Source organism: Quercus lobata, chromosome 5 (assembly GCF_001633185.2).
Source record: "Quercus lobata isolate SW786 chromosome 5, ValleyOak3.0 Primary Assembly, whole genome shotgun sequence".
NCBI lineage: Eukaryota > Viridiplantae > Streptophyta > Magnoliopsida > Fagales > Fagaceae > Quercus > Quercus lobata.
In genome coordinates, this window is record NC_044908.1 from 86,401,227 (window position 1) to 86,473,315 (window position 72,089).

Genomic DNA, 72,089 nt, shown 5'->3' on the forward strand with positions numbered 1-72,089 from the left:
TTTATCCTTTTTTTTTTTTCCTTGAACTTTGAATGTGGCTGCAATTTGGCTTCCAAAATTTTTTCTTGACACAAGGGGAAAAAAAAAGTTTAGGACGAATTTTAGATATTTCACAATTTTGATTTTATAAAAAGTAATCCAAATTAGCAGTTTAAACTTTAAAACCCCAATTTCTTATAGGTATTGACTTGTATTCTTCATATGAGCTATGCCTCAATCAATGAAGAAAGGGGGCAAAAGCTGGTAAAATAAGAGCAAGTGGAATATCATATACAACCATCAAGCAGTCCCATTAGAATCAAAATGTTGGGGAGCATTAGTTGATTTATGTGTTGTTATACAATTGGGTTACCTGTTCCTACCCAAATGGTTTAAACACTTCAAATTGTTGAGCCATTGAATCTTATGAATAATGGAGGTAATGTCAATGTAATAGAAGACTCCACTTTGTAGCCATGAGAAATTTGTTGCTCTCTAGTCTACTCAATCCGTTTCATTTTGGATCCGTACCACCTAATTCATGTGCACTGGAATCAGTCATAAAATTGAAAATGAAGTTTGTAAGAATAATGTTAGAAGGTTGAAACATATCCACGTCAAGGTCGGCAATATATATATATACATGTGAGTGTAATATATAATATATCATTTTAGAGGTGTTGGGGGAAAAAAATTTCTTAACCCCATAAATCCCACATAATTTTTCGTGGCTTGAAATCTTAGTTAAAAATAAAACTTATTAGTTATTATTACGTTGTAAGGTCATTGATGTTTGCCTAACATCTAGTTAGGTAACTTATATTCATTGATATTTAATGAGTTATCTTCTAGCTTAAGTAGTGTTTTTAACGGAGAAAACTATAGTGACAATGGAAAGTAGTGAAGGGATTGACTAATATATACATACTTGATGTTTGCCTAACATCTAGTTAGGTAACTTATATTCATCGATATTTAATGATCAGTTATCAAAAAAATAAAAAAGTAGTGTTTTTAACGGAGAAAACTATAGTGACAATGGAAAGTAATAAAGGGATTGACTAACATATACATATTTGTGCTTGTAATATATAATATATCATTTTTTATCTTAAATTTAGTGTTTATATGGGAAAAGCTAAATAGCTTTTACCTTTTTATTTTTTGTCTCACATTTCTTTTTCTTTTTCTTTTTTAAATTAAACAAAACTAGTTTTTTAAAAAATAAATTAGCTTTTTCTTGCACATATAGTATAAAAATTACTAAAAACTATATATTTTTATAAATACTGCAAATAAACTATTAGAAAATACCAGATATCCTGACCGACACTTAAAACACTCAAATTAGAATATAATTAAATTTATAATGGTAAATTTTTATTTTAATAGTCAATTGATTTTTGTTTCCTAGTAGCTTAAAAATAAAATAATTTTAAAAAATTCGAAATCTTTTAGTCTTACATCAAAAATCCTGGAAAATATAAGAAAAATATCTTGCAAATAAAAAATTTATAATATATGTTACAATAAAAAATATATATATATATATATATATATATATCGGCCAGGATCTTAAATTTGGATGCGATTTTGATCTCACTTCGATTTTTCCAATAGTTAAAACTTTGTAATCCTTCTGGTTTTAGGAATAAAATTATTCTCCAGAGTCTAGACTCTCGTATACAAAGGAGAATATGTTTTTTCAAAAATAAAATTAAAAAAGAGAACTCTAAGAAAAGCAAGAATAATATAGACTAGTACTTGATGTAAGAAATAAGAAAAAAGTGAGGCACAAAATGGGTGAGAAGTGAGAACTAGAAAAAACACTAGGAAAACATGTGAACAAACATAAATGTGTTTGGTACTCAAATTATGTGGTGTCAATTACATGGTTTGGCAGTTGGCATTAGATATATTTAATATTGGCAAAATTTTGAAAAATACTCAATGTAGTAGTTTGGAATAATTGCAGAAACAAACCCTTGCAATTTCAACTCTTCTTCATAATTCTTTGAGATTTACACATCCGTCAAATTGCTTTCAAAAAAACAGAAAATCTCATAAAATTATAAGGAAGAATTGAAATCCTAAAAAGTATTATTGTCCCAAATCACATTTGGCATCATTTCCCAAGTGAATTATAGCAAAAGACAAATCTTCTGCATGCCTAGAAAACATAAAGGGCAATCGACATGGTTTCACTGTCAAAATTGTGGACAGACAAAGACCATAACCACAATTACACAACACATCACACATATACACAAAAAAATGCACTTTTCTCAAACACTGCTGATGTATTTAGTTTTGTGTCTTTAAAAATATGGTACATTAATTTGCGGGGGACCATGTATGCATGGTTTCCCACGTGGGACTATCGTTTTATTTCCTTTGTGCCATTTGAAGTCCATATGTAGTTGTCCTGATTTGTAGGCATGAGTTGTCGACTTGTCGGTCTTTATTGTTGTGACTTTTGAGTTTTAATTTTAAGTTCATTTTAATAAAATAAATAAATCTAATTATCAAGGTAGTGTCAAAATCACTCACTTTTTATTGATGAGTTAAAAGTTTATTTATTTATTTAATTTTTTTTTTTAATTTCTAAGCTATCGAAAATTATGAAATGTCAAACTCACGTGTCAACGTTGTATTTTATTTTGTGACATCTTGACTATGAAACTTTATTTTCTTATAAAAGTGGTAAAGCGATCAAGAACTATTTAAAACGAATTTAAAAGAATATTGTGGTTAATTAACTCTGATACTTTTCTTGAACACAATTTACTCTAATTCAAATGATAACTCCTATTCACAATAAAATGGATTTAAGGTGAAGCTAGCATTGGGTTAAATAAAGCTTCTGATAGTACATCTTGCTTAAAATCCATACCTACATGTATAAACACTTCTCTGTCTATATTGTCACACATTAATTTTTTTCCATTTCTAGTATTTGATAATTAAGCAAAATATAAATAAGAAGTGTCCACAAGAAATGTACTTAGAAAATAGTATTCAAATAAATTTTTTATAATATCATACAAATATGAAATGTGTACAAAAGATGTACTTAGAAAGATTGTAACTATTTATTTTTATTTTTGTAATTAATAACAATGAGACTCTCTCAATAATTTTTTTAATAAAAATTAATATTGACATACTTGTAACATTTTTTGTGTACATGGCATGCCCCATATCTTCCACTTTTCAATTATTATATTGATTTTTCTTTTAATTTGATCACTAATAAAAAAAAATAACCTAAGAAAAGAGGGGTAAATTTTGCTTCTTCCTTCCTTAACCTCCCCAATTCCCTAAGTTCAAGTTGACAATAAAAGAAAATGAAAAAAAAGCATTACAATATCAAAAATTATTTAACCTCTTTAGCTTAATATATTCAATAGAATAATTATAACCATAAATTATAATAAGGTGTTATCTTATTAAAATTCATAAGGCCTCAACCATTTTTATATATTTATTATATTACTTAACCGATACAAAACGGTTTGAAAAGATTTATAAATAGTATGTCTTCCAAGTTAAATTAAACTTTTTCGTATGCATTTGTGTTATAACTGCTCTATCCCCTCTCCTTTGAATGTGCATCTTTTATTATTATTTTTATAATAATAATAATAATTATAATAATAATGTTAAAATTGCAGGGCATAATGCAGGGCAGAGTGGCATGAGCCAAGCTACAAGTGTGATGGCTAGTACAGTTGTTGCTGAGGTGAAGAGCATTAACCAAGCCACGAGGGTTGTAAGGAGTGCAGCACTAGCTGATAGGCAGTGCAGGGACCAAGCCACACAGGATGCATCAATATCTGACCAGAGTAGCACTGAAGTCTGGGAAGCAATTGAAGCAGTTCCATATCACGAGTTCTTCATTCAAGAGCCCTGAGGATTTGAGTCCCGTGATTCTAGGAAGTAGTTAGTCGCAATTGACACGTGTATAATTCTAGAAGTTTAGCTAACTGACTTTGGCGCCACATTTGAAAGTTAGTTATGCTCACTGTGTATATAAACAGAGCACTGTGTATTTTATTCATTAACTTAGTGTATTCTCTTTTGATCAATGAAATTCTCTCTATTCTATTTAGATTTCTCTCAGATTTTTTCATGGTATCAAAGCTGCTCACACTGTGCCTTAGTAATAGGACATTGAGCAGATGTATTCTCAGCATCAGTTCCTTGTGGAAAGGAAACCTGATTAACATTGAACTTCCCCTTTTGCTTATAACCTGGTGGATAGCCATGGAGTTTGTAACATTTGTCCACAGTGTGTCCAAGCATGTTACAGTGGGTGCACAAGGGTCTTTCCTTCTTAGGTCCAGCCTTGTTACCAGGATTCCCTTTGGCATTAACATACAGTGCCACTGAATCAGGTTTAGGAATGTAGGCAGAACCATTACCATGACCAATTCCTTTATGTGCCTCCTCTTGAAGAATCAAGGAATACACCTTGCTCATTGGTGGAAATGGCTCAAGCATGAGAATGTGACTCCTCACAATCTCAAAATTCTCATTGAGCCCCATTAGAAACCTCATCACATATGATTTCTCATGAGCAATGCTGAGTGTCTTCATCGCACCACAAGTACATGCTGGCAAGGGTTCATAATGAAGTAGTTGATCCCAAAGTTTCTTGAACTTAGAGTAATACTCAGTCACTGACAATTGACTCTGAGTTATCTGTGAAATTTCTTGTTGAAGGTTATAAATCTTTGGTCCATTTCCTTGAGAAAACACACGTTGCAACTCAAGCCACATCTCCCTCACAGTCTCACAATACATAATACCACTTGACACATCAAAATGCATTGAATTGATCAACCAAGAAAGCACCATTGTGTTACAGCTTTCCCAATCTTCATACAATGGAGAATCATCTTCAGGTTTCTCAATCTTTCCATTTACGAAGCCTATCTTCTTCTTGCCAGTGAGTGCTAGAACCATAGCCCTAGACCAAGATTGATAGTTCCTCATTCCCAACAATGGCTGTGTGACCAAGATATTACCTGGATTCTCACTTGCACTTAGCAGAAAAGGATTGGGTGAATTGGTCTGTGTATTAGAACTTGAGACTGGTCGCGTGGATTGAGGTTGTGTTGAATCAGAGTGATCATTTCCTTCAACAGAAGCCATGAATGATCTTCAAAGCTTGAACAACAAAAAAAAACTTCAATGAAAAGAAGAAACAGAAAGAAATTCTCGAACGATTTCTCAGCAAAAGAAAAAACGAGGAAATTTTCTTGAGAAAAATTTCTGTTTGGAACGAAAGAAAATCTTCTGGAACCAAACTAAAAGCTAGGAAATCAGTGTAAACTGTGCTAGCCGCTCTGATAGCAGCTCCTTGCTCTTTTCAAACCAGGCTTTGATCAAGGTCAAAAACATCATGCTGCATCTGTCAGTACAAGTGGAAGTGTCTCTGGTTTGACTACTGAAGCTCATGGTGTGCCTGCTGCAACTGGTGTGCCTCTCTCATCAGCCCTTAACAATTCCAACTTCATTGACACTATGTCAGGTACTGCTTCCAGCCTTTCTTTCAAACCTACTTTGCAGCACTCTATATTCTCTGCTAAAATAGTTGATAAAGAGTGTTTTCATACCACTGATTGGGTCATAGACACAGGTGCCACTGACCATATGGTACATTCAGTCACTTGCTTTACTTCTATCACCACTGTCTTAAATACTCATGTTAATTTGCCAAATGGTGAGATAGCTTTAGTCACACACATTGGTACTGTGAGGATCTCAGACAAATTTACTCTTTACAATGTGTTATGTGTTCCATCATTCAGTTTTAACCTCATTTCTGTCAGTCAGTTGGCCAAATCTATTTCTTATTATCTTATCTTTTTTGGGACATTGTGCTTTATCCAGGACCTTGCTCATTGGAGCACACTTGGTCTGGGTAAGGAATGCAATGGGCTCTACCTGCTAGAAAGGAGCAACTCCACTTCACTATCTGCTTCCATTTCTGCTACTTCCATTTCTGCTGCAATACCTTCTGTTCTTAACACTCATGTATGGCATTCTAGATTAGGACATTTGTCTAATGCCAAATTAGTTTCAATTAGGAATAATGGTGAACCACTTTGTACTTCAGTTGAGGATCTTACTTGTGAAATCTGCCCACTTGCAAAACAAAAACGTTTACCCTTCAATAAAAGTTCTCAAATTTCTGCTTCCTGTTTTGATTTGATACATTGTGACTTATGGGGCCCCTTTTCAGTGTCTACCATTGATAGTTGCAAATATTTCTTGACTATTGTGGATGATTGCTCAAGGTGTACTTGGGTTTATCTCTTAAAACATAAGTCTCAAACCCAATCTGTTTTAGAAGGTTTTTGTACCATGGTAGAAACTCAATTTTCTAAAAAGATCAAGACCATTAGGTCTGACAATGGTACAGAATTTTTCATGAGGGATTTCTTTGCTAAGCAAGGCATTTGTCATCAATTGAGCTGTGTTGAAACCCCTCAACAAAATGGTGTTGTTGAGAGGAAGCATCAACACATCTTAAATGTGGCTAGAGCTCTCATGTTTCAATCACACCTGCCTTTACACCTATGGGGACATGTTGTTCTTGCAGCCATTTACTTGATAAATAGAACTCCATCTTCAGTTTTATCAAATCAAACTCCTTTTGAAACTTTGTTTGGTTCTCCACCCTCCTATTCACATTTGAGAGTCTTTGGCTGCTTGTGTTTTGCTTCTACCCTTTCTAATCATAGAACAAAGTTTGCTCCAAGAGCAAAGAAATGTGTCTTCTTAGGGTATCCTTTTGGGGTAAAAGGATATAAGGTTCTTGACTTAGCCACTCAAAGTGTGTTTCTCTCTAGGGATGTTGTTTTTCATGAACATTCCTTTCCTTTTGCATCTGTTTCTGTTAATGTTTCAGATTCAATTCCTTCTTGTGATGATGTTATTGCTCCCTCTTCTTCAGCAGGTAATGATTCCTTTGTCACTCCCATTAGTGTTCCTGATTTTGTTCCAAATGATATTGATAATGCCTTATTCCCTTCTTCTGTTTCTACTGATCCTGTTATTCACAATGACATTACTTCTTCCTTAATGTCTACTGATGTTTCACCTAGTTCTAGTCAGGTTCTTTTTCCAGCTGCACCTTCTTCTCCACCAGTTGTACCAGCCTCTCCAGTGCCTCTCAGAAAATCAACTAGAGACACTAGACCTCCTGCATACTTGCAGGATTATGGTTGTACTGCATTTGCTCCTGGTGCTGCTTATGATCTGGCTGAGTGCATCACCTACTCTCACTTGGAACCTGGTTACCAAACTTACCTCATGACAGTTGGTTCTAGTCCTCAAGAACCTCAGAGCTTCTCCCAGGCAGTTCAAGATCCTCTTTGGAGAGCTGCCATGGACAAAGAAGTTCAAGCTCTTGAGAACAATCACACTTGGGATGTGACTACTTTACCTCCTGGTAAACTTCCCATTGGCTGCAAATGGGTTTATAAAGTCAAGCTCAATCCTGATGGAAGTGTTGAAAGGTATAAAGTAAGATTGGTAGCTAAAGGTTATACCCAAAGAGAAGGCCTTGATTTTCTAGAGACTTTCTCTCCGGTTGCTAAGACTGTTTCAGTAAGGGTCTTGATTGCTTTGGCTGCTGCTAAGTCTTGGCCTTTACATCAATTAGACATTAATAATGCCTTTCTTCATGGGGATTTGGATGAGGAGGTTTACATGGCCTTGCCTCCTGGTTTTCACAGTAAGGGGGAGTGTTCAGTCTCTTCTTCTTCTTCAGTTCCTAAGGCAGCATCTGCTCCTAAAGTATGTAAGCTGGTGAAATCACTTTATGGCTTGAGACAAGCTTCTCGGCAATGGTACACAAAGTTGTCAGCAACAATTACACAGCTTGGTTTTGTTCAGTCCCAAGCAGACCATTCCCTGTTTGTCCATAGCAAAGGATCTTTGTTCACTGCAATACTAGTCTATGTAGATGATATGATCATTACAGGTAATGATCTTGATTGTGTTACTTCTCTGAAGTCAGTTCTAGATCAGAAGTTTGGGATCAAGGACTTGGGATCACTCAAGTTTTCTTAGGCTTGGAAATTGCAAGGAACAAGACTGGCATCAGTTTAACACAAAGGAAATATGCTCTTGAAGTTCTTGAAGAAACTGGAATGACAGGTTGCAAACCAACTCAAACACCAATGGAGCAGCAATTGAAGTTATCCAAAGGTGGTGGGGACCTGATTTCTAATCCTGGCCAGTATAGGAGGCTTATTGGGAAGCTAATGTACTTGACTTTGAGCAGACCAGATATCACATATGCAGTACATAGGCTTAGTCAGTTCTTGGCACAACCTAGAGTACCACATATGAAGGCTGCTACCAGAATACTTCAATACATTAAAGGCACACCTGGACAAGGTGTTTTCTTCCCCATAGATTCTGATTTGCACTTAAAAGCATACTGTGATGTAGATTGGGTTGGATGCCCTGACACAAGGAAGTCCTTGACAGGCTATTGTGTGTTTTTGGGTGATGCCTTGGTGTCTTGGAGATCTAAGAAACAAAGTATAGTGTCTAGATCAAGTGCTGAAGCAGAATACAGGGCAATGGCCACAACCACATGTGAGCTGACTTGGATATTACATTTATTAGAGGATTTGCATGTTAAACATGACAGACCTGTTTTGTTGTACTGTGATAACCAGGCAGCACTTCACATAGCAGCAAACCCAGTGTTTCATGAAAGGTCCAAGCACATAGAAGCTGATTGCCATGTTGTACGAAATAGGATCCTTGATGGTACACTTAAGACCTTTTATGTCTCAACCAAAAATCAGTTGGCGGATGTTTTTACAAAAGCCTTAAGAGTTGAAAACTATTTGAGATTGATCACTAGATTGGGTGTAATCAATATCTTTGCTCATATAGTAGAATATCCTTCCCCACCTAAGTCAAGTCAGAAGGCAAGAGCTGTGCTCTTGAGGGGGAGTGTTAAAATTGCAGGGCATACTGCAGGGCATAATGCAGGGCAGAGTGGCATGAGACAAGCTACAAGTGTGATGGCTAGTACAGTTGTTGCTGAGGTGAAGAGCATTAACCAAGCCACGAAGGTTGTAAGGAGTGCAGCACTAGCTGATAGGCAGTGCAGGGACCAAGCCACACAGGATGCATCAATATCTGACCAGAGTAGCACTGAAGTCTGGGAAGCAATTGAAGCAGTTCCACATCACGAGTTCTTCATTCAAGAGCGCTGAGGATTTGAGTCCCGTGATTCTAGGAAGTAGTTAGTCGCAATTGACACGTGTATAATTCTAGAAGTTTAGCTAACTGACTTTGGTGCCACATTTGAAAGTTAGTTATGCTCACTGTGTATATAAACAGAGCACTGTGTATTTTATTCATTAACTTAGTGTATTCTCTTTTGATCAATGAAATTCTCTCTATTCTATTTAGATTTCTCTCAGATTTTTTCAAATAATAAAAACTTACATATTTAATCGTACCTAGAAAGTGAATGAATAGCATCACATGCGTACGTAGGGGGAAAACTATATGTATTTTACATAATTTCCTTGTACAAGAACCCTTAATAAATCTAAGAAATGTTTTATACGAAAATTAGTGAGGGACTATCGATATTGATGGTATAGAGCTCCATTACAGTTTATCTGAAATAGAATATTAACCAAATAATATCACAAATTCATCAGGAAATATATATAGTGGCTGTTTTGCAAATTCAAAGCGCAATTATCATTGAATTTTTCATATATATTGAACTTACAATACTTGATGTCAGAGTAAATTACTCTAGGTTTACGTATTTCTTTTTAATTTGGTAATGAGTCTATTTCAAAATAATTTTGTTTTTCCTAATGAATTAATCCTTTTTTTTTTCCTTCGTATGAATCACATTTGTTGAAATCTTTATTTTTAGTCATACAACTGAATTTATTTTTTGCCATTTTTGTGGAACTTATCTATAATTGATAATTGATATTGATAATGATAATGACCCTTTACCTAGTTTTTAATTCAATAATTCCAAAAGTTCGGAGTTGGCTTAAAATGTATGATCCACAATATGTTTACCAAAAAATCAAGACTCTATGAATTGGCAACTCTGTCACTGGTCCGTAGTCTTCCTTGGGGGACTTCTAATGCTATTTTAACTTTACGAAAAGTTGTGAAAATAGAGAGTGGAAAACGTTCTTTTGCATTGATTTAACTGGTAAATAAATACCTATAAAACAAATTAGGTCGATACAAAGACATAAATGGTAAATATATACCTACAAAACATTTAGGTAGATACAAAGACATAACTGGTAAATAAATACCTACAAAACAAATAATGTATCCACCTTTGCCTCAATTTACCTTTCTTTTGTTGATTTTTTCAATAAAGTAAATAAAAAATATATATAATTAAAAGAAACACACAAAAGATGGATCAATAGAAACAAATCAAAGGTTGTAGTCTCATCCATGAAAAAGTCCATCCATTCCTATAATTTCCCCACAGAAAGAAAAAAAGCTAAAAATGTTAATGGAAAAAATATATATTACATGTGCTAAGAGAGAACCCATTCTACATTATAAAATTCTATATGTCATGGATAGATGGCATGATGGTTGGCTTAGATGAGTGAAAAGTGTGCTCAACGGCTGTGCATCCCTCTAACAAGACTTCCATATAGCTCGTATTTACGTTCCAGATCGAACTTTGCAATGAAAACTTAGCTGGATAGCAGTAGCCTCCAGAAGGATACGTGCAGCATACAAAACCCATTGACAAATCCTTCTCTCCTTTTATGATCTTTAGGGACTAAAGAGAATCTCTTTCAATTCATGCCTCGGCTAGCTTTAAGCGGGGAACAATATTCATCGATTGGAGTTCCTGGAAGCATGCCATTGAGTGGTGAGAATTTAAACAAAAAACATCTGTCAACGACTGACAGGAGTAAACATACTCATCCAAGAGTGAACAGTGGAAATGCAAACATTTTTTGCCTTTATTTTATTTTTTTTTTCGTAATTGTATTCTTTCAATTTGTTGTTTTCGAGTTTATACATTTTTTTCACAAGAATGTAGCACCACATTTAAATGTTTTCAAAACACCATGTGCAAATCTTGATGCTACAAATACACTGCCATAGATCCAAATTTAATCTAGATCAGACAAACTGTATAGGAGTAACAAAAAATGCATATGTCATTATACAGCTCTTAATGCATGTCAAAAGGAAGATAAAGTCTCTAAAGAGAAAATATTCTTCCTTGTCAGAGAAAATAATACACAGACAACAAGTACCAACACCAAGTTTATGTAGTTGAAACCAGGAAATAAGATATGAAGTAATAACTTGTGTATAGAGACCTCCAACAAATCGAACAAGAAAGATGAGATCTCAACCAAGTTATATAACTCAATGAAAGAAAATATCAACAGAATAAAATGAGAGCTATGCTATGGAAAAACCGATCAATACAATGTCAATTTATACCTGGATTAAGAGCTTGAATGAATAAGGAAGCTTCATAGTAGACATACCGTCCCTTTTTTTACATGATGAACAGATTCCAGTTTTCAGATGATGATTGTAATATCCTAACAAATCACATATTCTGCAGACCTGCACCAAAAAGCAGATGTTGCCACAGAGCTAAATAATCAAATCAGTTCCAAAAAAGAAATTTTTGGTATGAGACAAATTCTTAATTAATTACATGTAGGTCTAGGTCTAGCATAACAAGAATGATGTTGAAGCTTGAAGGACCACAACAATCTTAAGGAAAAAAAAACCAATAAGCATTTTGCTTACACACAACATAGTGTTGGACCTGTTGGTCTAAAGGAAATTGCTGTAAGTTATAATTAAAAATCTCTCCAAAGATATCCACAACAATCACAAAAAGCCTTTTCGTTGGTTAGTATCCCTTGTACTGACAGTTTTTGGAACAGCAATAGTGAAGTCCTAAAAAGGTCCAAATAAGCCTTTAGAAGTTAGATAATGGCTTTGACGGAGAGAAAAATAAAATGGCTTTTGTAGGGAATTTTACCGAAATCCCCAACCTGTGAGAAACAAAAAAAAAAATTAGAAAAAGCACACGTCAAAGAAAACAATTACACGCACAAGATAATATTTACGTGGTTTGACAATTTGTCTACGAGCCTCAGCTCTATGGACTAAGTCTAAGTAAATCTCCCATTAAAAATCACGCAATATTATTCGGATCGGATCGGGTCGTCAAACCGGATCAAACAAAAAACTAGGCTCCACAAAATCCAACAACTTTGACAAACAGCATTGCACTATTAGAGCAGGAGCCTTGAAAGTCTCAAAGACATGCCCAAGTTACAGTAAAAATAGGTTTCGTTCCAAGTGCATAACTGGATATTTTCCAGCAAGCAAACTTAGCTGGTGTTCCAGATCTGTTCTGGAAGCTGATCTCTATCAACAGTCGTGTTCTTGCAGTTCCAGGAGGCATCCTTAAGAAGGAAGCTTTATATAGCTATTACAATAGAAAAGAAGGAATAAGAGGGATAGACAACCAGATGCTAATACAGAATCTTATGGGCTGGTGAAGAGCTGATTTCTGATCAAATTCCACCCTATACATAAGGGCTGCAACTCCAGAAAATCAAGAAAATTTTGGGAGAAAGAGCTGAAACTCTGCTGGAATTTTGTCAGACAACAGTCTTGTACCAGGAGAGCTTTGAGGAAAACAGTGCTTAGAAATCATATTTTAATTCTTGTGGCTGAACACAATATGTTAAATGATGCTAATATACTGGTCTTCCTGTTAAATGACTTACAAGCGAGCATTGTAATACATACTCAGCAAACAATTATCAAGGAGTGGCATAGGCATGAGCTGATACCTGAACCTCAAAAGGATCGCTAGAGATCATTAGGCGCTCAAAAATTAACATACTAGAACCATAAGCTATCAAACAATCACGTTCCATTTCTCCTACACGTAGTCCTGGGAAATGAAAGGTTAGCAGAAATTAGAACTATGCAAGGTAAATTTGCATCTGATAAAATATCTAAGAACCAGAAATTAAGAACCTCCATTGCGAGCTCTCCCCTCTGTAGGCTGTCTTGTTAGCAGAACACGGGGTCCATCGGCTGGACCATGCATTTTATGTAGGACCTACTTGTCATGAAATAATGGATATCACAAAAAATCAATATCAAAAATAAATATTTTCAAGCTAATATTCTAAATCAATATCACATGCTTTATGTAACAGGGAAGAAAAGGTGTGATACATCAAAGAAAAATTACTAGGATTATTTAAAACTACAACTAATAAAGGAATTTCTGTCACAGAAATTCTAGATGCTATGAGTAAAAGAATATCAACTAATCCAAATCATAGAAACAATGCTGACCAGAATCACCAGACATAAAAAAATAGACATGCCATGCACCAAAAGATCTCTCTCAATTTATTCAGGTTGGCACGTCAAGGGAATGTTAAAACAAGAGCCTCAAAAGGTTAAAAGAATCACTGATGAGGCAAGGAGGGAAGAGCAAGATAGGAAACTGTAGGTTTTGCATACACTGATTTAGACTCAGCTATACCAGTGTAAATGGTGTGAGGTATCTGCTTCATGATCAACTGAGAATCACACTTGTGTTCAAACAGAAAGCTTTAGCCTGAAGGCAATTCCCCTTTACCCTCAGTGAGGGGTTATACGCATGCCTTCTAATTTCATCCACCAGTCAAAATTAAGAGCACATATGGTCAAATTTAGCTGCTTATCAGCCTCCTGTAGTGACTAAACAGTTCATCAAGCAACTTAAGGATTTTTCAATGCATGTTAATAACCCCAACAACCCTACAAGAAACCAAATAATGGTAACAACATAAAATTTCGAACCTAGGATTCATAAGCATGATTGGTTTCTGTAACATAATAAAGGAGGCTTCGAATCTTACCATATGTTTTAACTTTTGATAGTAAATAGGACCCATGAAAATATATGCTTGCAGTGGGCAACCTGTGATACCTGGAGAAGACAAAAAACTATTAGGAAGTTTCCTTTCATATGCATGCAAGGTCTAGTTCACAAACATAAGTACACAAAATAGTAATTCCATTCCAAGGTCATATTCCATGCACCAAACTTGTGACACTAATGATAAAAAGGAAATGACACAATTTAATTATTTTTGTTATGAGAACATCCAACTTATATTAATGATAGTAACTTCCAGAAACATGCTAGAAATCCATGGTCTAATTTAAATTGAAAATAAGTTTCCTTTCACCCCTGGGGTTTCAAAAAATTGAACACAATACGTAACAAAGCTCCAAAAGAAGAATTAAAATGAACGGTTGCAATAGAATTCCCATATGTACACATTTCAGACGTAAAAATTTAAACCTGAATAAAGAAAGTCTTTGCCGTTGTAGTTAAAGCCTTTGTTCACAAGAATTTCACTGTCACAGAGCAAGGAAGCATGGTAAAAAAAATGAAATATGGAAAAATGCATAATAATCTGATGTCATAATAAAGATGCAGAAAGCACCTCATAGCTTCAACTGTGTCTGCATGACCGCTTGGTTCCCCAAAGGCACTGCCATAATGAAACCTACCACATGAAACTCCAGCTTTACCCCCAAGAAGCTCTATCATCTTCCCCACTGTCATTCAACTGATCGTAACAGAATATCAAAACATTAAGTTACATCTTGGGTGCTTGCACTGCTAGCAACTATAGATTATAACACAAAACGTGGATGATTATGACATGGCACAAGGCCAGTCAAGCATAAGGGTTGAATTTCACGTTCCATATGATTATTGCAGTTGAGTCCACATGTGCCAAGTTTGTAGAAAATTGGAGGGAAAATTAATTAGTGGCACATGCACATGTTAGATTTTAGAAAGTTTTTAGAAGCAAAAGCCATGTGCTTTATTAAATCTAGCTTGTAATTAGTATGTTACAATTGTACTCGAGCATGTGATAAGTGTGAGTTAGTTATGGACGATGTCATCAACAATAACCAACTCCCAAGCTATAAATATCCATGTACATGCATTGTAAAGATAGATAGATTGATAGTGAATTTTAGAATCTCATATTTGAGTTTAGATTGAGGTCTGAGTTCCCTCTCTTTATTTACTTCCTCTCTCTCTCTCTCTAGAATCTTTCTGTACTAAAAATTCAGTATTAATCTTCTTGCCGCACTTGCTTGTTAAGTTTTCCACTATTCCAAACTTTTTAACTTATTTACCTAGGAAACCCATGAGGATTCATAATGGTGCCACAAACTCCTTTCTGCCCATGTCTGCTACTAAATTTGTCACCAACCTGAGGGGGCAAGAAATACAAGAAAGAAAGTCAACCTAAAATATAAGATTCGTATAGCATATAAAATGAGGCCAGATTAGAAATCTTTACCTCTGGCCTCCGAGTATGGCGAATTAAGAATTTGATCGATAAATTTTTATGCCTATCATTATAAAGAGCCACTCGATCCACTACACAAGACTCCCCTTGGGGACCCTTAAATGTTTGTTTACTGCTCTTATGTCCTCTGCATTTAAAAACAAGCATAAGCAATCTTGTTGTTAAAGGAATCTATCAAGAATTTTCGCCAGAAAGTGAAACTAACATATTTGGTAATTCTGATGGTGGTACTCTCGTCCCCCTTGTAACAGCAGGGGACTGTTTATTTATATTCTGATGGTGGGCTAATAATTTCCCCTGGTGAAGCAATCCCATCATCATCCAGTATCTACACATGTTAGAACATATCAGAATTAAAGAATATACAGGAAACATTTGCAATTCAAAGAAACAAATAACCAGAGGACAAAAGGAAAATGATGAAGAATGGGATCCTTGGGATTGGCAGAGTCAATCTGGCTTCCATAAAAAATAAAACCTCATAATAATGTCCAAATGTACTTTCAGCATTCTTAGAGTATGGGAAAAAAATTAACAGGGATATTTTGGTAACTTTCAATTGGGTAGTTTGCTTTCATTTTTTTTATATAGGTAATAAATTTTTTGTTGAAAAAAGTACATCATGTTCACGATAGTGAACAAAATGTACTTGAAACAGTTACAAACAAATCAAGAAGAGGAAATTACAGATTGTAGGAAATCAAAAATGGAAAATCATTTTGTAAAGCCCCAAATCCTAGACCACTCAAAAAAAGTCCTAACTAGCAAAGATTTCAAAAGATCAACATTGGGTAGTTTGCTTTCATATTTGGAACTTTTTTTGGTTATGCCTCAAGCTTTAGTTTGTTCTTGTATATGTATATGATAGGTTCTAAAGACTTAGGATTTTATGTATTTAGAACTCTAATTTGTATTGTTGGCAAACCATGATTAAAATAATGTGTTTAGAAGTGTTTTAGTCTTGCTCAAAGTTGTGCATTTATGTAAAGTTAGAATCGAGCTAATGTAGGAAAGCATTATGCATTTCGGCCTGGTTCGATCGATTGAAGCTTAGGCTCGATCGATCGAAACTCGGGTAGAATGTTTTTTCTATAGAATTTCCAACTTAGCCCTAGTTGTTTTAAAATGTTTTTAGGGTTTCTAATTTGTCCTCAAATTTTATCCTTTGGAATGTAATGAAATTTTGTTGTATATGAAACAAGATTATTATTGGCCAAGAAGTTCACATTGAATTATTTTAAAGAGCCATATATTCCACCATTAAGGGAAGAATTGCATGTTGAAAAAATACTTTTCTTTAAAAGTATGTAGAAGTCAAAGAAAAAAATATAGAGAATTATGAGGAAATTAATGAAAGCCTTATTATAGAAGAAGATCCTGAAATCAAGATTGTGGAAGAGATTGATGAAGACCCTATTATAAACAAATATCTTGAAGTCGAGATGGAGGAAACAATTGAAGAAGAAATTGAAAAGGAAATTGTCAAAGAGTTAGACAAAATTGAGTCAGGTGATTGTCAATATCAAGATCCTTTATTTTGGTGGTAAGAAATACACCAAAGTTAATTGATTTTATTGGGTTGATAGATTTGATTTGATTGTCAACTCTTATTTGGTAAATCTCTACAATTACATGAAGACCAAGGAAAAAGAAATTCAAGTTGATTTGTTTATTTCATTGATGAGTTGCAAGTATGGAAAGAAAAAAAAAAAACAATTAATGTTTTGACAGCTTTTTTCATTTCCCATAAAAATGGTGTTAAAACTTTCCGGAAATAGATTGTTACTCGTTAGCATGACCCTATATTTTATTGTCTGTCAAGTTTACGAAACCTTTAAATAGGCCCCTAAGTCTATAAATGTTTTTAACATTTATTCAAAGAACCCTCACAGATTTGAGGTTATTTTTAGAAGCAACCATGTTTTGTTTCTTGCTTTTTAGAAGTAGTCGTGTTATGCTTCTTGACGCTTTTGTATCCCGCATCAGAAGTAGAGGGTCTATTTCCTGGAAACATGTTGAATTAATGAAGGATAGAGACAGAGATATTTATAAATTTAGGAAGTAATAATGATGATAATACTACTACGTTAGTCATCAAGAAAAAAATAATGAGTGAAAAAAAGAAATAAAATAACAATCATAGTATTAGTTAGAATGACATTTATGTTAATGACAGTGATTATGATATATAGTAGGCAAACAATGGGTAAGGTAGAAGGCTAATTTATGACTAATATTGCGAAATTATTGTGAACTTTTTTGGAGCTTGTGTCCCTAAAAGGACTTGCCACAATATGGCATTGTGCATAATTAAGTTATTAATATAATTATTTTTTAATAAAAATGACATTAGTTGTGTTGTCCCATGTCTATGGTTAGAACTCCGATTAACCCACCCTATCTTCCAGTATCTACCTATAAAAAATAAATATTGACACAATTTGCTTGAAGGGAAACATTTTTGCCAGATTTTCAATAAGCTCAAAAAAAATTATTCAAATGACTAAAGGTTTCTAGAAATTTTAAGAGTAGTGTCCCATCCCATGTCTATGTAATTTTATTTATATTTATTTTGAGAACCCATGTCTATGAATCCATAGGTGCACGCTATATAAATACATTAAAATTATTAGCATTATTTTTAAAAAATGAATTATAGTTCCGAAGTTTATAGAAATTTATTTATTTAGATCTGTATTATGCTGATTAAATCTATATGCCAGAATTTTTAAGAAATTTAGAAAAAGCATCATTAATTATTTGTTTTATCGTGGGTCAACCTATTCTACAGCTTTGGGTTCACCCAATTTTGTTGGGATGGTGACATTACTGTTGAAAATACTTGGAAGTTGGAGTCCCCTTGTTGATGTGGGACTTGAGTTGCCAGAATTGGTGCTGTTGTTGGTATTGTTTGATGTACTCTTTGGATGCAACTCAAGTGGACCATTCAGTGGCGGTTATTATGGAACCAATTTTCAAATTGTTGTCTGTTCCACGGAGAAAGGCTTTGTTTATTTGGGTATAAACTCTGAGTGCTAGAGCATAATTGTTTCTGAGTAGAGGTTTAGAAAAAGGATTTCTGAAAATTGTCAGTGACCGTAAATATAGTTTAAAAAAATGAATAAGTATACCACGGTTGAATAATTAGGGAAAAATGCTTTGACACCTCCTAAACATTAAAGTAGTGGCTCAAAGACCCCTTGAACTTTTATTTAGACTAATTTATTTCATAAACTTTGCATATCTGCCAAATCAAGACCTCTGTTAATTAGCTGTTAACAAACTAACGGTAAAACCCATATGAGAGTTGCGTGAACTTTAAAATACAAATCTTATCCTATGTTCTTGAAAACCAATTGAAATTGAAGAGAAGTCTAAGTCTAGCCAAGAGAGAAGAAAGAGACGGTGGAACCAGACCCACCATAGTTCTTTGTCCTTCCGTGTCGTTGACAACCAACCACCATTTTTCTCTCTGACACCGGAGTTTATGTGAGCATCTTTTTCTTAGTCTTGCTATCTGATTCTTCTTCGGTTTTGAATGAGATATTAACCACAAATCAATACGATTAATTAAGAATAGAAATTGCACCAAAGAACACTGTTCTTGGATTCTCTGGGGAAGAGGATGATTGTGAAGCCTTAGCCAACCTTTAATAAGTCTTCTTCTTCTTGAGAGAGCGCAAAATATTCCTATGAAAATCATTGCTTGCACTTCGTGCCGGGCCCACTTAGAGATTCTATAGGTTTGGGGGGTCTATGATTGTGAGGGTCTAGGGAATATAAAGCCTTCTCAGATAGGTCGGTTAAGGTCTTTCATATGATATTTAAATGGGTTTGTGAGCTTGTTTAATTTGTTTCATAAAAAATCACTTAGGGATCCACATAAACCAAACCAAACCAAAGAATGAGATTGGCACAAGGATTTGAAAAATAGAGAGCAAGAGAAAGAAGAAGAAAAAAAAAAAAGAAAAGAAAAGAAAATACCACAATGGTGGTTAGCCGTCAGAAAGAAGATGTCACGGTGGGTATGGTTACACCGTCTTTCTCTCCCTATCTTCTCTCTTTCTCAGTTAGACATAGATTCATGGGATTAGATTTGTTTTTTAAAGTTCATGTGACTCTCACATGAGTTTAGTTAGTTTGTTAATAGTTGGCAAACAGAGGTATTGATTTGGCAGGTATATAAAGTTCATGGAGCAATAGTGGAACTATGGAAACCAATTTGTTGTGGGAAAGTGCTTGTTTTGTTTAGACCTGTGTATAGTTAGATTATTTAACCTAATTAATTAACCAAGTTGATACTTAGGTTTATTATTCAAATCTAGGTTAAACACATACAATCATATTATTTTGTGCGGAAAAGTAAAAAAGACAAGCAATATGATGACCCAGGAAAACAAATGAAACCAATAGTTTCAAGGTAAAAAACCTAGAGAGGATTTAACCTAATCGATCCTCAAGGCAACAAATTCACTATGATAGAATGGAAGTTTTACAATAGATTTAAACCCTAAATCTAAAGCTACCTCTTATAGTATTTACTCACACAACCACGTGTAGCTCTGAATCCATGGACTCTTCTATCTGAATTTGTCATGCACAAACACCCACCTTTGTGACTCTAAGATCCCACATAAAATTTTAGACCATCAGTAGTAGTTGATCTTGCATGAAACAACTTCTACAACACCGAATCTTGAGTTTCTTCAAGGAATATTTCCATTAGAAGATTTTGGAGAATTTTATGTACAAGGACTCTGCTCTCTCTAAAACCTCAGTTAGGGTTAGCATATAATGTCCTTTAAATACTGTAGCAAGTAGATCATGATTTGGGCTTCAAATGGACAGGTTTGGGCTAATGGGCCAAACTTAAAACTCTGCAAAACCACATCTCGATTGGCCGAGCCTTCTTCTTGGTTGATTGAACAAGGCAGATTTTGAATTCTTCTTTCTACAGCTTTTATGTTCTTGAATCTTGACTTGAATTTTGAGTATTGTCTAATCATACCTATAGACTCTAAGATCTGTACCTAGACGAGTTTGTGTTCACGGTTTGCCAATTGTTCTAAACTTTTAGAACCTAATAATTTCCCCCTTCAGCAATCTGTGACAAAACTTATATGCAAAATGAAATGCTCAAACACAAGAACAACCTAATTAAAATAAAATGGACAAATATGCCACAAATCTCAATCTAAGACTTCAAATCTAAAAGTTGCTAGAAGAGGCAGAAGGTCTTGGCAGGAATGTACCTGTCTTTCTTGAAACACTCAAAAGAGCACATCAATGCATGTGTGGAAATAGAGACAGATAAACAATATGAATAACGAATATGCAATAACAACAAATAATGAATATGCAAACTAACTCTCCCCCTAAGTTAGATACATAAAAACTTTTTATTTTCTTCTCTTTTCAAAAACAAGTTCATCCCCCCCAATTAAAAACAATTAAAAACCTTTTCAACATGGTTCCCAAATTTCATCTATTTCTCCCCCTTTTTGTCATGCTTTGATAGAGACAACCCAATCAGATGGTAAACAGAAAACATACACAACTGAGGATAAGAGAAAATAAAGAATAAAGGGAACACAAAAGAATTCAGCTTTACAGAAAATATAGGCTACTCCCCATATGAAGAGCTACAACTCCCCCTATGAAAAACATAAGTTTTAAAAACATCTTTCTCGCCCTATAAAAATAGGAAAAACAAAACAAATTTTGGGAAAAATGGTTTTGGAGAAAATTTAGGAGGTGAGGGAAAAAAAAAAAAAAAAAAAAAACTAAGGATTCACATGAATACAAATATTCTCTCTTTCAATATATGCAAACTTGACACTATGTGACCCATAAATAGATGCATGTAAATACTTCAAGCACAATCAGTTAAGTATCTCAATGATATAAACATTTAGCATACAATGTGTTTTCATGTGTCAAGGCATTTTGAACTTAAATCAACCTCAAGAGTGGAGAAAATATTTACGCAATTATTATCCACCATATCTCTCCAAAAAAAAAAAAAAAAAAATCCCAATTTTCAACAATTCAAACATCAAGAAACAATAGAATATACTAAAATGTATAGAATTTAAAAATTAATCTGTTTGTTTTTAGACTCCTTAAAACATAACTGAATTAACCTAGTAAATTAGCCAAGTGATTACTTAGTCCAAATTTCAAATCTAGGTTAACACAATCATATAATCATATCAATGTAAAGTGCGAAATATAAAGAACACAAAGATATGATGACCCAGGAAAACCAAACCGGTAAAAAACCTGGGGAGGATTTAACCTAGCTATCCTCAAGGTAAAAAGCAAATCCACTATGAAAGAATTGAAGTTTTACAATAGTGACTTAGACCTCTAACATCTTATTGCTACCCACTGGTAGAAACTTACTGACACGACCACGTGCAAGCTCCGAGACCACGGACTCCTTCTTTCTTTGGCCTTTGCAAAACACAAACACCCACGTTTGTGACTTTGAGATCCCACTCAAAGGTTTAGCAACACAAACTCTCCTGTTTGTGACCCTAAGACCACCCTTGAAAGTTTAGATCATCAACACCTTTGATGACTAGAGAAGGCAACAACTTCTACAATACCGGTTCTTGAGATTCTTCAAGTAATAACACTGGTAGAAAATATGAGAGAACTTTTTAGGAACAAAACCCTAAATACAAAAGAAACACACTCTTCTCTTTCTAAAAAGCCTCATAAAAACGTGCTCAGGGTTTCCTTTATATACTGGGAGAAGTAGATTAGAATCCCTAATCCTTAATGGGCTTGAACTGCTATTTAGGTTTAATTTAAAATTCTGCAAATATGACTTTCGATTGATCGAGCTTATCTTTCAATTGATCGAACCAGACAGATTATGAAATCTTCTTCTTGCTGCTTGTATGTTCTTGAATCTTGACTTGAATCACCTTGAACATTGTCTAATAATACCTATACACTTTAAGATCTAAATCTAGGCAAGTTTGTGTTCACGATTTGCCAATTGTTCTTAACTTTTAGGACCTAACAATCTCCCCCTTTGGCAATTCGTGACAAAAATTTCATACAAAATGAAATGCTGAAATACAAGAACAACCCAATATAATAAAATGCCCAATTACATCACAAATTCCAATCTAAGACTTCCTAACCAAGAAGTTGCCAATAAGAGGTAGAAGGTCTTGATTAGAATGTACCTGTCTTTCCTGAAACACTCAACAAACACATCACTGCATGTGTGGAAAGAAAGACATATAAAAAATAATATGAAACACAAAATAAAAACAAAAGTAAACTAATTCTCCCCCTAATTTAGATACATCAAAAAGTTTTTATATTCTCCCCCTTTGAAAAACAATTTTATCTCCCCCTAAACAAAACAAACAGGATTCCCACATATTCCCACATTTCATCTAAATCTCCCCTTTTTTGTCACATATTGACAAAGACAACTAAATAAAGAGTAAACAGACAACAAACGCAACAAAAGCCAAGAGAAAAATAGAGAATGGAGGGAACACAAAACAATTCAACTCTATAGAAAATAGAGACAACTCCCCCTATGAAAAGCAAAGGGTATAAACAAACTTCTTCCCCTATAAAAATAGGAAAAACACAACAAGTTTTGGTAAAAACAGTTTTGGAAAAAAATTTAAGAGGTGGGGAAAATAAAGACACACGAACCAAACTTAAAAACTAAGTTGAGGATACACATGAAGAAAAATATCCTCTCTTTCAGTAAATGTAAACTTGACACTATTTATCCATAAACAGTTGTATGAGTAGAGAAAATATTAACACATTGATTATCCATCATATCTCTTAAGAAAAATATTTCCTTCAGTGCACACATAAAATAACATATACTAAAAAGTACATAGCTCAAAAAATTAATCAATCAATTTTTAAATCAAGTTGAGTATCTAATTTAGCAAAGTGTATGCATGTTATGTGTGAAAACAATGAGAGAGATGACTGCAAAACTGCAAGATGGATACAAAAAATCAATGCAATGCATGTGAATCCTAAACATAAATGATGCATGAAAAAATAGATTGGTCAAATACTTAAAAACTGAGAATTTTTCAGTTTCGATTGATCGAGCATCGATCGAATGCCAATTGAGTCAGGAAAATTCAAACCAAAATTTTTTATTGCAATTTCGATCGGTCGAGAGACAGATTCGATTGATTGAAAATCTGGAAAAATCAAATTTTTGAAAAACAGAGCAATTTAATGCAAAAACTCCTCAAAACACAATATTTCATGAATGAAATGCATGAGTATGAGATTAAAAGTTTTTCAAAAACACTTGAATTCAACCCAGATCTTCCAAAAAAAAGTTTTTCAACCAATTCGCCTCCAAAACTCAAACATTAAAAACATTTTGCATCAAAATCTAGGAGCATGTAATCTTGGAGCCACAACAAGATCACACAATATAATGTTCCAAGTTTAGCAAAGAGTGACTTATGTAGTGTGTGCAACTAGCAAAAGTTTGAGATACATGTGAGGTGATATGTAAATAGAAATAAATCACAAAGTCTACAAAATTCATCACATAGAATTTGAAAGAGACTATCACCTAAAGAGTTACATCATATAACTCTCACATCTCCTAGAAAAAAAGCTTGCAATCATGTAAGCTTCTTGATTTACCTCATAATGTACACACCAATTTATTTGATCAGAAATTTATTAAAATAGCCGAGATAATGTACACACCAATTTTATTTGTTTGATTTTACATTAAGCCCAAAAATGTACACACCAATTTTAACATTTAAACTGAGACTACACCTTATGTTCTTTTTGTGCATGTGCTACATTTTCTCGAGTACAAAATCTTACGATATGCTCTAAGGTGTTCATGATTGGGTAGTAAACAGTGGTGAGATGGTTATTTATGCATTTCTCAAAAGGTTCAATTCCGACAGTCAAAGACATGTGACTTCAAGATCAAGACAAAGTGATCAAAAACTATAAACATCTCCCACACAACATGCACTACAAAGTTGAAACTAGTAAAATGCAATAAAAGAAGCTCATCCAAGCTAAACAAGGTACATAAATTTGTTATGTAAAGATAAAATGGCCAATCCTTGATTATAAATCCAAGATGTGAAATACAAAACAAAATAATCTTTTTGGTAAAAAAAAATTATGACCAAAAACAAAAAGCACACATTATGCTAAATGAACAATGCAAATGCAATGCATGACAGTGCTTAACTAAGCTATAGAGGGTACACAAACAAGAAATATCAATTTCTTAATTAACTCTTGAGTACATGTACAAACTATTACATACTCACACAAAATTAGAAATAGCTTAGCACTTATATAACACATACTATTCAAGTTTCTCCACAATGTCAAGCATGTTCTAAATCAAGAAAGAGATATCATAATTCATGTAATCCTCAAGAAAGATAAAACAACCAAAAACAGAAACAAAACATATCCACAAATAATTGAAAAAAGTAAATCAAGGACAAGTCAATGACACTCACCTTAGAGAATCTTTTCTCACCCATCTAGCACGAGTCTTCAGCTTTTTAGGTGAAAATCCATGTGATGCAAAGTGTATTTGAGGGATTACACCAATCTTCTGAGAAAGATTGAAATCCTGCAAATTTCTTTCACAAGCCAACAAGCTTAAATTTTTCAAAATAATATGAAACAATTTATATGGACTTATGGCAAGAGAAATATCATCACATATCTTAGATTGAAACACTGAATGCTTAAATTTCAATTTATGACAATTAGGACGAATGTGACCGAAAACACCACGAAAGTGACAAACAGGAACAAATTTAGGAACATCAGTATTCCTAACAGCAAAGAACAATTTGGTCTAATATGACCAACAACACCACAAAGGTGACAGGTAGGCACAAAAACATATTTATTATGCTTTCTAACAGTAGGTTTAGGTTTAGGTTTAGAAACTTCAGCGTCTACATCAGAACTTTTACCTTTGTCTGACCTAGCAAAATAAGCTTTTTCTTTATTATTCCTCTTAAAAGGAGGGATATAAACTTTCTCAGTTTTAGGCTTAAGAGAAACAAAAGCACTTCTGTTATCAACAGCAGGCTTAGTACTAGTCAAACTTTTAATTTTAGCTTTAGATTCAACTAACTCTTGTTCCAAGTTTTTCATCTTCTCATCTTGAGAGAAAATTTGATTTCTTAAAAATTCATTCTTTTTATTAGATTCATCTAATCTAACAACCAATTCCTCTTTTTCAAGATTAGCCAATTTTAACTCTTCCTTGAATTTCTTAGCAATTTTCACAGATTTCAATAATTCCTTACGGAGAGTTTAACAGGCATCAATAAGATCAACAGAAACATGAGCAGAAAACATGACCAGAAAGATACTTCAAATTATCCATGACAACAGGGGTCAAGGATCAGCTCTTAGATCAAAAGATCTTAAACAAAAGAGCTACCCGCTCTGATACCACTTGTATATTTTTTGACCCCTTAAAACACAATTGAATTAACCTAGTAAATTAGCCAAGTGATTACTTAGTCCAAATTTCAGATCTAGGTTAACACAATCGTATAATCATATCAATGTATAGTGCGGAATATAAAGAACACAAAGATATGATGACCTAGGAAAACTAAACCGATAAAAAACCTGGGAAGGATTTAACCTAGTTATCTTCAAGGTAAAAATCAAATCCACTATGAAAGAATCAAAGTTTTACAATAGCGACTTAGACCACTAACATCCTATTACTACCCACCAGTAGAAACTTACTGACACGACCACGTGCAAGCTCCGAGACTACGGACTCCTTTCTTTAGCCTTTCCAAAACACAAACACCCACGTTTGTGACTATAAGATCCCACTCTAGGTTTAGCAAAACAAACTCTCTTGTTTGTGACTCCAAGACCACCCTTGAAGGTTTAGATCATCAGCACCTTTGATGACCAGAGAAGGCAGAAACTTCTATAATACCGGATCTTGAGATTCTTCAAGTAATAACACTGATAGAAAATATGAGAGATCATTTTAGGAACAAAACCTTAAATACAAAAGAGGCACACTCTTCTCTCTCTAAAAAGCCTCATAAAAACGTGCTTAGGGTTTCCTTTATATATTAGGAGAAGTAGATTAGAAACCCTAATCCTTAATGGGCTTAAACTGCTGTTTGGGTTTAATATAAAATTCTGCAGATACGACTTTCAATCGATTGAGCCTGTCTTTCGATCGATCAAACCAAACAGATTATGAAATCTTCTTCCTACAGCTTGTATGTTCTTAAATCTTGACTTGAATCACCTTAAGCATTGTCTAATAATACCTATGGACTTTAAGATCTATATCTAGACAAGTTTGTGTTCACGATTTGCCAATTGTTCTAAACTTTTAGAACCTAACATAATCAATCAATTTTTAGATCAAGTTGAGTACCCAATTTAGTAAAGTATATGCATGTTGTGTGTGAAATTAATGAGAAATATGATTGCAAAAATTCAAGATGGATAAAGAAAACAAAGCAATGCATGTGCTAATCTATATGTGCAATGCATGTGAATCCAAACACAAATGATGCATGAAGACTGGTTAGTCAAAAACTAAAAAAAAAAAAAAAAAAAAAAAAAAACACTAAAATTTTCATCAGTTGAACCTTTTTCTCTATTGATCGAATCAGGCAGATTTCGAATTCTTCTTTCTCCAGCTTATATGTTCTTGAATCTTGACTTGCATTAACTTGAGCATTGTCTAATCATTCCTATAGACTCTAAGATCTATACATAAACAAGTTTGTATTCACGGTTTGCCAATTATTATAAACTTTTAGAACCTAACGGACGGGGTTTCAGAATTTATATAGTATTTTCACACAAGATAGATTGTGAAATATAGACTTGAGAAAGATCTCCAAAGTAAATTTAAGGGGAAAAAATGAGAACTCAAAAGGAAAAAAATAATAGAAAACAATGGGAGCTCGAAAGAAAAATCGACACAAATACACCAAAGGAGGGATGCATCAAGGATTTACGTGATTCAGTTTTTGGCCTGTCCACAGGCAATGACATAGAAAACTTTCACTAACAAATTTAGAAAATACAAAATTTTGTAAAGGCACTCTCATTAAACCCAATTCCCAATACCCCAAAATTATTCCCTTACACAAAATAAATCCCTCTCTAAAATACAAAATTTGGGATAGAATATAGCATTCAAGGGCTACACCTAAAATAAGGAGAAGTTTTCTCTTCTCTAGAATTGCTGCACAAACCTCAGCCGCACACAAAGTCCCCTTCAAAGAGGTCTTTCACTCTCATATTTTACTGCTCTACATTGATATATAGGAATAATCAAAAGGTGCTTCGACGATCTCACGTGACATCTCATTTACAATACGTGGAACCCACAGATTTTATAAGTGGAAAATCTTGTAAGATAATTTTATTAGAATAATAAGCTCCATGCAACAAAGTTAACTTAAGGCAGTCAAAACTTATACACGTGTTATAATTTTAATAGGTCCAGTACAATATTGGAGCCCTGAACCTGAGTCAAGACCTGTAATTAATGTTGGCTCGAAATTCAGTGTCAACAATTCTACAAACAAATATTAACATGCATTTATTCAATGTTGAGATACATATAAATTTACCAATACTCGACGAGTCTTTTTGCAGTACACTCCAAATCTCACACATATACCGAATACAAAGTTTACCATAAAATTACAGCTCCCAGAGAAAAGTATTCTAAGTCACAGACTTATAGAGCAACACCTGGTGAAACTGAAAAGTGAAGACACAAAGGTAAACCATAGTTACTAGAACGCAATATATACGGCATTACAAAATTGAAGAATATTTTTTGTTTGTTGAGGATTAATTATACTTTTTGTGAGATATTGGAATAAAAGATAATTCCAATTAGTTATTTTCCTTTCAACCAAAGAAAATAAAGAAGTTATAATCAGGATAAATTCCTTATCAAACAGAGCCAAAACTCCATGACAATAATACCTACACAAGTTATTCCATAAGAAAAATGTATGTTGTGTAACTTATCATTATAGAATGGCTTTGGAAATATTGAATTTGATAACTAATTAGAACTTTTTTTGACAATTTTTTTTTGATAATCAGAACTTTATTAGAACTTTATTTGACATGGTGTAAAAGAATGAAGCAACATTAATAGTAATAATAATAATAATCAAATATACCATTAGTATTAGGACGATGGTGACGTTAATAGCTATAATCATCAAATGATCTATGAGAACTAGAAAAATTGATTGTCCTATCAAAACAACGAAATGCATAGGGCTTTTTGCATAGAGAATCAAATTACGGAAAAGTAATAGATTTATTTACATAGAACTAGAGAAGAGAAAAGTAGGGAATAAAGAATTATTACCGATTATCTTATTTTAAAGCTGCCTCTGAAATCTGGCCATATTCAGTGCTATTGCCATAAAGAAACCTATCTTTGAAACCGTTCAAGAACCTGAAATAGGTGACTCGCAGTGACATATTCAATAGTAATGTGCCAACAACTCCCCAGAAACCTGCTATAAATCCAAGGGCCACACAAACATAAAACCCTCGGTTTATAAACCCTTCTTCCTCTTCTTGGATGCCAACATGTTCTCTGCTCCCATTCATGGCTGGATTTTGAGCTATTCCTTCTCCTAGACATAACTTTGGAAGTGGCTCTCCACAAAGATTTGGATTCCCCTCATATGAGGAAGCATCAAAGGTACTTAGTTGAGGACCTGTCGGAATTTTTCCTGACAAATTGTTGTTTGACAAGTCCAAGACACTTAGCCGATCAATATGAGAAAGGCTAAAAGGAATTCTACCGGAAAGCTGGTTCTTAGATAGATCCAAGAAATCTAAAGATTGTAATGCACCAATATTTGAAACAATTTGTCCAAATAAAAGGTTTCTTGAGAGATTCAAAGATATCAATTCAACAAGTTCTGTAATTTCTTCAGGAATTGTGCCAGTTAATTTATTACTTGAGAGATCAATGCTCTTTAATAGTCCGAGGATATTCTTGTACTCATGCTCGCTTCCTTTCCACATCCAAAATGCTTGGTCATCATATACAATTGAATATAGCATCATGCCCAACATTTCAGTATACTCATGGGTGATGGTGGTGCTTGAGCTCAATTTTTGAGTCAAAGCAGTTATATTGTTGAGACATTTTGGTATACTTCCAGAGATTTGGTTTAAAGCAAGGTCTAAAAGTTGAAGATGAGCAAGATGGCATAGATGTGAAGGCATGATTCCGTGTAAGTGATTAGATCGAAGGATAAGGACAACCAAATTTGGAATGCTAGTCCCTAACCACATCGGTATTTGTCCCGACAAGTTATTGTGTCCAAGATTAATATATTTCAATTTTGTACAATTCTTCAAGGATGAAGGAATTTCCCCACTAAAACTATTGTTTCTTAAATCAATTGTTTCAATCCCAAGTAGCAAGCCCATCGATCTTGGGATTTCCCCAAAAAAATGATTGTTTTTCAAATTGAGAATTTTCAATCCTTTAAGATGCATCCAACAATCAGGAAGCTCTCCTGATAATCGATTATTGGAGAGATCTAAAAAGATCAAAAATTCATTTTTGATTGTACATAGAGATTGGATTGGCTCTGAAAACATATTGTGGGAAAGATTCAAGTGTTCCGCTTTAAATAAAAATGATGGTATTTCACCTTCCAGATTATTTGTACTCAGGTCTATAAAGGGGAAATTGGAGATTTCCAATGAAAAATATGGAATATGACCACTGATTTGGTTATTAGACAAATCCAAAACGAGTAGTTGTGGAGAAAAGTCCCAATAGAAATGGGAAATGTTATCAGAAATTCCAGAATTAGAAATATCAAGCCAATAGAAATTTTTCTGAGTTTGAAGCCATTTTGGGAATCGAGGGCCTAGTTGGCAAGACCTTAAAAATATCCGTTCCAATTGGAAAGGTGGAACCCAATTAGAGCTGAAGTTGAAAATCAATGGGGAATACGATAAGTCCAAATACTTCAATTTTTTTAGTTTTGAGAAGTGGGTTTCAGAAATAACACCTTCAAATGAATTATTCCCAAGATTCAAAGTTTCTAGGCTGGATTTTTTTCCCAAACTCTCAGGTATTTTCCCATTCAAATGATTACTAGAAAGTGATAATGCACTCAATGATGGAAATGTTGTGAGATTAGGTAATTTTCCTGTGATTTGATTCCCATCTAAATACAAGTTCTCTATTGAGTGTTGTGCACACCCAGTCAAGTTACGAATAATTCCTAGGAATTTTCCACTGAGATTGGCCCGTATGAGAGACAATGTTTTTAAATTACACATACCACCAAAGGATTTTGGTATTCCACCTTCAAACTCATTATCATCAAGATAGAGATCTGCAAGAGACTTTATTTTGCTAAAACCATCAGGAATCATACCTTGGAATTGGTTACCAAAGAGCGAGAGTTCAACAACACTAGAGTTGGAGTTGAACAACCACTCTAGTACTGAAGAAGAGGAAGTGAGACTGTTATAAGGGAGATAGAGAACATCAAAAGAAGTAGAAGAATTAGCAAGGGGAACAGAGAAAATATTCGGAAGATTACAATGCTCCAAGTACAAGGATGTCAAGAAAGGAAGTTTATTCACTATTTGGAGCCAATTGTTAAATTTGCTCAGGTTAACCCCAACCATGCCAAGGTGTTTTAAAGAAGAAAGTTGACTAAGCCACTCTAGGTTTTTGGGATTATTAAAATGATTGTAGTTTAGATCAAGATACTCCAACCTAGAAATGTTTCCAAGCTGAAAAGGAATGTTTCTTCCGAAATTAGCATTTGTAACATCAAGGTGACTTAAGAAGGACAGAGAACCAATGGACTCTGGAATTGGGCTGTGATTAAAATCATTGAAACTCACATCCAAATAATTCAAATATTGCAAATCAGCCAAGAATGGACTAAGTTTACCTCTCAAAGGTTCCAAGACTGAGAAGTTAAGATTGAGCATGATTATGTGGCCTGTTTGGTTGCTACAGCTTACCCCACTCCATTTGCAACAATCATTTTTCCCCTCTGCAGTACTCCAAGAAGAAAGAAGGCCATAGTCATCAACAAGGTCTTCCTTAATTTTGAGAAGTGCTTGTCTCTCACGCTCTACGCAACTATGGTTAGCGTCCCCCACCCTCCAGTAATTTCCAAGGGTTGGTTTCAAGCACAACAAAAGGACAATACAAGTGAAGAGAAGTTGGAGGGAACTTCCACCCATGATTAGGATGAATTTGGATGATCAAGTATGTGATTAAGATAATAGCATCAACACATCAAATGTGTAATGTTACAAGTATGATTTCATTTGCTTAGAACCCTATCTTTATTTATACGTGCGTTTACTGGAAATTTGCCAAAGGAAAGTTAATAAAAAATATAAAAGAAGAAGATGTAGACGAAAGTCACTGGAAATTTCTTTTAATAGATTTTTTTTTTTAATTAGTTATCAATATCTCTTTTAAAAGATTAGACCCCACTGTGTTTTTATAATGCAGAAGTCACATTTGTGTTTTTCAATTGAGAAGCTCACAAATATAAAACTTGAAATTTAAACATTTGATTGATGACAAAGCTTATTGAACCTTTGATCTTGTTGAAATTTTGCTAATGTAATCCAATAGTTTGTCAAAATTCAAATCCAATAAAAAAAAATATTAAGTGGAGTTATGTTGTAATCTATAACTAAGTTTGTTGCTAAACATTGTCCAAAGTTTAATTATGTTGGGCCTAAAAATATTTAGGGTGTTCACATTTTTTTTTTTTAGGTCAAAAAATCATATATTTTTTAAATTTTATATATAATAAGTTTTTAAAGTTTTAATTATTATTATATATTAATAATTTTCTTCAAGGTGGTCCCATGACCACCTTGAGTTCAATGTGTAGAGTCCGTTTGGATTGAACTTATTGTTGCTGAAACTGAAAACTGAAAACACTGTAACAAAATAATTTTTAAATGTGTAAATAGTACCATGGGACCCATTTTTAATATTTTTTTTGTACGTGAATAGTGTTGTGAACAGTAGTGAACAGTGCTGTGAACAGCAATGAACAATAATTTTTGTCCCCTATACAATGAACCCATGTGAGGTTACTATTCACGCACAGGAGAAAAAAAAAAAACAAAGAAAGAGGAAAACGTGAAACGCAGAAACACAGACTCAGTTCCCAGACACATACGTAGTTGCCCCTAAGTGGTTTCACTTTTAATTTCGGAAAAGATGGTAGATTACACAAAGAAATGTTATGTCCATAACATTTTTACAATACTTTTATAACAAATCCTAAGTAGTAGTTTGTTATTAGTTGTTATGAGTGGACAAAAAGTAATTTAAGTTGTGAATTTAATTTATAACCAATGATAACTTACTATCTACGATTTATTGTGAAAATGTTGTTGATGCAACGCTTCTTTCAAATCTATGTAACTAGTCTTGTATCTTCCCTGAGGGTAGCACATAAATAGACTTGGTTGGTTTATGCAATTTTGGTCCCATGCAGGGGCGCAGCACATGATAGGCCCCCAAAAGTTATGTAAATATCTTTATACTATATAGTAATATTTAATATTTTAATAGTTAGCCCCAAAAATGGAATTCCCCCTCCAATATTTAAGTTAGTCTAATAATGTTCTTTAAAAAATTGTCCAATTGGTCTAGTAGTTATAGAGAACATATTATTTCTCAAATTCATTTTTTTATTGTAAAATTTGTTCTCATATCTTTTAAAATTTTGGATAATTTATGTCTTTGAACACTTCAATAGCTCAATTGAAAATTTTTTACTCACACTAGTAGACAATTTGTTAACTAATATTGAAAATAAAAATTGTAAGGATTTCACAATAGAAAAACGGTGAAAAATGAATTTAATTCTATGAAATATTTAATTTTAAGGATTCTAATATAAAAGATACTAATTTTTGTGTATCTTTATATATATATATATATATATATATGTGTTTGTCTATATATATAAAAGTTTGCATAAACTAACAAATTAGTGACACAAATCGGCTTCTAACCAAAAAATTCTGATCCCATGCCTTTTATCTCTTTTTCTATCCACCCGTTGACGTGGTGGCGATCTATTCCCATTGTGGAGTGTACTGTGTAGACCATGTGTTTCAGAAGCCATTGTATCATTATTACCAATATGTTTTGTTGCGAAAACTTTCCAAGTCAAAGAAAACTTTCCAAGTCTTCCACCAAACCTGTCCAAGTCTCCCACCAAAGACGTACAATGGGACTGAGTCACTGACTACGGTTCAAACTTAAAATAAGTATTACGCGTCTTATGATGATATGCTTTCCTAGTCTCCCACACCGTCTTAGATATGTTATAAATATATTAAAATAATTAACATAATAATTTCCTCTAAGTACATCCATTACCTAAGTTTAAAGAGATTTTTTAAAATTTCTCAAATTACAACTATATGCCAAAAATTTAAAGAAAAGAAAAAGTATCATTATTTATTTAAATAATAATAAAATATTACCGTTTTTGTTTTACTAAAACCTTGGTCTTACACGATATTCTTTATTATTATTATTATTATTATTATATAATTCATTGTTCTTTTTTTTTTTTTGATAGCAGGCAATAAGGGTGGTACATTGCTAAAAGCAAAACATCCAGCACTATAGCTAGCCTCTAAGCGATAAGAATATCGGTCCACCACCATCGGTGATGAGTGGCTGCAATACAACAAGAAGTAACATCCTGTTGGGAAGACCTTTTGTCACATACTTTTGTAGTCTGGTCACAACACAGGTCTATTTTTAAATTATTTCACATTTTTTCAAAGGAGTAGGAGTCTGGTCACGTCACAGGTGTCTATTTTTAAATTATTTCACATTTTTTCAAAGGAGTAGGAGTCTGGTCACATCACAGGTGTCTATTTTTAAATTATTTTACATTTTTTCAAAGGAGTAGGAGCCACATTTTTTTTATTTTTGTTGTATTGCAGAGGTAGTCGGTCAGCAGCAATAATATCAAATTCATCCGGATCCTGAGAATCTTGAAAGTGAGTTTTCTTGGTCACTATTACACTCATTTTCACCCATTAATAGCTATCAAGCATAGTGCATTTGCCTTTTGACTCTACTCTTCTAACTCAATTATTTAGAGCTCCACTCTAAAGACTTTAGTAGCACAGTCCATCTGTATTTTCTAGTGAAAAGTAGTTTCAACCACTATTGTTTTTGGCCATGCCAATCCATTATAAAATCTATAAATGTTAGTTATGATATATATAGGTGATGAATTTAATTATCAAAAATATAGGTGATGAATTTTGGTAATAAATTTATTTAGAATCTTAATAAGATGTACTTATTTTTAACATTTGTGATTTATGGTTTAGTTCCCCCAATATTTGATACCTAAAATTATGAATATGCATAATCTTTTTGAAGGACATTACATTCATCAAAAATATATATATATATATATATATATATATATATATTACATTACTGTCCTTTGCTCATAGGCTTTGAGTTCTGACATGCTATCACCAAAAAAAAAAAAAAAAAAAAAAAAGGAAAAAGGAAAAAATGGTTGTATTTCCGTGAGGCCATGTGCCTCTTGTACTTGGAGTTATCATCGTCTCAAAAGATGATTATAGTGGCGGGTGGTAGATTAAAAAAAAAGCGTATTGAGGATGAGTCCAGGTGGTACTCTTCTTTTACAAGTGACTTTGGACCCTACATGTAACCTATAGGCCTAACACTAGGGAATTATTAGTGGCAGAAAAAAAAAAAAAAAAATTATAACTGTGGAATTTTGGTGTGAGAACAATTATTGGGTATATTTAGTAGTCCCTTCTCCGGCCGAGTGCTGTTATAAGTTTTCTTAAATTATTTGATTATTGAGTAAATAGTGCCTGAAAATTATTTGGGTGATATCTAAGAATTATAGAGGAAGTGTTAGGAAGAAGTTCTTTTATGGTGAGCTAGCTAAGGTAAGTAATTTTATATTAATTGGTTTTATTTTGCTTATACTACTGTATTTTAACTTTTGAAAATTGTTTATAATTGTTACAGTTTTATTCAATCGTATTACTAATTTAAAGTAAAGAATAAAGAATTATCACAAATATATTTGATTACTGAAAATATGATTTTATATGTTTTTGAATGAGATTTATTTTTGTTTGAACTCTGATTTGATATATTTGATTTTGTACTATGTTTTGAACTCTGATACCTAGTCAAAGGAGGTTATTCAATTGGTACCAAAACTAGTTCTATGTGGGGTATCACAAGCTTATCGTGTTTCTAGACCCAACTAATTAGGGATATACATTAGCACGAAACTAGTCTCTTTTAAATCTGATGACTAGTCATGGGGATATAGGGTGACCATTGCTAAAAGGTGACATGATTATTATTATTATTATTATTTTTTGGCTAGGTAATTATGGGAGATAGAACCTCGAGCTGAAAGATCCACATAGTACCTGGTACCACTAGGCTACAAGGCTCGGTGGTACATGATTATTTCACTTAGTTATGCACTGTTAGTTTTTAGACCCTTTAAAACACAATTGTATTAACCTAAGTAATTAGCCAAGTTGTTACTTAGTCCAAATTAACAAATCTAGGTTATCACAATATAAACAATCATATCATGCAAAGTAACGGAAAGATAAATAATACAAGATATGATCACCCAGGAAACCAAACTGATAAAAACCTGGAGAAGATTTGACTTATCTATCCTCAAGGTAAACTTGAATCTACTATCTTGAAAGAATCAAAGTTCATACAATAAGACTTACAAGCCCCACACTCGACTTCTTATTGCTACCCACCAGTAGAACTTACTGACATGACCACGTGCAAGTTCCGAATCCACGGACTCCTTTCTTGGATTCACCACCAGATACAAGCACATCTGCTTGTATTTTCTTTAAGCTTCAACAGCAGCAATTGAGTTGATCATCAAGGTGTAGATAAAATCTCCTCCTTGAAAACTCTAAGTTTGTGTAAAGGAAAGCTCTTCTAGATCTCACAAGAGATTTACACAAACAGCAATATGAACAACACTAAAATGTGGCTAGAATTTGCCTTTTATACTTAGGACAAATTAGAAAACCCTAAATGAAAGTTCAAATAGTGTAAAACACCCTTAAACGTTTAGACCTCCAAATTACAAATTAACCAATTCAAGGTTTATGTCAAACAACTAGTATACGGAAAATGAACAAAATCTATAATATAGAATTGGAAAAACTATCTAAGCCAAACTAAAATCACAACCACAGCAGAAAATAAAAGGCAAAGATAAAGGGGAGAGCAATGCAAACACAAGGATAACACACGGTGTGTTATCGAAGAGGAAACCGAAGCCCTTGGCGTAAAACCTCTTCGCCGCCCTCCAAGCGGTTAATAATCCACTAGAAAATGTAGTTGGGATACATGAACAACAATAGACCCTCCAAGCCTAATTTACCCAATGTACTTAAGCCCTCCAAGCTTCTTGCTCCAACAAGGTTGCGCCGAACCTTTTTCTTTTCTAACTTTCCGGATTCCGCTATAATCCATAGCATCTGTCATCCTTGACATCTTCTAATACTTCCCAAAGCTCCAAAAACACTCAGCACTCTAAATAGGTGTGGGTAGTGTTTGGATAGAAATCTCCTCTCAATAGGTATGACAATGAGAGAGGGAATGAGAAGAGACTACAAAAATTTCTCTCAAAGAAATGAGTAGCTCTCTCTAATTGGGTGGATGTTTTGAAGAAATCTCTCTTAGAGTTTTTCTTTCTGAATAGCCACACATATTATGTGGGAATAAGGGGTATTTATATTGGTGTGATAATGGAATGCAAAGAGTCAATTTTTCCAAAACAGGGTTGGCTGGCGACTTGACCTTGCGACTTAACTGAGTCGCAAGTTCAAGCCACGAGCTAACTAAATGGCCAGTCTAGATTTTTGTCCTATAGTGCTTCAGCTGGCATGACTGTTCAACTTCCCTGCATGCTCTACGCATGTGCAACGTTTGGCGGCTTGCAGCTGCGAATCACCCGCGAGATCCAGCCGCGAGTCCCTACTTCACTGCATAGTTTTGAGCATTTCTTTACACTCTCTCACATACTACCCTTACATAATTTCCACCTAAATACAGGGTTTCTAAGTGCTGTATTACAAGCAAATTTGTCATGGAATAAAGCCAACGCATGGTTGATTAAATTCAACCTTACAATCTCTCCCTTGGGCTATTCTGTGACAAAACACCCTAAAACAGACTCTAGGGTTAAACGTGAGTTTGGGAACAATGGCAAAACTCACTTACATTTAAATCTAGAAGCTGTGAAGCTCTTGAATCATATGAGCATGAATCTCCTGAAACACAAAAATACACCATGATCATTGTATGCAAAAAAGCATGAAATGCATATGAAGCAGGCATGATGTGATCAAGCAAAGATGGAGTTAAGAAACAAACCATGGCTTGATCAAACAAGCAATCACTACAAGGTAGTGACCACAATAATCATTCACACTAGGAATGAACACTTGAACATACAAGCTAACAAGAACAATGCAAGTCACTTGTATACCTAACACTCAACCAATGCATAATACACTAAATATATGCATCTAGGAACAATCCTACAAGGGCACAAGAGTGACAGTACTAAACAAGAAAATGCGTGACATTTAGTTGAAAGTATTGATTTAGCAAAATATAAAAGGCTGCATAAAGCATGGTACAGACCATAAAGCCTACAGAACATAAACCCTTAAAGCTTACAGAAGCAACATGGGTACAAACCACAAAATATTGAATATAAACTTAAACAATATAAACTAAAAATGCTTAAAGTTTCTCCCCTTCAAAGTAATGAGAAGCTGTGATGCACTTGGAACATATATACTTGTAACCTGAAACACTTGCACAAAACACATTAGACCCTCAAAGTAAAGCAAGTAATAAAAGGACAAGTATAATGTAACAAGTAAAATGCGATCAAGTAAATATGATGTGAAACATGTGAGCAACTTGATCATGCACCAAAACAGTCATATAGAAATGACTACAATGATCACATAGCAAAGCAAATGATCAGCCAAACATGCATTCAATGGAGCATAATAACATAGGGATATATGCATGCCCAGAACAAAAACATGATGCGATGAGAACCACAAAGTTTTCTTATGATCTCAATGTCTTCTCCCCCTTGGTATATGCATCTCCCCTATAAAATATCTCTCTCCCTACAAATGTGCATGAGAAATAGAATTTCTCCCCCTAAGGATGTGCACAAGAGTCATATAGAAATGACAAAAACATTCCGGTATACTCTCTAGAGTATACTATCCTCCTTTTTGTCAGGAATAGACAAAGGATCAAAGAGAAACGAGGGCAAGAGATGAAGGTATGAATAATGCTAATGATGCATGACGGGTGCGAGATGAATAATAAAATAAAGCTCAAACCTAAGACAATGTAAAATGCTACAGCACATAAGGTAGACATGACATGCTACGATGAAGAAGCAAGGTCCAGACCAATGCATGACAAGGGTAGCAAAGGTGTGTGCAAGAGGTGGCTGTGTGCAATGCATGAACAATGCACATGTGGGGCAAGATGTGTTAAATACACAACCAATGAACCAAACATGTTCCTAATGAGAAAATATGAGAAACCCCAAAGTTTGGTACTCATCGGAGTTCAAACAAATGAGAAAATGTCTAAGAGGCATTTTATCAAACACCTAGCATGCACACTATGAACAATAATGTGAAACAATGCATGAACATCATGAAATTCACCCGTAATACATGTTCTTTCTACCACAAGGGGTCAACATCCAATGAAAATCAACAAAAGAAACCAATCCCATGAAAAAATTTGACAAAAATTAAGTTTTCCCAACCCCTATGATAAAAATCTCAACCAAGAGAACAAAACTCTCCAAAACAAAATCTAAAGATCAAAATTAATGAAAAGAGTTTATAATTACTTTAGAAATGTTAATGGATTGAAAAACCATTCAAATTGGTTGGGTTTTGATGTAAAAATATTGAATGAGGGGTTTTAGAGAGGATGGGAGAGGTTTAAAACAAGTTTCCCATGAAAAAGCTTTATAAAAAGCTGATTTTGGGCATTTCGCGACTGGGTGAGTCGCTAGGTTCAATCTCGAAAATTTTCACAAGTCACCAGGTTCAGTCGCGAAAATTTTCACGAGTCGCAAGTGAGTTGCGAGCAAGCCGCGAGTGAGTCGCCAAAAGCTTCTGGATGAACTCGTGACTGGGGTTTCGCGACTGGCGAGTCGCCAGTTGAGCCGCGAAAAACTCTGACACCTGTTTTTCAACACAGAACATGTTTAAATAATGAAAAACAAAGTAAGTACAAAACATAAACACAAAGAGTGATAAAAATCACTTCCAAATATATATAAAATGATCAAAGATCTTTTTGGATTAATCCATATAAGATTGAGCACACACACATTACATTTAGACAAGTATAATCTAACAAATGAATAAGACATTCATTGAACATTAGGCATGTGTGTTGTGTGTGTATCAAATGTGGAATAGTCCTTAGTCTAGAGTGAAGTTTCAATGATTAATTCAATCAAACAACTAGTACTAAGTCAAGTGGTCTATGTCAATTATAGAAATGAACATATATGACCTCCCACAAGAAAATGATTACATACGATGAAGCTTTTCATTTGACTTCTTTACAATTCATAACATTTGATCATTTTGAATCAAAACATCTCATTTTGAGATCGATGCCTGAAATTTGTGATATTTCAATTTGATGAACAAGCCTTTGGCTTTTTGGGCATCATACAATTTCATATAAGTCGCTTTCCCTTTTTCCTAGTCGAATACTAGTATGTGCCACGGTTTTTGCAGCTCATTATCTTTTTTCATTTTGAGATTTACATTTATTGAGCTCTTTAAGCAATAAAAATAAAAGAGTGGGAAGAGATATAAGCACAAGTCTACGCATGTATCAAAACCAACTTGACTATTGACTAATCATTCATGACAAACTTAAAGATCGATTTACAACAATCACACAAAGATATCAAGATTTTTCCCACAAAGATATAAGTACAAAAATAACAAGTTAAGCTTGTAAATGCACAAAGCCATTTGTACAAAGGTACAAGGCCAAACTCACATGTGATATGTGCTCAAACATATACGATCAAACTTTTTGAATTTTTCACTTTTTATGTGGTTTTGGATTTTTTTACTCACATAAAGCAGAAACATAAAAGTAAGATCAAGAACAAAACAATGCATACAAATAAATGCAAGATGCACAAAATGCATGATGATATGACATTTAATGCATGAAGGGTCCTATAAAGATCGAAAGAATTAGATCAAGGACCAAAAAGAGCAAAATCTCAACCATATGAACTCTTTCTCATCCAAACGGAACGATTGTTTGGAATGAGTGTCTCAAGAGAGGTGAGACGAGGGTTGGAAGAATAAGAATCGGAGATGCACATAGTCAAGGAGTTAAGAGGATTAAACATTTTCTTTAACAACATGCTATTTTCACTCAAAACCGGTTTACTCTTTTTAGCACAACTTCCATGAAGCTCAAGTTTTTCTTTTCTTTTGATTCTTTTGATAGCATGAAACTTAGAGCATTGAGGTCTTAGATGACCAAAGACACCACAATTATGACGCACAATGTGTTTAGGCCCATTAGGCTTTTTAGGAAGGGATCTAGCAATATGGTTTTGTTCCCTCTTCAACTTATGACGTTAAGGTCTTATATGACCAATCACACCACAATGGTGGCAAGTTGGAACAAAGTTAAATCCATCCCAAGCCTTAGGTTGAGACCTAAATGGAGGTTTTGGCTTAACAGCCTTTCTCTCCACCTATTGATTTCTTTTATGTGGAGGAACGTACACCGATTTGTCCTTTAAGGCAGAACACACACTAGGCACAAAATCGAGTATCACAACATGATTGCAACAAATATTATCATCATTTTTAGCAATAGGTTCAACAATCAAACACTTGGCATGCATCTTAAGAGATTCATTTTCACATTTTAACTCATCAACAAGTTTGTTAGACAAAACAAGTTTAGCATCCAAGTCCATATTCAAACATTCAAACTCTTTCAGCTTTTCAAGAGAAATTTCAGTAAGTCTTTTATATTTCTCAACCAATTCGTTGGATTCATTGAGCTTAGCAATCAAATCATCCTTTTCACAAAATAACTTGCTCAAATTCTTTTGAAACTTCTTAGCATTTTTCTTCAAGAGTTTGTCAACAATACCCATAGATTCAAATAACATGTCATTATACTTATAAGGATTAACACTCATAGAGGCATTTTCACAAACACGTGGCGTGTTATATTCATCACCAACCAAATCATACAAGGAGGCATACAAAGCATAATCCATGACAAATAAACACAAGGGGTCAAGGATCACACTTAGGTAAATAAACCACAACAAGTGTACCTGCTTTGATACCAATTGAAAGTTCAAATAGTGTAAAACATCCTTGAACATTTAGACCCCCAAATTACAAATTAACCAATTCAAGCTTTATGTCAAACAACTAGTGTGCGGAAAATGAACAAAAACTATAATATAGAATTGAAAAAACTATCTAAGCCAAATTAAAATCACAACCACAGTAGAAAATAAAAGGCAAAGATAAAGGGAAGAGAGATGCAAACACAAGGACGACACACGATGTGTTATCAAAGAGGAAACCGAAGCCCTCGGCGTAAAACCTTTTCGCCGCCCTCCAAGCGGTCAATAATCCACTAGAAAATGTAGTTGGAATACATGAACAGCAATAGACTCTCCAAGCCTAATCTACCCGATGTACCTAAGCCTTACAAGCTTCTTGCTCCAACGAGGTTGCGCCGAACCTTTTTCTTTTCTAGCTTATCGGATTCTGCTATAATCCATAGCATCCGCCATCCTTGGCATCTTCCAATACTTCCCAAAACTCCAAAAACACTCAACACTCCAAATGGGTGTGGGTAGTGTTTAGATAGAAATTTCATCTCAATAGGTATGACAATGAGAGAGGGAATGAGAAGAGACTACAAAGATTTCTCTCAAAGAAATGAGTAGCTCTCTCTAATTGGGTAGGTGTTTTGAAGAAACCTTTCTTAGGGTTTTTCTTTCTGAATAGCCACACATATTATGTGAGAATGAGGGGTATTTATATTGGTGTGAGAATGGAATGTGAAAAGTCAATTTTTCCAAAACAGGGCTGGCTGGCGACTTGACCTTGCAACTTAACTGAGTCGCGAGTTCAAGCCGTGAGCTAACTAAATGGCCAGTCTAGATTGTTGTCCTGTAGTGCTCCAGCTGGCATGACTGTTCAACTCCCTTGCATGCTCTATGCGTGTGCAACGTTTGGCGGCTTGCAGCCGCGAGTCACCCGCGAGATCCAGCCGCGAGCCCTTGCTTCACTGCATAGTCTTGAGCATTTCTTCACACTTTCTCACATACTACCTTTACATGATTCCCACCTAAATACAGGGTTTCTAAGTGTTGTATTACAAGCAAATTTGTCACGGAATAAAGCCAACACATGGTTGATTAAATTCAACCTTACACTAAACGTTTTAAACAACTAGGGCTGAATTGGAATTCTGCAAAAAAACGCATTCTGTCCAAGATTCAATCGATCAAGCCAGGCCAAAATGCATAGTAACTTTTGCATCAACTCGATTCCAACTTTACATAAAAGATACAACTTTGAGCAAGACTAAAACACTTCTAAACACATTGTTTTGATAATGGTCTGCCAACAATACACATTAGCGTTCTAGATACATAAATACCTAAGTCTTTAGAACCTAACAAACTCCCCCTTTGGCAATCTGTGACAAAATACAACTAGAAGCTCAAAGTTTACAAAGAAAAAGCCCTTTACACAAATAATGCTCATAAAACAAATTCAATCCTAACTACTATCTATCAGTTGCAAGTGTAGACAGCAGCTCAATTGAATCAACCTGTATATTTTTTAAATACCTAAGTCTTTAGAACCTAACAAACTCCTCCTTTGACAATCTGTGACAAAATACAACTAGAAGCTCAAAGTTTACAAAGAAAAAGCCCTTTACACAAATAATGCTCATAAAACAAATTCAATCCTAACTACTATCCATCAGTTGCAAGTGTAGACAGCAGCTCAATTAAATCAACCTGTATATTTTTAAAAACACTAAACAAAACGCATAACCGCATGTGTGACAGAAAAACAAAAATAGTAAATCAACAAATATGCAATCTAACTCTCCCCCTAAGTTATATACATCAAAAACAATGTTAACTCAATGTTAACTCCCCCTAAACAGAACATTCTTGTATTTTCCACACATATTCCCACATTTCGTCTAAATCTCCCCCTTTTTGTCACGAATTGACAAAGATAACTCAAACAAAGAGTAAAAAAGGTCAAGAGAAAATAGACAATTAAGGGAACACAAAACAATTCAACTCTATAATAGAGACAACTCCCCCTATGAAGAGCAACAACTCCCCCTATGAATAACAAGGATAAAAAACAAGCTTTTCCTCCTATAAAAATAGGAAACACAAAACAGGTGTTGGGAAAAACAGTTTTAGGGAATATTTAGGAGGTGGGGAAAAGAAAAACACATAAACCTAACTTAAAAAAAAATTAAGTTGAGGTTACACATGAAGGAAAAATATTCTCTCTTTCAATAAATGCAAACTTGACACTATGTGACCCATAAACAGTTGTATGAGTAGAGAAAATATTTGCACATTGATTATCCATCATATCTCTTAAGAAAAAAAATTTCTGCACTTCATAAATAAAAATAGTATATACTAAAAGGTACATGACTCAAAAATTAATCAATCAATTGTTAAATCAAGTTGAGTACCCAATTTAGCAAAGTGTATGCATGTTATGTGTGAAAACAATAAGAGATATGACCACAAAACTGCAAGATAGATACAAAAACAAATCAATGCAATACATATGAATCCTAAACATAAATGATGCATGGAAAAATCAACTTTTTGAAAAACAGAACAATTTAACGCAGAAACTCCTCAAAGCACAATATTTCATGAAAGAAATGCATGAGTATGAGATTAAAAGTTTTTCAAAAACACTTGAATTCAACCCAGATTTTCCAAAAACAAGTTTTTCAATCAATTTGTCCTCAAATCTCAAACTTTAGCAAAAAATAACTTGTGTAGTGTGTGCAACTAGCAAAAAGTTGAAAAACATGTGAGGTGATATGTAAATAGAAATCAATCACAATTTCTACAAAATTCATCACATAGAATTTGAAAGAGACTATCACCAAAAGAGTTACATCATATAACTCCCACATCTCCTAGAAAACAAGCTTGCAATCATGTAAGTTTCTTGAATTTTGCCTCATAATATACACACTAATTTTAATTTATTCAGAAACTTATTAAAAAACCAGGATAATGTACACACCAATTTTAATTATGTGAATTGGCATCAAGCCTAATAGTACACACCAATTTTAAGCATTAAGCAATTAAACTGAGGCTACACCTTATTGTACATTTGTTACACTTTCTCGAGCATAAAATCGTACGATATGCACTAAGGTGTTCATAATTGGCTAGTGAACAGTGGTGAGATGGTTATTTATGGCTTTCTCAAAAGGATCAAGTCCGACAGTCAAATAACATGTGACTTCAAGATTAAGACAAAGTGATAAACACCATAAACATCTTTCCCACACAACATGCACTACAAAGTTTCAACTGGTCAAGTGCAATAAATAAGCTCATCAAAGCTAAACAAGGTACATAAACTGGTTATGAAAAGATAATATGACCAATCCTTGATTATAAATCAAAGATGTGAAATACAAAACACAAAAATCTTTTTGGTTTTAAAAACTACATGACCAAAAACAAAAAAACACATATTATGCTAAATGAACAATACAAATGCAATGCATGACAGTGCTTAACTAAGCTATAGAGGGTACACAAACAAGAAATATCAATTTCTTAATTAACCCTTGAGTACATGTACAAATTAGTACATACTCACACAAAATCAGAAATAGCTTAGCACTTATATAACACATGCTATTCAAGTTTCTCCACATTGTCAAGCATGTTCTAAATCAAGAGAGATAACATAATTCATGTAATCCTCAAGAAAAATAAAACAAGACTCAAAATAAAATATATTTTTCTTTTTGAAATTTTTTCAATGTTTTGGAATTTTTTTTATTAAAAAAAAAAAACTAAAAAACAAAACATGTCCACAAACAATTGAAATAATTAAATCAGGGACAAGTCAGCAATACTCACCTTAGAGAATCTTTTCTCACCCATATAACACGAGTCTTCGGCTTTGTAGGTGAAAATCCATAAGAAGCAAAGTGTATTTGAGGAATTACACCAATCTTCTGAGAAAGACTGAAATCCTGCAAATTCCTTTCACAAGCCAACAAGTTTAAATTTTTCAAAATAATATGAAACAATTTATATGGACTTATGGCAAGAAAAATATCATCACAAATGCTCGAGTGAAACATAGAATGCTTAAATTTCAGTTTATGACAATTAGGACGAATGTGACCATGGACACCACAAAAGTGGCAAATAGGAACAAATTTAGGAACATCAGTATTCCTAGTGCGGTTTCTGGTCACAAGCTTTGGTTCTTGCCTCAACAAAGAACAATTTGGTCTAATATGACAACCAAACACCACAAAGGTGACAAGTAGGCACAAAAATAGATTTATTATGCTCTCTAATAGTAGGTTTAGACTTAGGTTTAGAAACTTCAACGTCTACATCAGAACTTTTACCTTTGTCTAACCTAGCAAAATAAGTCTTTTCTTTATTACTCCTCTTAAAAGGAGGGACATAAACTTTCTCAATTTTAGCCTTAAGAGAAACAAAAACATTTCTGTTATCAACAGCAGGCTTGGTACTAGTCAAATTTTCAATTTTAGCTTTAGATTTAACTAACTCTTGTTCCAAGCTTTTCATCTTCTCATCTTGAGAGGAAATTTGATTTCTCAAAAATTCATTCATTTTATTAGATTTATTTAATCTAACAACCAATTCCTCTTTTTCAAGATTAGCCAATTTTAATTCTTCCATGAATTTCTTAGCAATTTTCATAGATTTCAATAATTCCTTACGAAGAGTTTCACAGGCATCAATAAAATCAACAGAAGCATAAGCAGAAACATTATTAGAAAGACACTTCAAATTATCCATGACAACAGGGGTCAAGGATCAGCTCTTAGATCAAAAGATCTAAAACAAAAGAGCTACCTGCTCTGATACCACTTATTGGTTTTTAGACCCCTTAAAACACAATTGTATCAACCTAGGTAATTAGTCAAGTTGTTACTTAGTCCAAATTAACAAATCTAGGTTATCACAATATAAACAATCATATCATGCAAAGCAGCGGAAAGATAAATAATACAAAATATGATCACCCAGAAAACCAAACCGGTAAAAACCTGGGGAGGATTTGACCTAGCTATCCTCAAGGTAAACTTGAATCCACTATCTTGAAAGAATCGAAGTTCATACAATAAGACTTACAAGCCTTCACGCTCGACTTCTTATTGTTACCCACCAGTAGAACTTACTGACACAACCATGTGCAAGTTCCGAATCCACGGACTCCTTCTTTCTTGGATTCACCACCAGATACAAGCACACCCGTTTGTGTTTTCTTTAAGCTTCAATGGCAGCAACTAAGTTGATCATCAAGGTGTAGATAAAATCTCCTCCTTGAAAATCCTAAGTTTGTGTAAAGGAAAGCTCCTCTAGATCTCAAAAGAGATTTACACAAACAGCAATATAAGCAACACTAAAATGTGGCTAGGGTTTGCCTTTTATACTAAGGACAAATTAGAAAACCCTAAACTTTTTAAACAACTAGGGCTGAGTTGGAATTCTGCAGAAAAACGCATTCTGTCTGAGATTCGATCGATCAAGCCTAAGCTTCAATCGATCGAGCTAAGTTGAAATGCATGGTAACTTCTGCATCAGCTCGATTCCAACTTTACATATAAGATACAATTTTGAGCAAGACTAAAACACTTCTAAACACATTGTTTTGATCATGGTTTGCCAACAATACACATTAGAGTTCTAAATACAGAAATACCTAAGTCTTTAGAACCTAACATGCACTAATGTTCTTTTAACATACATTTACAACAAAAGCATGCTGGTGCCGAGTGGCCTTCTTTTCCAGAGAAGTGTCTCTCTAAAAGAGGTGACACCATGCTTCTAGTTCTAGTTCTAGGCCACAATGACAAATTAAAATTGAAGGGCATCAATTTCTCATCAACCAAGATGACTAGTCCCTATCTATATCCTATGGGAAGCGGCACCAACAGCACTTAGAATTTTAGTTGTACAAGCTTGCAAGTCCACACAAAAGCACAACAAACATGAACCGTGCAACTTGCTTATTGATGATTATTAATACTAACACTTCTTTCAGCTGCAATACAATAAAAAAATAAAAAAATAAAAAAAAAATAAAACCAATCTTAAGATATTAATCATCAAAAAAGTGAAATTTAACAAAAGCATGCTGCTTATACAAATCAATTTTGCCACAAGCAAAAGCATCTGCTTGGATGGGGATAAACGTCATTCACATTCAAAATAAAAATTTGGAAAGAATAATTTACAGATACACATATAGGCAACTGCTTAGTTTCTTGTTCATGCATTATTGCTTGACATCCATGTCATGCTACATTCATCATGTTGAATGGAGCATCATCTATCAATTTTTGTTGCGTCCATGAACTGAGCATAGAGTTTTATAAACAAGGTCAATGATTCAGGACGAATAAAAAAGGGAGCTTTGTTATTGAGCTTTGCCTATGGAGCTTCATCAATTAGCTATCTTGTGCTAAATTATAAGACAAGGCATTTTGGGGAGCAGCCTTGTTTAACAATTTTCACCAGTATAAAATGTAGTACTCCAATAGGTTTAGGCTGCAAAATTTTAAAAACAAGGTTAGGGATTCAGGACAAAAGAAGGGGAGAAAGAATAATATTTATGAGCAATTTGATTACGTTAATTTTTGCAACTCCAATGGAAACTTTTAGTTTGAAACCAAAATGATTCTATCAATTGACAATGCATGCAAACTACACTTATATTTCCCTTTTCTAGTAAACAACATTAATAATTTGCACATGTAAGCTCTTATAGACTCTTTTTGTGTTTTGGTTCCCCACCCACCAGATGTAGCAAATTCTCAATAAGGAATAGAGTAAAGGATTTTGAATATTGTAGTAAATATTTATGTTTGTTTTTAGACCCCTGTAAAACTAGATTGTTTAATCTAATTAATTAAACAAGTGAATACTTAGGTTTATTATTCAAATCTTGGTTAAATAAAACAATCATATCATGTAAAGCAGCGGAAAAATAAAGAACACAATGATATAATGACCCAAGAAAACCAAACTGGTAAAAAACCTAGGTAAGATTTAACCTAGCTATCCTCAAGGTAAAAAACAAATCCACTATGAAAGAATTGAAGTTTACACAATAGCGACTTAGACCACTAACATTCTATTACTACCTCGAGTAGGAAACTTACTACCACGACCCCATGATAGCTCCGAGTCCACAGACTACTTACTTTCCTTGACTTTTGCAACAACACAAGCTTACCTGCTTGTGACTTTGAGACTCCACTCAAAGGTTTTGGATCTCGTTAAACGTTGATCTTGTTTGTAGTAACTTCTACAACACCGAATCTTGAGATTCTTCAACGAATAACACCGATAGAAGACATGAGAGAGCTTTTTGGGTACAAAACCCTAAATACAAAAGAGGTACCCTCTTCTCTCTCTAAAAAGCCATATAAAAATGTGCTTAGGGTTTCCATTATATACTAGGAGAAGTAGATCTGAAACCCTAATCCTTAATGGGCTTGATCTATTATGTGGGCTTAATTAAAATTTTGTAGATACGAATCTCGATCGGTCAAGCCTGTCTCTCGATTGATCGAACCAGATAGATTATGAAATATTCTTCCAGTAGCTTGTATGTTCTTAAATCTTGACTTGAATCACCTTGAGCACTGTCTAATAATACATATAGACTTTAGGATCTATATTTAGACAAGTTTGTGTTCATGATTTGCCAATTGTTCTAAACTTTTAGAACCTAACAATCTCCCCTTTTGGCAATTCGTGACAAAACTTACATACAATATGAAATGCTCAAATACAAGAACAACCCACAATAAAATGCCCAATTACGTCACAAATCCCAATCTAAGACTCCTAACTAGAAGTTGCAAGAAGAGGTAGAAGGTCTTGATCAGAATGTACCTGTCTTTCCTGAAAACACTCAAAAGAACACATCACCGCATGTGTGGAAAGAAAGACACATAAACAATAAGATGAAACACAATATAAAAACAAAAGTAAAATAACTCTCCCCCTAAGTTAGATACATCAAAAAGTTTTTATATTCTCCCCTTTTCAAAAACAATTTCAATTCCCCCTAAAAAACAAACAGGATTCCCACATATTCTCACATTTCATCTAAATCTCCCCCTTTTTGTCACGTATTGACAAAGACAACTCAAACATAGAGTAAAGAGAAAACATACGCAACAAAAGTCAAGAGAAAAAAGAGAATTAAGGGAACACAAAACAATTCAACTCTATAGAAAATAGAGACAACTCCCCCTATGAACAACAAAAGTTAAAAACAAATTTCTCCACCTATAAAAATAGGAAAAACAAAACAAGTTTTGGGAAAAACAGTTTTGGGGAAAATTTAGGAGGTGGGGAAAATAAAGACACACAAACCAAACTTAAAAACTAAGTTGAGGATACACATGAAGAAAAATATTCTTTCTTTCAATAAATGCAAACTTGACACTATGTGACCCATAAACAATTGCATGAGTAGAGAAAATATTTGCACATTGATTATCCATCATATCTCAAAAAAAATATTTTCAATTTTCAGCATTTCACACATTAAGAAAAATAGCATATACTAAAATGTACAAAGGACTCAAAAATTAATGAATCAATTTTTAGATCAAGTTGAGTACCTAATTTAGCAAAGTGTATGCATGTTATGTGTGAAAACAATGAGAGATATGATTGCAAAACTGCCAGATGGATACCAAAAGAAAACAATTCAATGCATGTGAATCCTAAACATAAATGATGCATGAAAAAAAATTTGGTCAAATACATAAAAAGAATTTTTTTTTTTTTAGTTAGGCAGATTCAAACCAAAATTTTTAATCGCAATTTCGATCGGTCGAGCAAAAAGTTCAATCGATCGAAAATTTGGAAAAATCACTTTTTTGAAAAACAAAGCATTTTAATGCAGAAACTCCTTAAAACACATTGTATTATTAATAAAATGCATGAGTATGAGATGAAAAGTTTTTCAAAAACGCTTGAATTCAACCCATATCTTCCAAAAACAAGATTTTCAACCTTTTTGTCCTTAAAGCTCAAACATTAAACACATTTTGCATTAAAATCAAGGAACTTTTAATCTTGGATGGCCACAACAAAATCACACACAATATCATGTACTAAGTTTAGCAAAGAAAAACTTGTGTAGTGTGTGCAACTAGTAAAAACTTGAGATATATGTGAGGTGATATGTAAATAGAAATCAAGCACAATGTCTACAAAATTCATCACATAAATTTTGAGAGAGACTATCACCTAAAGAGTTACATCATATAACTCTCACATCTCCTAGAATAAAAGCTTGCAATCATATAAGTTTCTTGATTTTGCCTCATAATACACACACCAATTTTATTTAATTAGAAACTTATTAAAATAGCCAGGATAATGTACACACCAATTTTAGCATTAATCCAAGGCTACACCTTATGTTCTTTTTGTGCATATGCTACACTTTCTCGAGCACAAAATCTTATGATATGCACTAAGGTGTTCATGATTGGCTAATAAACAGTGTTGAGATGGTTATTTATGTCTTTCTCAATAAGTTCAAATCCAACAATCAAAGACATGTGACTGCAAGATCAAGAAAAAGTGATCAAAAACTATAAGCATCTTCCCACACAACATGCACTACAAAGTTCAAACTAGTAAAGTGCAATAAATAAGCTCATCCAAGCTAAACAAGGTACAAAGACATGTTATGTGAAAATAAATTGACCAACCTTGTTTTCAATGCCAAGAAAATAAATGCAAAACACAATTTGCTCCTTTTTTATATTATTATTATTTTTTTATAAAAAGAAAACAAAAACAACCTAGAATGAAATGCATGAATAATATGCAATGCAAATCCTAGAAACAAAGAAAAACAAAAACCAAAGAACAATGGTCACAAATAGTAGAGCAATGAAGCACAAGGACTAGATCAGAAAGAATCAATTTGATTAAGCCCTTTGCATCCAAAACTTTTTAGATGCACCTCGAGCATTGGAGTTCTTATTCACATGAGCATGATTACCAACTCCACGATTGGAATAAAGGTTTAGAGCCTTTACCAATTCACCAATAAGTACCATTGGATCTTGTGCTTGAGGCATAGGTACTTTTCGTTTGTTTGCTCGCTTATCAGCTTGCAACTTGTAACAGTTTGGACGAATGTGTCCAGACTTTCCACACAAATGACAAACTCATGCAAGCTTATCATGTGTCTTGCCTTTAGGAGGGTTAGGAGCCTTAGGTTTAGACTCATGAAGATCAACCCTAATCTTCCTAGGAGGTGTAACTTCTATAGATTTAGCCTCACTCACAGAGGGTTTGACAACCTCACTCACATGGGGTTCAGAAGAAGAAGGAACAAAGTTTGTGGAATGGGGTGCAGGTACAAAGATGTTTTCTACAAAACCTAAGCCAGTTTTGTTAGAAGGAGACTTTTGAACACTCAACATTTGATCAAGTTTGGAGCTTGTAGACCTATCAATTTTTTCTCTAGCAATAGATAATTCAAGTTCTAAATTCTTAACTTTATCAAGCAAAAGCATGTTCTCAGTCTTCACATTATTCAATAATTCATTAGCATCAAACAGTTTCACAAGCAAATTTTTCTTTTCAAGTTCAAGAGATGCAATTTTCTTTAAGCCTAAATCAACACTCATAGCATCCTTTGCAGCAACTTTGCAAAATTTATTGTAGGCTTCTTGTAATTCTGCATCCTCAGAGAGTTCCCCATCAGAAAGGTTCTCCTCAATAGCAACACTTTCATCAACTACAGTAGTAGTAGTGAAAGCAATGAAGTTTCCATCCTTGTCACAACCAAACTCATCATCAGAAACTTCATTATCACTAAGGGTTACAGCCATAGTCTTACCCATAGACCTTAAGTATGTAGGACATTCAGATTTCATATGACCGTACCCTTGACATCAAAAACATTGAGGACCCATAGAATTATTAGAAGATTGACCTACTTTTTCTCTAGGTTTTTCAATGTCATTAACCTTAGTGGGATCATTCTTCCTAAAGTTTCTAGGTTCAGCAGTGTTCTTACATCTTACTCTTCTGTTGTTGTTTCTAAGGAAATTCCTAAAATTCTTGGCAAGGTAAGCAATCTTTGTAGCAGAGAGCTCATCATCAAATCCACCAACATCAACATCATTAACTGACTTAAGTGCCATTGATTTGGATTTGCTAGTTTTGGGTAAGTCCAACTCATAGGACTGAAGAGATCTTACAAGTTCATCAATAGAGATGGAGTCCACATCCTTACTCTCAGTGAAGGCAGTTACTTTAGGTCTAAAATCTTCAGTTAAAGATCTAAGAATCTTCCTAACAATTTTAGGTTGATCATAAATTTCACCCAAGTTGTATACAGAATTAATAATGTCATTAAGTTTAGCATAAAATTCATCAAAGGATTCATCATCAGACATCCTAATGCTCTCAAATCTATATGTTAATTACTGCAACTTATTAATTTTGACAGCCTTTATGCCTTCGTGCATAGTTTGGAGGATATTCCAAGCAGTGTGAGCAACCTCAACATTAGAGATTCTCTTAAATTCCTCCATAGAAACAACATTAAAGATTGCATTCATAGATTTGCTATTGAAGGTTGCAGCTTCTTTCTAAGAAGTAATCCACTCACTCACAGGAGTAGTGGGCTTCTCCCATTTGAACTCAACGGAGTTTCAGACTCTCTCATCAATGGATTTCAGGAATGCATTTGTCCTTACTTTCCAATAAGCATAATTATTCCATCAAAGTGAGGAGGAATAACTAGAGAGTGTCCATGTTCCATGATAACAGGGGTCAAGGATTAGCTTAGAGATCAAAATCTACAACAAGAGAGCTACCTACTCTGATACCACTTGTTTGTTATTAGACCCCTATAAAACTAGATTGTTTAACAGGATAACCAAACTGGTAAAAAACTTGGGGAGGATTTAACCTAGCTATCTTCAAGGTAAAAAGCAAATCCATTATGAAAGAATTGAAGTTTAAACAATAGCGACTTAGACCACTAACATTATATTGCTACCTCGAGTAGAAAACTTACTACCACGATCCCATGATAGCTCCGAGTCCACGGACTACTTGTTTCCTTGGCCTTTACAATAGCACAAGCTCACCTGCTTGTGACTTTGAAACTCCACTCAAAATTTTGGATCTCCTTAAACGTTGATATTGTATGCTGCAACTTCTACAACACCGGATCTTGAGATTCTTCAAGGAATAACACCGATAGAATACATGAGAGAACTTTTTGGGTACAAAACTCTAAATACAAAAGAGGCACCCTCTTCTCTCTCTAAAAAGCCTTATAAAAATGTGCTTACGGTTTCCATTATATACTAGAAGAAGTAGATCTGAAACCCTAATCCTTAATGGGCTTGAACTACTGTTTGGACTTAATTAAAATTCTGCAGATATGAATCTCGATCGGTTGAGCCTATCCCTTGATCGATCGAACTAGACAGATTATGAAATCTTCTTCCAGCAGCTTGTATGTTCTTGAATCTTGACTTGAATCACCTTGAGCATTGTCTAATAATACCTATAGACTCTAGAATCTATATCTAGACAAGTTTGTGTCACGATTTGCCAATTGTTCTAAACTTTTAGAACCTAACAATTTCTTTATATGAACTTGAGTCCAAAAACAAACCAATAGAAGTTTGCTAATTTCAAATGGATTTGGGCCATATAATATAAGAGAAATAATATATCAACGGGTCCATAATAACTGGGCTTATCCATCTTGGGCCTTGTAAAAATGGGCATTAATTGAAAGTTTTGTAAAAGAGAAACTCACAGGGAGAAGGTGTTAACTATTAATAGTTATTTATTCTCCAAAAAAAAAAAAAAAAAAAAAATTAACCGTTATTTAATACTTTGCTAAGAAAGTAATTCATTCGCCCAAAAAATAAAATAAAATAAAAGTGGTGGCCTTGGGTAAATAACTAAATATATTCATTCCTTAAATTTAACATATAATTTTTTTTGAAAAATTAAATATTTAAAAAAGGACATTTCTCTTTTGTTATGTTTTAGTTGATACCACTTCTATTTCTTGCAAAGTGACCTTGTCTCCTAGTTCTTGTTCCACATGTAATATGCAGTTTATTTAGTGTTAATTGTACTATTGTAGCTATGTATCTTGTTGGACTTTGTTTCACAAAATTTCTAAAGAAACATGACTTTTTCTATACCTCTTGTTTCAAATTTAATTGACTTTCCTCTACTAATGGTTATGTTCTAATGTCAACTCGTACTTTTGATTGGAAGATTATTGCATAAATTAAGCCTATGTGAGTAGACTCTGATTGGACCATATAATGTGTATTGTTCCCCATTTAGCAATTAGCTAGAAAATCTTTAGGTTTCCAAAGCATGGAAGCAGTAGACAGTAGAAATCTAAAAGAGACATTTAGCACTTGTGCTTCATTAAATTCTGTAGAAATACAATGTAGCCTAGTATGAAAATAATACACATGAAAAATATTTTAAAATATTATGAGAATGGCATAATAATGTAAATAAAAATGTGCAATCCCTAGTGTTTGTACAATGCAGTTGTGCAATACTAATGGTTAGGTACCTAAGCCATGAGTATGAAAGAAGTGTCTGCACATTCTACAAAGCTTTCCTTACACTTGAAAACAGTGGTATATGCATCCCTAGAAAAGTTATTTCGTTACTTGCAAAGCTTGAAGGTAGGAAAATAGACAGACACAATCATTCAGCTACTTGATGCTCTAGAAAGGTAGACCATATGGCTGTATGACTTCTGACCGTTAATAAGCTCAATATATCCATATGCATATCTGCCAATTTTTTGGGGTAGATAAAACAATACAAAAGAAAAAGGTTAACCAAGGCTAGATCATTTTTCCATAGTAGATAATTAAGCTAGAAGTTGAGAATGCAAAGAAAGTTCAAGTTAATTACCCTTGAATTAAAAGGACTAAAGTTGTAATCCTATAATAGGTATTTTGATAGCATTTGTGCCTAGATTTCTAATTTATTTCTTATGTTCTTAAAACACATGTTAAGTTTCATGTCAATCAAATGTTATTTACTATTTAATCCATAAACTTATTTTTTGCGAAAAATTTTAGACTACAAAAACTCAAAAATTTGTCAGGACATATGTGATTCAATGTTAGGAGTATATGTCACTATTTTATGTAATTGACTAATCCTTTGACAAAACACACTTTATTTGTATTTGGGTAGATCAAAGATGTGTTTAATGCTTCAAGAAATAAGGTTTCAAGTTCAAGTGTTAAAGCCATGCAAGTCTATCCAAAAATCAAGTCAAAAAGTGCAGGATTTTAAAACTCGACAGCTAGCATCTATCGAGGTTTAAAAGCTGTTAAAGCCTGTGGCTCGATAGCTAGCTTGATAGATGGCTATCTATTGAGGTTTATGAAATTCAGATTTTTTGTTTTGTTTTTCATCTCATCTGTGGGTATATGTTTGGGCTTTCTTTCCTCACAACCCTAAACATAATTAAGGATCATTTCAAGGGCCGTACAAGGTGACACATAGATGCATAAGAGCATAATTGCACAAGTTTGAAGTAAAGTGTAACCAAAAACCTAGTTTGCCCTAGTTCTTGAAGAAGTTGCTGTGTTTGTACACCATAGGGTTTTGTGACCAAGCAACTTCATGATCTTCATTGTGTGAAGAACAGAAGAACTTTGTAGCCAACATCCTTCTCAAGTTGGTGATTAAGTCATGTACTAGGATCCGCATAATTGGTTAGTCACGTACTGGGAGCCATGCATTGAAAGGAGAGATTGTCACCACAGAACAAGTCTAGTTGGGTATTAGGGTTAGGGTTCAACTGTAAGTTGGTATAAGGTACTGAGATTCCTTTACTTGTAACCACTTTTGTGATAATAGTGAATTCTCGGGAGTGATGACCTTAAAATCACCTGGTGGAGTTTTTATCATGTAGGTTTTTCCCATTTGTAAACAAATTACCATGTCAATTTAATTTCCACTACATACTTAGTTTAATTGGTGCTTTTTTTTTTTGCTACCACGTACATTGCATGTTAATTTGATTAATTAATAAACTTGGCTAATTAATCAATTAATTTATCACAAGGGGTCAATATGTTTTTGGCTTATTAAGTGGTATCAGAGCAAGCACACTCTGATTAGGGTTAATTTTTGCTGTGTGATCCATTGACCCTTGTTTGTCATGGATAGAGGGCAGTCTCTTATTATACCTTCTTCATTTGATGGCACTAACTATGCATACTGGAAAGTACGCATGAGAGCTTTCTTGCAGTCACTAGATAAGAAAGTGTGGCAAGCTGTGGAGATAGGCTGGACCAAGCAGAAGAAAGCACCGGCCGATTGGAATGATTCTGAGATCAAGGCGGCAAACTTCAATAGCAGGGCATTGAATTCTTTGTTTAGTGCAGTCACTAATGAGGAATTCAAGAAGATATCCTCCATTAAAACTGCAAAGGAAGCATGGACCATTCTCCAAACAACCTATGAAGGAACTAAGGTTGTCAAGGATTTGAAGCTTTAGAGGCTCACTACAAGCTTCAAAGAGATCAAAATGGAGGAGGAGGATTTGTTTGATGAGTTCTATGCCAAACTCAAGGACATAGTAAATTCAGCATTTAATCTTGGGGAAACCATTCCTGAACCCAAGATTGTGCGAAAGGTGCCCAAATCTTTAATTGAAAGATTCCATGCCAAGATTACCGCAATTGAGGAATCAAAGGATATTAACAAAATTCCTTTGACAAAGTTGATTGGAAATCTGCAGACCTATGAGTTGGGTTTGACAAGGATAGGGAAATCAAGCAAGAGTAAGAGCATGGCTTTAAAGACTAAGAGCAGTGATACTAATGAGTCTTCTGATGATGAAGATTCTAAGATGAAGCCCTACATCACTAAGCAATTCAAGAAGTTCATGAAGAATGCAAATGCAAAGGGCTTCGATAAGGACCATAGATAGTCGAGTTCTTCTTAATCTAAGAGCCAAGACAAAAGGAATAAGGATGCTAGGGAGGGTGGTCAGTACACTGTTCCCTTTGGACCAAAGTGCTTCAGGTGTCAAGGCTTTGGACATATGAAACAGGAGTGCCCTACATATCTCAAGAGCAATGGGAAAAGTAAGGCACTTGCTGCTACATTGAGTGACACAGAACCCAAGGATGATTCAAAAGATGAGGATGATAGAATCTTGAATGCCTTCACTGCCACTGTCAATCCTACAGAGGGGATTGTTAAAGATGTGGATGAGGAAGAAGAATTGGTGGAGTCTAAGTTTGAGAAGATGGATGAACAAGATGACATCCACACAGCCTATGCAAAGTTATACAAGGTTTTAGAAAAGCATGAGAAAATGTATAGGTTGGCCACCAAGAAGCTTAGTGATGTGGAGCTTGAACGAGAAGAAATCTCTACAAAGTTTGATGAAGCAAATCAGACTATTGGAGCACCAAGGTTTGAGAATAACTTCTTTGCTAAGAAGACCAAGAAGCTTGAGGCAGAATTATTCCAAGTCAGAGTTTAGTTGGAAAGTACTTCAAGCACTAAGCTTGATGAGATGCTCAATCTTCAGAAATCTGCTTCCGATCAAATCGGTTTAGGGTTTGATTTCTCTTCTCCTAGTATTGCTTCTACTAGTACTACTATTAAAAATGAATTAGCTAGTGAGAACATAGACAAGGGCAAATCTATCTTAGGAGCACCCCCTAAGCTTGATAAGAAAGAGATTAAAAACCCTAGGGCTAAGAAGGCTAACTCTCAAAAGCAAAGATAGAAAAAGAAGCATTTCTGTCATCACTATGGAGCAACTAGTCATACTCGACCTAATTGCTATAAGTGGTTAGCCACTCAATAAAGCAACGGCATGATCGCATTGGGAAACCAGAATCAGTTTTCATCCTCTTTTGGTCCCCCTGGATATCTTCTCAAAGCCCTTATGTTCCTTCCGAACTTGAATGGTTTCAATTCTTCCCCTTCACTGCAAGATCAAGGGTTTACTAAATGGAAAGGCTCTTCCAAGGTGTGGAAGGAAAAGGGCTCCAAGTGATTCTATCACTTTTTCTCTCTCCTCTTCTTGTTTTTGTTTTGCATTACTTGTGTGTTTTGCTTTATTGTTTTGAGTTAGTCTAGTTTTATGCATTTTTTTATTTAATTTGTTTTTGTTTGTTTTGTTTTTCATATAAAAATAAAAATAAAAATTTGAAAAATTGAAAAATACAAAAACAGTGTATGTGTACATTGGTACTTGTGTACCTTGGATGGCCATTGGAACAAAGTTTTCTAAACTTTGTATCTTTTATAGCTTAGACGAGCATCTCTAGGCACAACTAAGCAAGTGAGCTTTGTGGCTCGTGTTTATGATGAGTAAGATTATGTAATCTTTTGTACTTAACACCCGTATCACTCTTTTTGATGAAAAGGACTAGCAAATCCTAAGAGAAAGGCATAAATAACCATCTCACTACTGTTGCCCGCCAATCATAAAATGACATTTGTATATTTCGGCATAGCAAAAGAGGAATGTCAAAATACTTAACATAATTGGGTATTTCTTTTCTCTCTCTTATATGCCCATGCATAAGTTTTTATTTTTATATATTAATAATTTTTTTCAAGGTGGTCCCATGACCACCTTGAGTTCAATGTGTAGGGTCCGTTTGGATTGAACTTATTGTTGCTGAAACTGAAAACTGAAAACACTGTAGCAAAATAATTTTTAAATGTGTAAATAGTACCGTGGGACCCATTTTTAATATTTTTTTGTACGTGAACAGTGTTGTGAACAGTAGTGAACAGTGCTGTGAACAACAATGAACAGTGCATGAACAGTAATTTTTGTCCCCTACATAGTGAACCCATGTGAGGTTACTGTTCACGCGCAGGGGAAAAAAAAGAAAGAAAAGAAAGTGGAAAACGTGAAACACAGAAACGCAGAATCACAGACTCAGTTCCCAAACACATACATAGTTGCCCCTAAGTGGTTTCACTTTTAATTTCGGAAAAGATGGTAGATTACACAGAGAAATGTTATGTCCATAACATTTTTACAATACTTTTATAACAAATCCGAAGTAGTAGTTTGTTATTAGTTGTTATGAGCGGACAAAAAGTAATTTAAGTTGTGGATTTAATTTATAACCAATAATAACTCACTATCTACGATTTATTGTGAAAATGTTGTTGATGCAACACTTCTTTCAAATCTATGTAACTAGTCTTGTATCTTCCCTGAGGGTAGCACATAAATAGACTTGGTTGGTTTATGCAATTTTGGTCCCATGCAGGGGCGCAGCACATGATAGGCCCCCAAAAGTTATGAAAATATCTTTATACTATATAGTAATATTTAATATTTTAATAGTTAGCCCCAAAAATGGAATTCCCCCTCCAATATTTAAGTTATTCCAATAATGTTCTTTAAAGAATTGTCCAATTGGCCTAGTAGTTATAGAGAATATATTGTTTCTCAAATTCATTTTTTTATTGTAAAATTTGTTCTCATATCTTTTAAAATTTTGGATAATTTATGTCTTTGAACACTTCAATAGTTCAATTGAAAATTTTTTACTCACACTAGTAGACAATTTGTTAACTAATATTGAAAATAAAAATTGTAAGGATTTCACAATAGAAAAACGGTGAAAAATAAATTTAATTCTATGAAATATTTAATTTTAAGGATTCCAATATAAAAGATACTAATTTTTGTGTATCTTTAAATATGTATGTGTTTGTCTATGTATATAAAAGTTTGCATAAACTAATAAATTAGTGACACAAATAGGCTTCTAAACCAAAAAATTCTGATCCCATGCCTTTTATCTCTTTTTCTATCCACCCGTTGACGTGGTGGCGATCTATTCCCATTGTGGAGTGTACTGTGTAGACCATGTGTTTCAGAAGCCATTGTATCATTATTACCAATATGTTTTGTTGCGAAAACTTTCCAAGTCAAAGAAAACTTTCCAAGTCTTCCACCAAACCTGTCCAAGTCTCCCACCAAAGACGTACAATGGGACTGAGTCACTGACTACGGTTCAAACTTAAAATAAGTATTACGCGTCTTATGATGATATGCTTTCCTGTCTCCCACACCGTCTTAGATATGTTATAAATATATTAAAATAATTAACATAATAATTTCCTCTAAGTACATCCATTACCTAAGTTTAAAGAGATTTTTTTTAAATTTCTCAAATTAAAACTATATGCCAAAAATTTAAAGAAAAGAAAAAGTATCATTATTTATTTAAATAATAATAAAATATTATCGTTTTTGTTTTACTAAAACCATGGTCTTACACGATATTCTTTTTTTTTTTTTTATTGTTATTATTATTACTATTATTATTATATACTTCATTGTTCAGTTTTAATTATATTATTGAAGTAATTTTTTTTTTAATTTGCATATAAATTTTTGTTAACCTGTGCATCACATAAACATAATTATTATTGTTTTTGTTATTATCTTCTCCTAGTTGTTGAAGAAGAATATGGGCTTAATATTATTTATCTAATATTATTATAGAAGAATAAAACTTTATTGAGGCCTTGGCCTGGTGACAAAGTATTATCATATATATATATATATATATATATATATATATAGAAAGGATGTCATACATTAATCACAATTGCTGATCTAAAACCTTTGAGTGGAGATTTTAAAGTAAAAAATTGGAGAGTTTGTGTGCAACCATTCAAATAAAAGAGTCTGTGAATTCGAAGTTATATGTGATCACGCCAATAAATACTTCATGAGATAGCAATGGATTTGTGATTAAATCCAGTGAAGAGCAATTCAAAGGCAGAAACGGAAGCATTGATAGAGGAATTTAATGCTGCAGTTATACTGTCTTAGGTTCAATTACTCATTATATAGTAGGGGAAGAGGTGAAAAATATGATATATGTCTTCACTGTCTTAGGTTCAACTATTCAAAAAAAAAAATAAATAAATAAAAAATAACCATTTTAGTAAATTTTTTATTTGCCGAATTACCCTAATGGTTTCAAATCTTTTTTATCACCATACCAGACTCCCACTCCAACTTCAAACCCCTTTAACACAGCCAAAAAGTAAACCCATAATCAATTGAAACTGTTATATCTGAACCATAGAATTTTAGTCAGATTCAAAGGTAACTAATCCTCCTAAACATGAGAGAAAGAGACTATTTTTTGTTATAATTCTGCTAGTTACAAACCAGTATCAGTTACATTTTTAATTCAAATTGAAAGATAATGCAATCTGATCTTTTATTCCTAATCTCTACTGACACTTATATTTATCCTCATCTGCTATTGCGTTTAAATTCAACTCCTTATCTCCTTCCTTGAGTTAAGACTCGGTAGTTGTGATATCTCTTGTGATGTCTGAATTTCGTACCTAATAGAAAAATTGTTACCAAGATTGTTGAAAATTTGTCAATAATACCATACTACAAAATAATAATTTTTGCTTCAACTTTAAGTATCCCCTAAAAATTACTTGGTATCCCCATACAGCAATGACAACCTAAACAAGTTCACACTGGATCAAAATTTGGGATGCATGCAACATAACTAAGAGCAATTTTTTTTTTTTCCATTTTTAGAATACCATGTATTTTAACTGAAGAGAAGGGAGAAGGTCTTAAAAAAACTGACAGTAGTATATATCCAAAATGGCCTAATTCTTGGAACTAAAAACAAAGGCAATTTATAGCATATTAAATATCCTTGAAATTTAAAATAGTTTATATTAAATATAGTTTATAGCATTTACGCACATATCTAGCTCAATATTTGAATTAATACATGTTTGTCCATTAATCATCATAATTAAAAGGAATAAAAGAGTCACTTTCTTTTTCAATGTGGGATTAAATATTTTCACTAGCTCTTTATCTTTCATATTAACTCTTATATTTTTATATTTATATAGTCATACTTATTAATTTTAATTAAATAATATTAAAATGCTCCACGAAGTTGGAATCAGGACCTGACATTATAATGTGTATTCTGCTTTAATATGAGCAGAAAGTAAATGAAATACAGAATATATTTTTTTCACACTTGCTATACATTTTCTACACTCAGCATCCATATTTTCATGCATAAAGTACATTTTTTTTTTCCCAATAATCACAGTTAAAAGGTGTTGTGGTATCCCTAGAGTCATTTTTATATTAATACCAACCAATTTGGGTAGAAAACACTTTCGAAATTAACAATTACACACTTAATTTCTTTGAACCTATCCAACGAATAATTAGTAAAAATCATTGGGATAAAAAGTCATTGTTTAAGTTTCTCTTAGGAAAAGACATCTTAACACCATATATTAAAAGCCGAACGATACCCATCAACGTAGTAAGACAATTTAGCAAGCCTAGTAGTAAGCCATATTTGACTATGCTGGCATTTCATTTTCTTCATGATTCCATCAATCAATTTACATTGTCTTAAAATCAAAGTAGACTATACAAATCCAACGTAAATAAGGGGACACGGCAAATTTATAAAAATCCATCCAGACATATATAGCTAAACTGAAAGTCAATTTCTCCATTTGACAATTTATAATGTTTTAAAGTCATATATTGCCGAGAGTAAAGAATCAATCATCACAACGATATATATCTATTTTATCTGAAGCCTTAAAATCTATATATTGGATTGTTTCTAAGAAAATCATCGATCATCACGTGTTACTATCAACGTAAATAAGGGAACGTAGACTTCAAAGTCATCCGAGAACCGAGATTATAATTCGTGTCACTATGACACTATAAATTGTGTTAAAGGCAAATTAAATAGCCATGGCACAAAGGATCAACTGTCTTAGGTTCAATTACTCATTTTGTACTTAACAGAAAACTTGTTACCAAGATTGTTGAAAATTTGTCAATAATACCATGCTACAAAATAATAATTTTTGCTTCAACTTTAATTATCCCCTAAAAATTCCCTGGCATCCCCTTACAGTAATAATAACCGAAACAAGTTCATACTAGATCAAAATTTGGGATGCATGCAACATAACTAAGAGCAGTTGAATTTCCTAAGTTAAGCACTTAAAGATGTAACGCATCTTGATAGAATGGTATAGAGAATTTCTGTACTTGATAATTATAAACTATATTCTATATGGTGTAATTTATTGGGATCAACCATAGTTGTGTAAAAGGATAGTTACAAAACTAATTGGAAAGTAGAGGGTATATGACACGTGTTTTCATAAAGCAGAGTTCACTAATAAGACATGTTGAATCAATGAAGAACAAAAATAGAGATGTGTTCATCAAGTTGGGACCTGGGAGGGATTAATAATTGTTAAGTTCTGAAGATTTAGGATTAAATGTTTAGAGTCTCAATTTGTATATGTTAGCAAACTAAGAACAAAAACATGTCTAGAATAGGTGTTAGACATTCCTCATAGCGTTTTGAGTCAAGACTCAAGAATATTCAAGCTGTAGGAAAAAGAAGTTATTTTTAGTGAAGCACAATCGATCGAAGATCAGGCTCGACCGATCGAAAATAGCAGAAAAATAATTTCTATAGAATTTTGAATCAAGCCCAAGCCAGCAAAACATTTAGGGTTTCAGTCCAACACTCCTAAATTAAAAAGAAAACCCTAACTACGTTTTGAAGACTCTTGGATGGCTTGTGAGTTCCTGTGAGATCTGAGAGAATCTATGCCTTCTAACTCTACTAGTGTCTACCAGAATAAGATCTACAATCAAGTGTTGGTGGAATCTAGTTGCTGCAAGATCAACAAGCGGTGATTTGAAACATTTAAGTGGGATCTCAAAGTCACAAACGTGGGAGTTTGTGTTTTGCAAACCCAAGAGAGAAAGAGTTCGTGAATTTGGAGCCTGCACATGGTCGTGTCAATAATTACTACTGGAGGTAACAATTGATTTAGAGCTAAATCTTTTGTAAAAACTTCAATTCTCTATTAGTGGATTTGTTTTACCTTGAGGGTAGTTAGGTCAAATCCTCCCCAAGTTTTTTACCTTGAAATGATTCGTTTCATTGGTTTTCCTAAGTAATCATGTTGTTGTCTTATTTATTTTTTCCGCACTGCATGATATGATTTATTTCTGTTTAACCTAGATTTGAAAAATAAACCTAAGTGTTAACTTGGTTAATTAATTAGGTTAAACAATCTGAATGTTCAGGGGTCTAAACAAACAAACAATGATGATGATAATCGTCACGCCCCGAACCCAAGTAAGGGCTAGGCACGGGACAACAGCCACACACTTATAAAGTTGATAACTAAATATCAACTTTATAAGTGTGAAAGGCCTTCTTTATAACTAAAAATTTTCCTCAAATAAAATTTTCCTCAAATATACTAAAGATGTTTCATAGACTTAATATAATTCATAAATCCAAACATATTCACAATCTCATACAATTATGACTATGGTCACCCTATATCCCCATGACTAGGCATCAGATTTAAAAGAAATTAATTTCGTGCTAATGTATATCCCTAATTAGCTGGGTCTTGAAACACGATAAGCTTGTGATACCCCACATAGAACTAGTTTTGGTACCAATGAATAACCTCCTTTGGCTAGGTATCAGAGTTCAAAACATAGTCATATTGTCCAAAATAAAATATATCAAATCAGAGTTCAAACAAAAAAAAAAAACCTCATTCAAAAACATATAAAATCATATTTTCAGTAATCAAATATATTTGTGATAATTCTTTATTCTTTACTTTAAATCAGTAATACAATTGAATAAAATTGTAACAATCATAAACAATTTTCAAAAGTTAAAATACAGTAGTATAAGCAAAATAAAACCAATTAATATAAAATTACTTATCTTAGCTAGCTCACCATAAAAGAACTTCTCCCTAACACTTCCTCTATAATTCTTAGATATCACCCAAACAATTTTCAGGCACTATTTACTCAATAATCAAATAATTTAAGAAAACTTATAACAGCAATCGGCTGGAAAAGGGACTACTAAATATACCCCATAATTGTTCTCACACCAAAATTCCACAGTTATAATTTTTTTTTTTTTTTTATCTGCCACTAATAATTCCCTAGTGTTAGGCCTAAAGGTTACATGTAGGGTCCAAAGTCACTTGTAAAAGAAGAGTACCACCTGGACTTATCCTCAATACGCTTTTTTTTTAATCTACCACATGCCACTATTATCATCTTTTGAGATGATGATAACTCCAAGTACAAGAGGCACATGGCCTCACGGAAATACAACCATTTTTCCCTTTTTCGTTTTTTTTTTTGGTGATAGCATGTCAGAACTCAAAGCCTATGAGCAAAGGACAATAATGTAATATACATATATATTGATGATGCCGAAAATACCACCAGTAAGCCGCACAGTCCTCGCGCACTACAAACGACACCTGCACAATGAAAAGAAAGGACCTAGCGGAGAGTACCGGTGTGGTACCGGCCAAACACCCTCCGAAGGTCAAGTCAGAATTATTCTCATTGCTCTAGAGTGCTAGAGAGGGTCAATTATGCGTACCTTGGTTTGTGAGGGAGCATGGTTTTTATAGTAGTAGGGCTTGCCTCCTTTTCCTTGGAGTAGAAGTCTTTTCCTTATAGGAGTCTCCTTGGGCGTGTTTTGCAGGATTCTTTCCATATAGGAGTCCTTAGGTTTCATGAAGCATGGGGAGCAAGTTATTTACTTATACACGCAAACGTGGTGATCAAGTATTCAATGACTGATGCCATTAGTCTATGTTGTTTTGTCAGATTAAGCACCGTCAGCTTCAGGATGTCCAGCTTTATGGTACTCTATACGTGGAGTTCCTTCACACCATATCGCCGTCAGCTCTTTAGAAATGCTGACGGCAAAACATGTCCCGTCACCCTTGTCCACTTATTTTATCCTCATCACTTGCCCCCTACTCCATGCCTCCGTCAGTATTTATACTGACGGGTTATGGAGTTTATTTTCCAAAGAGGTAAGGATATTGTTCGTATGGATCTGTGTATTTAATGCTTTGGACAGGTAACTCGTTTCTATTGGCTCTGCTTCTGACGAGGTGTCACTTCGTCTTCCGCGCCTTTTTTCCCATATATAAATAGCATCTCCCCCTCATTTTCCACTATTTCAACCCTGCTGATCTTTTGGAGAGAGAGACTGTCGCCCACTTTTCGCCAGCTTTGCTTCCGTCTGCTTATCCATCGCTGTCTTTAGAGCCATCCAGAAGGCCACCATATCAGTAAGTTTTCATCTCCTCTCTTCTTTCTTCTTTTTTATTTTTGCCTCATTAGTGAGGACGTCAGTCTAGGTACTTAGATTGAATCCGTCACTTGTAGGTAGTCAGATGTCAAGTGACGCATCTTATAAGGAGTCGTCAGTTCGTAAAGGAGCGGGCTATGACGAGGCCTTTGGTTTTGGAAATGAGTCAGAGGACTTTTCAATTCCGTCAGAGAGAGAGATGTCGGCCCAATCTCCTTACGGCGATGAGAGTTTCGCTGAGGGAGATAAGGATGAGGAAAGAGGGGATGGAAATGACGGGGATGAAATGGATGTTGACGGAGATGATAGTGACAGGGATGAGGGATCTAGTGAAGGAACCTTGAAGGGGAGATAACCGTCCCTTCATTCTCCCTGAGGATTGGGCCGTTAAAAAATTTTTTCCTAGGATGAGTGGTAAGGTTTTTAGGGAGTTGCATATTCGTTACCAAATCCCAAACCACATCCCAATCCGTCTCCCTAGCGAGAATGAGAGGTGTTACTCTGGGAGGACCGCTGACATTGGCATGTATGATGCCATGTTTGCTACGGGCCTGAGGTTGCCTTTGACGGCTCTACACCATCAACTTGCTGACTTCCTAGGCACATCCGTCACCTAAATTACCCCAAATGCCTGGAGGACTTTCATAGGAGCTAAAATCCTATGGGGCAGTTTTAGTGGAGGACACCGTTAGCTTACGCTAGGCGAATTTTTTTATTGTTATAAGCCCCATCATATTGCCTTGTCTAAGGGGACATATCACTTCAATGCCAGGGAAAAAGGGTTACAGCTTGTGTCAGACATGCCAGATTCCAATAGGAACTGGAAGAGTAGGTATTTTTTCGTTGAGGACACGGATTGGGTTTGCCGTCAGGAGGAGTGGGCGACGATGCCCCGCGGCTATTTTGACAACACCTAGGCCTTTGTCAGGGACTCAGGTTGATCCCGTCAACTATGTTCCTTCTGTTTTTTTGAAGTGACGCTACTAACACTTGCTTTTGTTTCTTTCAGCCTATACCCGTCCGCACATAACTGACGAGCAAGAGGAGTTCATCCAACGGATTCTAGAAATCCCTTTGGAAGATCGTAAGTGCAGGGATTTGATCACCCTTGACACCTTCACTTATACTGTGGGGGTCCAGAATCGTCAGCGGTAGCTCGAAGGTTGGAAAAGTTTGCACGTTGATGTGAGTAGACTTTTATTTGCCCCGTCAGTTTCATTCCTCCATCCTTTGCCCTAACAGTCTTTTTTGTGTTGTAGAGATGGAATCTGCGAAGCAAAGGATAAAGGCTGCCATAACTCGTCAGAAGGAGGAGAGGAAGGCTAAGGCGGCAGGGGGGGAGGCCCCGTCAACCCCCAAGGCTGTCGCTAAGGTGATGAAGAGGAAGCCCGACAGGAGTGATAGGCGTCCCTCAAAAAAGGCTACCGTCTCTCCTGGAGACGAACCACTGAAGGAAAAATCCCCTTCGAAGCCTAGCCATGGCGCGGGCAAGGGGGTGATGACTTCTACTAGTCCCATCAGCAAGGGTCCCTGCCGCCTCCTGACCCATAAGGACTATGCCGTCGGGGAGGTTGAATCCCTAATAAAATCGACGGACATAGAGCCTTATGACCAGGTGGGGACGGAGGATTTAGGGGCGTCGGCCTTTTTCGATCTCACCAGGGTATGTTTATTACATTTTTGGTTGAACAAGCTTTATTTTGTTTCGGTATACTTTTTGACTGACGGATATGTTCTTTTAGGCCTTGGTGCGCGTCAAGGCCCTTCACGACTGTTGTGTGGCGAAGGAGGGGGTTGTCACCTGAGTTCGTAAACATAACACGAACCTGTTGAATCAGCAGACTCAGTACAAGGAAGCCATCTGTATCCTCAATCAAGAGCTGCAGGAAGTTAGGGAGAAGCTGATGGAGGTCACCCGTCAGAAGGACAAGCTCCAAGAAGAGGTGACGGATCTGGGCGAAAAGTTGCAGACGGCGGGGGCTGACGCAATCAGAGACTTTAAAGTGTCGTAGTCTTTTATTGACTCATGTGCCGGATATTATGGCACTGGGTTCGATGATTGCCTTCGGCAGGTCGCGTCGGCCTTCCCGGAGTTGGACTTGTCTGGGATTACCATGGATGATGGAGATGACGGCTCTCCTCAGCCTAATCCTACTCTGAAGCATGACGATAGTGTAGTCCTAGCTCAGCCTACTGCTAACCCTGCTGCTTCTGATTCTCCAGCCGTGATTGTGGATATTGAAGACCATCAAGCTGACGGCAACCCTGCTGACGTTCCTGCTGCTTAGTTTTTATTTTGCATTTTAGCCGTGTATTTATTTTGTAAACAATCGTTGTATTTTAAACATTTGGCAAACAGTTGTAGTTTTAAACGTTTAAGTGCCCTTTTCTGTTTTCTTCGGGCTTTTGTTTATATACAGTTGTGTATGCGTTTATTTCCGTTGCTTTTATATCTCTTTATTGATGATGGCCCTAGACGAAATTCTGGTAAAAATTCCTGTCTGTTTGGGAACCCGTCAGTTCTTCGAACTGTTGGAAGACTCCGTCGGCATGACTTCATGCCTAGTCTTCTTACTTCATTTGTTTTACGGGTTTCCTGTTGGATTTTCGACCTTCATTTGTTCATTTCTGTTCCGTCTGCTGAAGCGCGTCGGTTTACAGCTTCGTTGGTTGGTCGCACCGTTTAATGGTCGTCAATCTTCAAAAAAAATTTTAGCCATCTTACGGGCTTAGTGTAAGTCCATGGGCTCCATATCGGCCCGATCGTGTCTGGTGAGACCGTCAATTTTTCTTGTCTGTATGGTGATTGCCTCACCACTTAAGACCGTCAGCTTTTTTAGCTTTGGCCTTGATGACTGTCATCTTTGTAGATCTTTTGGTTTGAAGGCCTTGTCCATATGATGATAGCTTCATCTATAGGACCGTCAGCTTTCTGGCCTTAGCTTTTGCTGATCTTGTCATCTTAGTGGGTCCGTTGGTTTTAGGACCCCATCCACATGATGATAGCTTCATCTATGGGACCGTCAGCTTTTTGACCTTAGCTTTGCTGACCTTCTTTATGGGTCTATTGGTTTCAGGACCCCGTCCTCATGATGATAGCTTCACCCATGGGACCGTCAGCTTTCTAGTCCGTGTGTTATGGACTTGGTCGTTTGGTTTGTTCACTTTTGCAAACTTAGTTGCCCATTCTGTGGACTTTAAGTCGTAGGTTTCTAAAATAGATACATCAGCAATTTTGAATAAACTCCTCTTATTGCCATGCATTTGTAAATAAAAGTAATTAAAACCAAATCCTGCCCTTTGGGCTTAAAAAAAAGTATTGTTGCAAAAAAAAGCTAAAGTAAATGATAATTCTGAGGAGTGAGACTAAAGTTTGCTGGAATGTAAAATAAAAAAGGGTTGATCTTTATGCTACCGCTCCTACTGGTAATACTTTCGTAGGTGCTCAGTGTTCCATGGGTGTGGCAGTTTCTTTCCTTCCAACGTCTCTAGATGGTATGTGTCTTTCCTCTACCACGACGTAACTCTGTAAGGTCCTTCCCAATTAGGGCCGAGTTTCCCTTGGGTAGGGTCCCTAGCGGCACCCATGACCTTTCTAAGAACAAGATCTCCAACTTGGAAGTCCCTGTGTCGGACCTGAGAGTTGTAGTGTTTGGTTATATGGTCCTGGTACCTAGCGAGCCTTTGTTCTACTGCTGCTCTGATCTCATCTACTAGGTCGAGCTGTAGTCGCATAGCCTCGTCATTTTTGTTCTCATCGTGGTTGTGCACCCTGTAGCTTGTGAGCCCAACTTCTGCTGGGATGACTGCTTCGCCTCCGTACGTCAGTTGAAATGGTGTCTCTCCTGTAGGTGTCCTTGCCGTCGTTCTGTATGCCCATAATATGCTCGGCAATTCATCGGGCCATATACCCTTTGCCCCCTCGAGCCGAGTCTTGATAATCTTGAGCAAGGATCGGTTCGTTACTTCGACCTGGCCATTAGCTTGACGGTGGGCGGGGGAGGAGTAGTGGTTCTTTATTCCTAGCTGTAAGCAAAAATCCTGAAAAGGGTCGTTGTCGAATTACCTTCCGTTGTCCGAGACAAAGACTCTAGGAATGCCAAACCTGCATATGATGCATCTCCAAACAAAGCTTCGCACGTTCTTCTCTGTTATTATGGCCAAAGTTTCAGCTTCCACCCACTTTGTGAAGTAGTCAATGCCTACCACCAGGAACTTCAGCTGTCGTATTGCTGTAGGGAAGGGTCCCATAATGTCTAACCCCCATTGCGCGAATGGCCATGGGGCCGTCATCGGGGTCAGCTCTTCGGTTGGTTGTCTAATGATATTGCTGAACCTTTAGCATTTGTCACAAGACCTGACGTAGGCTTTGGCGTCCTTCTGCATGGTGGGCCAATAGTACCCTGCTCGTATAAGCTTGTGTACCAATGATCTGGACCCTGAGTGGTTTCCACAGATTCCTTCATGTACCTCTCTCATGACGTAATCTGCCTCTTCCGTACCCAAGCATCTCAAATATGGTTGGGAGAAGCCTCTTTTATACAGGAGGTCTTTTATCATGACGAACCTCGCCGCCCGGACCTTAAGTTTCCTTGCGGCCTCCTTCTTGTTTGGTAAGACCCTGTCTTTCAAATATGAGACTATCGGCATGGTCCAGCTGTTTTCGGAGTATATTTCCTGCATGTTGTTGGGATCTATTAATGGAGAAAGCTGAACAAAATAGAGTACATTACCCGGGATGACCATTTGTTCTGCTGAAGCAGCCTTTGCGAGGCGATCGGCTTGTTCGTTTTCTCCTCTAGGAATTTGGACGACTTTAGCTTCCAGGTCATCCACTCTCATCCTTACTTCATCAAGGTATTTCTTCATCCTTTCGCCCTTGCACT

The 72,089-nt window shown here is 34.7% G+C and overlaps 2 protein-coding genes across 2 annotated transcripts; both read right to left on the reverse strand.

Annotated features, from left to right (window-relative positions):
- Positions 1 to 4,116: 4,116 nt before the first annotated feature.
- LOC115991378 lies at positions 4,117 to 5,136 on the reverse strand. Its single transcript, XM_031115078.1, has one exon. It carries the CDS (start codon positions 5,134 to 5,136, stop codon positions 4,117 to 4,119), a length of 1,020 nt encoding a protein of 339 aa, XP_030970938.1.
- A 22,813-nt stretch (positions 5,137 to 27,949) lies between these two features.
- On the reverse strand, positions 27,950 to 31,752 carry LOC115989501 (receptor-like protein EIX1). Its single transcript, XM_031113194.1, has 2 exons — positions 28,822 to 31,752; positions 27,950 to 28,193 (listed from the first exon to the last, which is right to left on the reverse strand). Exon 1 carries the CDS (start codon positions 31,692 to 31,694, stop codon positions 28,830 to 28,832), a length of 2,865 nt encoding a protein of 954 aa, XP_030969054.1. The 5' UTR covers positions 31,695 to 31,752; the 3' UTR covers positions 27,950 to 28,193; positions 28,822 to 28,829.
- Positions 31,753 to 72,089: the final 40,337 nt, after the last annotated feature.

Coding starts and splice junctions, on each gene's coding strand:
- LOC115991378 (XM_031115078.1), bottom strand. CDS start 5,136: ATGGCTTCTGTTGAAGGAAATGATCACTCTGATTCAACACAACCTCAA.
- LOC115989501 (XM_031113194.1), bottom strand. CDS start 31,694: ATGGGTGGAAGTTCCCTCCAACTTCTCTTCACTTGTATTGTCCTTTTG.